Below are 51,509 nucleotides of genomic sequence, written 5' to 3'. Positions count from 1 at the left end.
ATCAACACAAGCCAAAACCAGGAATGTTACCAAGTCAGCTATAAATAGCAACCTCAGTCACAATAACATAACACAGACATTACTAAGTTATTCAAAATAATATTCAGTTCAGTTCAGTTCAGTTGCTCAGTCATGTCCAACTCTCTGCGACCCCAGAGACTGCAGCACACCAGTCCTCCCTGTCCATCATCAACTCCCGGAGCTTACTCAAACTCATGTCCATCGAGTTGGTGATGCCATCCAACCATCTTGTCCTCTGTCATTCCCCTTTTCCTCCCTCTTTCAATCTTTCTCAGCATCAGGGTCTTTTCCAATGAGTTAGTTCTTTGCATCAAGTGGCCAAAGTATTGAAGTTTCAGCTTCAGCATTAGTCCTTCCAATGAATATTCAGTACTGACTTCCTTTAAGATGGACTGGTTGGATCTCCTTGCAGTCCAAGGGACTCTCAAGAGTCTTCTCCAACATCACAGTTCAAAAGTATCAGTTCTTCAGGGCTCAGCTTTCTTTGTAGCCCAACTCTCACATCCATACGTGACTACTGGAAAAATCATAGCCTTGACTAGATGGACCTTTTCTGGCAAAGATATGTCTCTGCTTTTTAATATTCTGTCTAGGTTGGTCATAGCTTTTCTTCCAAGGAGCAAGTATCTTTTAATTTTATGGCTGCAATCACCATCTGCAGTGATTTTGGAGACCCCCAAAATAAAGTCAGCCACTGTTTCCACTGTTTCCCCATCTATTTGCCATGAAGTGATGGGACCAGATGTCATGATCTTAGTTTTCTGAATGTTGAGCTTTAAGCCAACTTTTTCACTCTCCTCTTTCACTTTCATCAAGAGGCTCTTTGGTTCTTCTTCACTTTCTGCCATAAGGGTGGTGTCATCTGCATATCTGAGGTTTTTGACATTTCTCCTGACAATCTTGATTCCAGCTTGTGCTTCATCCAGCCTGGCATTTGCATGGTGTACTCTGCGTAAAAGTTAAATAAGCACGATGACAATATACAGCCTTGACATACTCATTTCCCAATTTGGAACCAGTCTGTTGTTCCATGTCCAATTCTAACTGTTGCTTCTTGACTTTCATACAGATTTGTGATGAGGAATCAGATGCATCTGTGTGGCATGAAGTCAAGAGTAACAAAACATTACATACTCATCTTCCATAGAGTCATGTCCATAAATAATGCCTAAGGGTTAGAAAACAAGAAGTTGCTATAGAAGCATGTAATATGACATGTGCATGCATCCTCAGTCACTTCAGTGGTGTTAGACTCTCTATGACCCTATGGACTGAGACTGTCAGGCTCCTCTGTCCATGGGGATTCTCCAGGCAAGAATACTGGAGTAGGTTGCCATGCCCTCCTCCAGGGGATCTTCACAACCCAGGGATCAAACCCATATCTCTTATGTCACCTGCATTAGCAGGCTGATTCCTTACCGCTAGCACCACCTGAGAAACCCATGCTATATGATATTTGGCACTAAAATCTAATAATCAGTTAAAAGAGTTGAAAGTGGTTTTCTCTCAGAGGTGGAAATTGGCAGGAGGTTAGGGAGGCTCTAGTTCTCATATGGAGAACTTAGAAATGTTTGACACATAAAAAATTTGCATATGAGTCATTATGAAAGATAAAACTAAGTTGGATGATTGGATTAATGTTAACAGAGTTACACATTTTTTAAAAATGCCTTTGCTTAGTCAGGCTGTATGAATCACAAGCTGGAATCAAGATTGCTGGGAGAAATATCAACAACTTAAGATATGCAGAAGATAGCACCCTAAGGGCAGAAAGCAAGAAACTAAAGAGCATCTTGATGAAGGTGAAAGAGGAAAGTGAAAAACCTGGCTTAAAACTCAACATTCAAAAAACCAAGATCATGGCATCCCATCACATTGCTTCATGGCAAATAGATGGGGGGAAATGGAAACAGTAACAGACTTTATTTTTAGGGGCTCCAAAATCACTGCAGTGACCACAGCCATGAAATTTAAAGATGCTTTCTCCTTGGAAGAAAAGCTATGACAAACCTAGACAGTGTATTAAAAGTTCAGAGACATCACTTTACTGACAAAATCTTTCTAGTCAAAGCTATGGTTTTTCCTGTGGTCACGTATGAATGTGAGAGTTGCACCATAAAGGGAACTGAGCACTGAAGAATTGATACTTTTGAACTGTGATGTTAGAGAAGACTTTCGAAAATTCTTTTGACTGCAAGGATATCAAATCAGTCAATCCTAAAGGAAATCAACCCTGAATATTCATTGGAAGGACTGATGCTGAAGCTGAAGCTCCAGTCGTTTGGCCATCTGATGCAAAGAGCCAACACTGGGAAAGACAGAGGGCAGGAGGAAAAGGGGGCAACAGAGGATGAGATGGTTGGATGGCATCAATGACTCAATGGACATGAGTTTGAACCAACTGTGGGAGACAGTGAAAAACAGAGAATCCTGATGTGCTGCAGTCCATGGAGTCACAAAGTGTTGGACATGACTCAGCAACTGAACAACAACAACTCTTAGCAATGGTAAAAGTTTTGTAGTTTGCTGGAATAACATTTATGATATACCTCAATTACAATCATTAGACAAAACTGTTGAAAGCAGTATTAGTAATATTTAAAGATTCCATGAACAAAACTTTCAGGTCTTACATTTAACCCTCTTAAATCCATTATGAGTTTATTTTTGTGAGTGGTGTTAGAAAGCATTCTAGTTTTCATTTTTTTACACCTAGTTGACCAGTTTTCCCATCATCACTTGTTGAAGAGACTGTCTTTTCTCCATTTTATATTTTTGCCTCCTTTGTCAAAGATAAGATGTCCATAGGTGGGTGAATTTATCTCTGGACTTTCTATTTTGCTCCACTGATCTATATTTTTGTCTTTGTGACAGTATCATACTGTCTTGATGACTGCAGTTTTGTAGTATAGTCTGAAGTCAGGCAGGTTGATTCTTCCAGTTCCATTCTTCTTTCTCAGGATTGCTTTGGCTATTCAGGGTCTTTTGTGTTTCCATACATATTGTGAAATTATTTGTTTTAGTTTCTATGAAAAATACATTTGGTAGTTTGATAGAGATTGTACTCTTGCCTGGAAAATCCCATGGACAGAGGAGCCTGGTAGGCTGCGGTCCATGGGGTCACTAAGAGTTGGACATGACTGAGCGACTTCACTTTCACTTTTCACTTTCATGAACTGGAGAAGGAAATGGCAACCCACTCCAGTATTCTTGCCTGGAGAATCCCAGGGACAGGGGAGCCTGGTGAGCTGCCGTCTATGGGGTCACACAGAGTCGGACACGACTGAAGCGACTTAGCAGCAGCAGAAGCAGCAGCACTGAATCTATAGATTGCTTTGAGTAGCATACTCATTTTCACTATGTTGATTCTTCCAATCCAAGAAAATGATATATTTCTCCATCTATTTGTGCCATCTTTGATTTCTTTCATCATATATTACAGTTCTGTATATACAGGTCTTTTGTTTCTTCATGTAAATTTATACCTAAGTATTTTATTGTTTCTGTTGCAGTGGCAAATGGGATTGTTTCCTTAATTTCCATGATTTCCAACTCTTAAAAGAAAACATGGGCTTCCCTGGTGGCTCAGAGGTTAAAGCGTCTGCCTCCAATGCAGGAGACCCGGGTTCAATCTCTGGGTCGGGAAGATCCCCTGGAGAAGGAAATGGTAACCCACTCCAGTATTCTTGCCTGGAGAATCCCATGGACGGAAAAGCCTAATAGGCTACAGTCCACGGGGTCACAAAGAGTTGGACACGACTGAGCGACTTCATTTCACTTCACTTCCAAAGGAAAACATAGAACATTCTCCAGCAAAAATCATAGCAAGATCCTCTGTGATCCACCTCCCAGAATAATGGAAATAAAAACAAAATAAACAAATGGGATCTAATTAAAAGCTTTTGCACAGTGAAGGAAACTATAAGCAAGGTGAAAAGACTGCCCTCAGAATGAGAGCAAATAACAGCAAATGAAACAACTGACAAAGAATTAATCTCCAAGATATTCATGCAGTTAAATACCAGAAAAATGAACAACCCAACCAAAAAGTGGGCAAAAGACGTAAACAGATATTTCATCAAAGAAGATATACAGATGGCTAATAAATACATGAAAAGATGCTCAACCTCACTCATTATTAGAGAAATGCAAATAAAAACCACAATGAGACATCATCTCACACTGGTCAGACTGGCCAACATCAATAAGTCTACAAACAATAAATGCTGGACAGTGTGTGGAGAAAAGGAAACCTTTTTATGCTTTTGATGGGACTGCAAACTGCTACAGCCACTATGGAGAACAATGTGGAGTTTCTTTAAAAAACTAGGAATATAATAACTCCATCCCCAAATATCATGACACTGGGGATTAGGCTTCAATCTGTAAATCTGATGAAGGGCTAAAGCATGAGGGGTGGGGAGAGGATGCAAACATTCATCCATAACAAGAAAGGAGGCAGTACTTCAAAAAACAATTTTATACAGCATGCCAAACAGGATTCCAGAAAGATGATAACCCATTTATGTTCCTTGCTAGTTTCTTTTTTAAAGATCTTTTTTATGTGGACCATTTAAAAAGTCTTTATTAAATTTGTTACAATATTGTTCCTGTTTTATGTTTTGGTTTTCAGGCTCCCAAGGCATGGGAGATCTTAGCTCCCCAACCAGGAATCAAACTTGCATCCCCTTGCTCTGGAAGGGGAAGTCATAACCAATAGACCACCAGGAAAGTCCCTGTTGTTTGTTCTTTAAGTTCTTGCCCTGAGTATCTCTTTTCATTGCAAAGCTCTATGTTGATTTTCATTATTTTCTTCACAAAATCATCAGCTGAGAAAAGTGACATGATATTGAAAGAGCAAATAAGAAAATACATTTGTCTGTCTCCTACTTTTGGGTCTCTCTTGAAGCATGACAGGGAATCAGATGATTGGGAGGCTCTGTGTCCACAGCCCACCTTCCAGGTTTCCAGGGTCAGTTCTTGGTGATCCATTCAGGTTCCTGTGAATGCAGAGAACAAAACCCAAAGCCATTTCTCCTCCCTGTGGTTTCCCATGGAGCTCGTCCCACAGGTCAAAACTGCAGTTCTTTCAAATTACCACTAAGTGTCAGGCAAAGAATAGTCAATTGCACATGTTTCAATGACTTTTTTTTTTCCCCCCCCAGGCTTGCAGCCTCAGTGTTTAGTGAGAAAGCACTTTAGAAAGCACACAGTGAACTTTCTGATCCACTCTTCTTTCCATCCCAAGAAGAAAACAATAATCTGGTGCTTTTCTCTTGAAAAAAAATTTTTTTTAAATCATTTTTTGGTTCACAAAAAAGGTGAACAACAACAAAAAACCTGGAAATAGAACTGCCATATGACCCAACAATCCCACTGTTGGGCGTATACCCCGAGGAAACCAGAATTCTTGGGATCTATTTCACAGCAAGGTGATTATAGTTGATGATATTGTACCGTGTACCTGAAAGTTGCTAAGAAGTGAAGTGAAAGTCATTCAGTAGTGTCTGACTCTTTGTGACTCCATGGAATTCTCCAGGCCAGAATACTGGAGTAGTTAGCTTTTCCCTTCTCCAGGGTATCTTCCTGAACCAAGAATCAAACCAGGGTCTCCTGCATTGCAGGCGGATTCTTTACCAACTGAGCTATCAGGGAAGCTATCTGGGAAGGTGCTAAGAGGATAGAGGATAGATCAAATGTTCTGACCAGAAAAAGAAAGGGTAATTATGCAACATGATGGAGATGTCAGCTAACACTAAAATGGTAATAATTTTGAAAAATATAAATGTGTCAAATCAACATATTGTATATCTTAAATTTCAGTACAGCTGGAAAAAATAAAAAAAGAAAGAGACACATGTACCCCAGTGTTCACTGCAGCACTATTTACAATAGCTAGGACATGGATGTAACCTGAATGTCCATTGGCAGATGAATGGATAAGGAAGTTGTGGTACCTATACACACTGGAATATTACTCTGCTATAAAAGGGATGCATTTGAGTCAGTTCTAATGAGGTGGATGAATCTGGAGTCTATTATACAGACTGAAGTAAGTCAGAAAGAAAAAGACAAACACTGTTATTAATGCATATATATGGAATTTAGAAAGATGGCACCAACGATCCTACATGCAGGGCAGCAAAGGAGACACAGATGTAAAGAACAGACTTTTGGACTTAGTGAGAGAAGGAGAGGGTGGGATGATTTGAGAGAATAGCATTGAAATGTGCATATTACCATATGTAAAATAGATGACCAGGGCAAGTTCAATGCATGAAGCAGAGCACTCAAAGCCTGTGCTCTGGCACAACCTAGAGGGATAAGGTGGGGAAGAGGTGGGAGGGTGGCTCAGATGGGGAGGACACATGTACGTATGGCTGATTCATGTTGATTTATAGCAAAAACCATCACAATTTTGTAATTATTCTCCAATTAAAATTAAATAAATAAAAAATTTGAAAAAAGTATATTATGCAATGAAAAAAGTCAATGGGTCAATAAAGAAATCAAAGGGGAAATTTAAAAATTTCATGAGATAAATGAAACAAAAACACAATTTTTAAAAATCTATGGGATGTGGCTAAAGTAGTTTGAAGAGGAAAGTTTATGGTGATACAGGCCTACATCAAGAAACAAGAAAAATCTCAAATAAACAACCTCACCTACCATTTAAAGGAATTAGGAAAAGGAGAACAAAGGCAAAATTCAGAAGGATGAAAAAAGTAATGAAGATCAGAGAGAATATAAAGAAAATAGAGACAGAAAACAATAGAAAAGATAAATGAAAACTGCAGTTGATTTTTTGAAAAAACTAATGAAATTGATAAACCTTGAGCCAGGCTCAAAAGTAGAAAAGATAGTGAACTGAAATAAACAAAATAAGAAATGATGAAAAAGATTTTCGGAACACCTAAAGCCTGATAAATTCATGTAAATCTTTTATTTTAATACTATTTGTAATAAAAACAAAAGGAAAAAACTTAAAGGAGCAGAAAAAAGAAAGAAATGATGAAAGAGAAATAACAACTGGTATCACAGAGATACAAAATATCATGGTAATATTATGAACAGCTATATGCCAACAAATTAGACAATCTAGAAGAAAGTGACAAATTTCTAGAGGCATACAACTGAATCAGACTGAAATTAGAAAGAAATAGATAATCTGAGCACTGATCGTGGGTAGTGAAATTGGCTTTGTAATTTTAAAACTCACAGCACACCTAAAGTCCAAGACCAGATGGCTTCACGTGGGAATTCCATCAAAAATATAAAGAAGAGCTAATGCTATCCTTCTCAAACTATTCCAAAGATTAAAGAGGATGGAATACTTTTAAATTCATTCTATGCAGCACAATACCCTGGACAGGAAAATGCAACAAACACAGTACAAAAAAGAAAATTACAGTCCCATATCCATGATAAATATAGAGACAAAAATATTCAACAAAATATTAGCAAATGATTCAACAATATATTAGAAAGATCATATACCATGATCAAGTGGTATTTATGGCAGGGATATGAAGATAGCTTAACATTCACAAGTCTATCAATGCAATATACCACATAAAAAAAGGAAGGATAAAAATCCCATGATCATCTCAACATACAGAGAAAAAGCCTTTAACAAAATTTAACATCCATTCATGATAAAAGCTCTTATCAAAGTTGGCATGGAGGTAATATATCTCAACAAAATAAAGGCCATTTATGACAAACCCACAGCTAACATCATACTCAATGGTGAAAAGCTGAAAGTCTTCCCACTAAATTCAGGAACAAGACAAGGATTCCCATTCTTACCAGTTCTATTTAACATAATATTGGAAGTCCTAGCCACAGCAATTGGAGAAGAAAAAGAAATAAAAGGCATTAAAATGAGAAGGAAAGAGAGAAAAATTGTCATTATTTTCAAATGACATAATACTATATAGACAAAACTAAAAAAGTTATCAGTAAAGTTTCAGGATACAAGATTAACATGCAGAAATACTTTTGCTTTTCTAGACACCAACAATGAACTATCAGAAGAGAAAAGAAAACAATCTCATTTAAAATATCATCAAAAAGAATGTAATACCTAGGAATAAACTTATACAAGGAGATGAAAGATCTTCACTCTGAAATCTATAAAACACTGAGGAAGGAAATTGAAGATGATGCAAAGAAATGGAAAGATATCCCATGTTCTTATATTATAAGAATTAATATTGTTAAAATGTCCATACTACCCAATATAATCTACAGATTTAATGCAATCCTTATCAAAATATCTATGACATTTTTCACAGACATAGAAAAATTACCCTAAAATTTATATGGAACCAGATAGATCCTGAATTTCCAAAGCAATCTTGAGAAAAAAGAACAAAGCTGGAGGTATCATGCTTTTTCACTTCAGACTATATTACAGATTGACAATAAGCAAAGCAGCATGGTAATGGCATAAAATAAACACATAGATCAATGGAATGGAATAGAGAGACTAGAGATTAAACTATGCACTATGGTCAAGTAATCTACGACAAAGAATGCAAAAATATACAGTAGAGAAAAGACAGTCTCTTCAATAGATGGTACTGGGAAAATTGGATAGCTACATATGAAAGAATGAAATTAGAACATTCCTTCACACCACATACACAAATAAACTCAAACTGGATTAAAGAACTAAATGTAAAACCTGAAATCATAAAATTCCTAGAGGAGAATATAGTACACTCTTTGACATAAATTGAAGCAATATCTTATGGATCTATCTCCTTCAGGAAAAGAAACAAAAGCAAAAATTAAAAAAAAAAATTGAGTCCTAAATAAAATTAAAAGCTTTTGCACAGCAAAGGAAATCACTGAGAAAACAAAAGGATAGCCTATTAAATGGAGGAAAATATTTGCAAATAATATGACCAATAAGGAGTTTTTAATCTATATTTAATACATAGTTAATATCCAAAATATGGGTTTCCCTGGTGGCTCAGCTGGTAAAGAGTCCACCTGCAATGCCAGAGACCTGGGTTTGATTCCTAGGTTGGAAAGATCCCCTGGAGAAGGGAAAGGCTACCCACTCCAGTGTTCTAGTCTGGAGAATTTCATGGATAGAGGAGCCTGGCAGGCTACAGTCCATGGGGTTGTAAAAAGTAGGACGTGACTGGGCGACTAAGACATGCACAATATCCAAAATATGAGACCATACAGCTCAATATAAAAAAAAAAAAACACAACCTAATTAAAAGATGGACAGAAAATCCGAGCAGACATTTTTCCAAAGAAGACAGACAGATGGCCAATAGGTACATGAAAAGATGCTCAACTTTGCTAATCACTAGAGAGAAATGCAAATTAAAACTACAAATGCTTACTTATACCTGTCAAAATGTCCATTACCCCAAATTCTACAAATAACAAATGCTAGTGAGGATGTGGAGAAAAGGGAATCAGAGTACACTCTTGGTAGGATTGATGCAGCCATTATGAAAAACAGTATGAAGATTCCTCAAAAAACTAAAAACAGAACTATCATATAACCCAGCCCTTCCATTCTATCTGAATGGAAAATAAATACTAATTGGGAAAGATACATGCACCCCCAATGTTCATAGCAGTGTTATTTATAATATCTGATATATGGAAGTAACTTAACAGATGAATGGATAAGAAAGATGTGGGATATATATATATATACATATATGTGTATATATATGTATGGAATGGAATATATGCACTATACATATGTGGAATATTCCTGGAATGGAATATTACAGAGTCATTTTAAAAAAATGAAATTCTGCCATTTGCAACAATGTGAGTGGACCTGCAGGGTATTGTGTTTAGTGAAGTAAGTCAGACAGAGAAGGACAAATACTCATACATGGAGTCTAAAAAATAAATGAATGTATATGACAGAACAGAAACAGACTCACAGATATAGAGAACAAATAGTAATTACAAGTGGGGAGGGGAAAGGGGATGAAAAATTGTGAACTAATATGTATATGATTAAAAAGTTAGAAGGGTACATTGCACAGCATGAAAAAATAAAGCCATTTTTGTAATTTTAAATGGAATATAAGCTACAAAGTCTTGAATCACTATGTTATACACTTAAAACTAACATACTATTTTAAATCAAGTATACTTCAATCTCTAAAAAGCAGAAAATAAAGTAAAATAAAATGTGTTTGGGCCAGAAATAGCCATGACAGTTTTGAATAACAAGAAAAGGTGGGAAGGGACTTCCCTGGTAGTCCACTGGTTAAGGACCTGCTTGCAATACAGGGATGTAGGTTCAATCCCTGGTCAGAGAACTAAGATCCCATATGCCACAGGGCAACTAAAGTCACATGCCACAACTGCTGAGCCTGCCCACTCTGGAGTCCATGCTTCACAAGTAGAGAAAGCCTACATGCTGCACTGAAGACCCCATGTGCCACAGCTAAGACCCAGTGCAGCCAAAGAAAGAAAGGAAGAAACGAAAGAAAAGGTGGGAAGATGTGCCCAGCCAAGGCATTAAAGCTTATGAAGCTATTCTAGGGTAGTTCGGTCAGAGAAATAGACAAGTAGCAGAATGGAACAAAATAAAATCAGTAAAAGAACCAGAAATTTATGGGAACTTGATATATGGAAAAGGGGCAGTGGAGATCAAAAAAATATATATGTAAGATCCCAATAATATCCCCACCTGTAATACACACACACACACACACATACACAATGAGATCAAAGGCATAAATAGAAAGAGCAAAACTTGATCAAGATTTGAAAATGTTTTTTTTAATGTATAACAAAAGCTCCAAACGATACCAAGAGTCCACTTTATGGACACACCAGTCGAAGAGGAACTCTCCCATATATGCCCAAGAAACAAATACAAAAATATGTGTGCAAAATTCTACTAGCAAGACATTACATAAATATCTAATATCCATCACAAGAAAAATCAATACGTTGTGGCATACTGTCACAGTAGAACTTATAAAGCAGTGGAAATTAATAAAATTAAGCTACATAAATGAATGTATACATTCATTTATGAATTTATGAATAAAAAAAGCTGTGTTGAGTATAAAAAACTAAAAGTTCCAGCAGACTGTATACAGTATAATAACATTTATACAAAAGTTAAAACATGCAAGTAATGTTATATATTGCTTAAGGATTTATACATATGTTGTAGAAGCATAAAATCATGATTGAGACTATGAATACAAAATCTAGTACAGTAATTTTCAAAGGAACAACAGATCGCAATAGCAAAATGTTAACAGTCTGCAAACATAGCATGGTAGGTAGTTATGTGGATATTTTTATATCATAAATTTCAGAATAGAAAAATTTTATTCAACTTAGTGATTTAAAATACATGTGTGTTAAAATGAAATCACGATTGCAAAAGCTCTGGGTAAAAGTAAAAAGTGCTCTGAAAATTAAGGGTTCATGAGCAGGGGCACAATGGAAACCTGTTTTCTTGATCTACTTGATTCTCTTTGGGGTGGAGGCAGGGCCAGTTTGAAGCTCAGTGCATCAGGGTCCAGACATTCTGGATCAACAGGACCAATGTCCATCCTTGACTCAATTCCAAAGGTCAGAGAGAAGGCACATAGGAGAATGTGTGGAAGGGAGTGTGTTCATGTTGGAGGTGGGGAAAGCAGAGTGAAGGATGGGAAATCTTGAGTCATCTCCAGTCCTTGTAGCTTTTTCCACTTGAACCCCTTGCACAGGGAGGGAGGCAGTGTATCACAGAGTATGTAGGACCTGTAGGGAAAAACATTCATTGACTCCACAAGTGTTTTTGAGCACATATGGTATGGGAGGCACTTTGCTTGGCCTGGGTTCATGGTGCTGATGAGGAATGAAGCCCCAAACACCTCTTTTTGACTTCTGAACTCTCTCCCATACCCACATCCATCTGTATTATTACACAGCACATTCAAGTGCCCAAGATAGGTTCCATAAGTTGATTTTAGTAATACTTTCCTTATTCATTCCAAGGATATACAACATTCCATGTTGTATAACATAATATACAACAGTCTATGGAAGGGCTTTTTGGAGTCTGGGTCTCAAAACTTTTTTGACTGTGGACCCTCACCTCCAGGGTCCTGCATACCTTGGACTCTCACCTGCAGGGTCCCAACTAACTTAATTGTAAAAACTTCATATTCCTGGGCACAAAATAATGAGAGTTGGAAGTCTCTGGAATTCCAAGACACATTTGGAGAAAATAAGTCTGTTCCCATCTCTCCCTTGAAGCTGGATTGCCATATGACTTTTGAGCTTGCTCTGACTCTTCTTGCCACCCCAGGAAGGTGGCTCTGATCTCCCTCCCTAAAGAATAAGACTGCCACCACCTCACCTGTTACAGGTTCCACCACCTGTGGAAATAGGTGGCTATGAAACTGATCACCAGCACCACTTTGAAGCCCAGGAGGAAAGCCATCAAAAAGGCAGGCATCTCTGGACCTAAGGGACAAGGGGCAGAGGAGATATCAAACGGGACTCTGAGTTAATACCTCATTCTACTTGGAGACAGAGGTGACCCAGTTGTTCACAGGTGTAGAGGTAAGCTTACCTGTGCTCCCAAGGAGTTTGTATGTGTCCTGCACTGCTGTGGACAGTATGAGGCTGGCTTGGATGGGAGGCTGGGTCTCATGCTGCACTTTACAGGTAAGTACACGTTCAGACTCCCACACTGAGGCATTCACCAAATGCAAGCTTTCCAAGGTATAGGTACCATCACTATTCTGCTTGGGCGAGGGTTGCACAGCTCTCTTGAATGTATGGCAGTTCTCCAACCAGCTGAGATGCACATTCTGTGGATAGAATCTCTGCACATGGCAGGTAACTGCCACCACGTCCAAGGATTGTGAAGACTGGGACACAGTCACTGTAGGGGGAACTGTCACAGCCCAAAGAAAGCAGACAATTACTATAGGAAGTTCACCATGGGAACTGGCAAGCTCCCTAAAGATAGGGGTCCTCTGCCCAGGGCCTACAATAGAGGAGTTAGGTGTTGGTTAATAAATGCATGCATAAGTAAGTGCGTGAGTGAATGCATGCTTGGACGGAAGCATGGAATGATGAAGTCATCTTAATCTTTCCTTTCTTTTCCACTGTGGACATTCAATAGGAAAAGTTGAACCTGGATTTCATTTAAGAACCTATGAATCAGTTGACTTACTCTATGACTTGATGAAGATTGACTTGATGAAGATTCCTAGCCTCTAATCTTCATGACTGCAGGATACTAATAGTTGACATAGAAAGGAGGTTACTTTTAGAGAAGTTAAGTATTTACCCAAGGTCACAAGTGGCAAAGCAGGGGTTCTACCAGAGACAGTATGTTTTAACATTCGCTATGCTGACACCCAAACTATAAGGCTATAATCATTTATGACTGCAGGCTCCTGGGAATTATGACCTAACAATTTCTAGAATTTTTTCAACCAGACTTTTCAGCTGTGAAGACAATGTATGCATACTAAAGAAAATTGGAGAAATTTAAAAATTAAAACAAACAAACAAACATTAAGGGTTTCAGTAGAATTCATAGGAATACACAGAACTAAATTAAAGTAAGGGATGTGAGCATCAGATTCTGGTCCCTGCACTGACACCGCTGGCAAATGCAAGACCTTGTGCCCATCACCTTCTCTTTATTTCCCATACTCTTATTCGAAATTGTCTAAGCTTGAGGGGTCTAGTTATACAGACTTTGGCTCTTGGTCTAGGGTAGAGAAAATAACTCCTCATGTAGTACAATTTGAAAGAACTAAGAGCATGTTTGTTCCCCAAATATTATTTCTTTTATACTCAATTCACCTCGACCTATATGCTTGCATCTATGATGCTGCTCATGGGTGGAACAGCCAAGCAAGACACCATCCCCAGTATGTCCCTGTCACCATCCCTAGAATGTCCCTATCTCTTGTCAATCTTTCCGCTTCAGCCCACAGGCAGGGATTCCTACCAAGAAAAGAGCAGAATCCAGAGAAGGGATTGTGATGGCCTAGTAACTAGGCAGTGCCTGTGGAGGACAGGCCAGAACAAGGTACCATCAAGCAAGTGCCATGGGGCTGACAAGGACCAATAAGAGCATGGAGGGTCTCAGATAGACCATTCTAGTCACCAGTGAGTTCTCTGGGCTGCAAGATATTCAGGACAATGTCAGGAGGACCGAGACCAAAACCCAGCTGATGACATTTGCTCCCATGTGCTGAGAACAGAGCTTGCGTCACTGTGCACGTGCTATTTATTCTTCACAACCAAATGGTATAAACACAAAGTGCTACTTGGTATCGGAAAAGACAACAAAAAGCCAGTAGAAGGACCCTACACAACTCAGGCCTCCATTTCAATGAAATTGTCAAAAAGGAATTGATTCAAACTTGAACTTGAAAAACATTTCAATTATACAAGTAATTTTATTTAATTTACCTTTTCATTAAACATAGAATATAATGACAACTGGGTTTCCCCACTGGCTCAGTGATAAAGAATCTGCCTGCAATGCAGGAGACAGAGGTTCAATCCCTGGGTTGGGAAGATCCCCTGGAGGAGGGCATGGCAACCCACTCCAGTATTCTTGCCTGGAGAATTCCATGGACAGAGGAGCCCAGCAGGTTGCAGTCCATGGAGTTGCAAAGAGTTGGACACAACTGAAGCAACTGAGCACAGCAGCAGCATATAATGACAACTATGCACCAACTTTTAGAAGAAACAAGTGTTGGGAGTGTAAGGAAGTTGGCGTAATATTTTCCTAGAAAACTTATGCCAATACCATCAAACCCTACATTTCAAATTTCACACTCACAACCTAAAAGTTAATTTTTAAAAATTATTTGAAATCATTTGACTATTCTGTCAATTTTAAGGGGCATTTTAAACTCAAAATGTTATCTTTCAAAGTGCCCACAGAATCATTAGGATCATAGAATTTTTTCCTTCTTCTTTCATCTTTAAAGGCCAGAAGATTCACCTGAGACCCCAGCAGTTCTCAAACATCATTTATATCAATTACTTGAAATACACTTTGCCAAATCTCTGATTTCACTTAGCAACAGTGTATTAGGGTTCTAATTGCATGGTGTGGTCTGATGCTTGCCATACTTCAGTCAAGGAAAGACCCTCCTCCTAAAGCAGAGGGTTTCTGGGCTCCACACTACCTCTTGTAGCCACCTGATCTCAGCCCAGCAGTGATGAGTTGTACCACATTCCATTTCAGATTCCTGAAGCTCTTCCTCAATGCTCTGCATCTGAATTTCTCCACAACCATGAAATGCCACCCAGCAGCCCATGAAGGCACATTCCAGCCTCCCCCCTCCCTCCTCAGACACTCCTGAGGAATAGTCTATAGAGTTTCTCAGAGGGTCCCCAGTGGCAGTGAGCCCCAGTCATCCACAGGGGCCCCCAGGTCAATAACTCACCTTTTCTGGAGTGTCCCTTCTTCCTTGTGTCACTCACTCCATCTCTTATCCCAGTCTCACTGAATCATCTCCCAACCACCTGCACCTAACACTTCGTTTCAGGCTTTGCCTCCAAGGAAATCCAGACAACAGCACAAAATTATTTCTGTAATGGCAAGCCCAATCTGATGCAGGCAGTGTTGAGCAGTGAGGATTTAAAGAGGAGGTTAATCTATTTTTCCATCTCCTCGCTTTCAGTCTGCATGTGTCCCAAGGTCTGAAGTGGGTCTCTTGCATACAGCATATATATAGGTCTTCTTTTTTATCCATTCAGTCTGTGTCTTTTAGTTGGAGCATTTAATCCATTTACATTTAAAGTAATTATTAATATATATGTTCCTATTAGCATTTTCTTAATTGTTTTAGATTTGTTTTTATAGGTCTTTTTCTTCTCTTGTGTTTCCTGGCTAGAGAAGTTCCTTTAGCATTTGTTGTAAATCTGGTTTGGTGGTGCTGCATTCTCTTAACTTTTGCTTGTCTGAAAAGCTTTTGATTTCTCCACTGAAGCTGAATGAGACCCTTGCTGTGTAGAGTAATCTTGGCTGTAGGTTTTTCTCTGTCATTACTTTAAATATATCCTGCCACTTCCTTCTGGCCTGCAGAATTTCTGCAGAAAGATCAGCTGTTAACTTTATGGGGATTCTCCTGTATGCTTATTGTTGCTTTTTCCTTGCTGCTTTTAATATTTTTTTTCTGTGTTTAATTTTTGTTAGTTTGATTAATATAATTTATAAATAATCAATTTATGGTGAATATTCTTATTATCTATTTGCTTCTCTATACAATTGTTCTAACTCCAGAGAATTATATAAAAATTTTTCAGATAAGGAGGAGTCCCTGCAGTATCATTTTCCTGTTTTACAGTCAGCAATCCCAACACTCAGAGAACTTAAACAACCAGCAGGAGGTCCCACAGCTGGTGAATAGTGGAGTCCGAAAAACCTGAATTCACATCCAAGTTCTCTCACTAAGCAGCTTCATATCCTCAGGCAACCTTCACTTCTTACAAACTCAGTTTCTTTCTATAAAACCATGAATGGGATAAGCAGTACAGAGCGGTTGTACATATTAAATAAGCCAATCCACACAAGTGTGTATATTGATAATGTCCTGTGCTCACTTGAGTCATTAATATCAATATTTTATCCATGTAAAATGATGTATTTTCTTCCACAAGAATAGCATAAAATGAGGAAAATATTTTGTTAACTTTAAAGTCCTATAAATATTTTAAAAATTAATTTTACTGCTGTGCATGCAATCTTGGACAACTCACTTATCTTTTCTGGGCTTTAAAGTTGTTGCAAATAATGAGGTGATCACTAAGCTCCTATTAGGCATGATATGAAAGAATTTCAAATCATCTTATTTGCAGACCAGTCAAGGCCTGATCACAGAGAAGGCAATGGCAACCCACTCCAGTATTCTTGCCTGGAAAATCCCATAGAGGGAGGAGCCTGGTAGGCTGCAGTCCATGGGGGTCACTAAGAGTCAGACACGACTGAGTGACTTCACTTTCACTTTTCACTTTCATCCATTGGAGAAGGAAATGGCAACCCATTCCAGTGTTCTTGCCTGGAGAATCCCAGGGACAGGGGAGCCTTGTGGGCTGCCATATATGGGGTCGCACAGAGTCAGACACAACTGAAGCGACTGAGCAGCAGCAGCAGCAACAAGGCCTCATCCAGGCCAAGAAAATCAAAATCAACCTTCTGTAAAAAATACAGATGAAAATTGGCAGTTTTGGCCACAGCAATCAGAGCAGAAAAAGAAATAAAAGGAATCCAAACTGGAAAAGAAGAAGTAAAACTCTGTTCACAGATGACATGATCCTCTACATAGAAAACCCTAAAGACTCCACCAGAAAATTACCAGAGCTAATCAATGAATATAGTAAAGTTTCAGGATATAAAATCAACACACATAAATCCCTTGCATTCCTATACACTAATAATGAGAAAACAGAAAGATAAATTAAGGAAACAATTCCATTCACCATTGCAATGGGAAAAATAAAATACTTCGGAATATATCTACCTAAAGAAACAAAAGACCCATATATAGAAAACTATAAAACACTGGTGAAAGAAATCAAAGAGGACACTAATAGATGGAGAAATATACTGTGTTCATGGATCGGAAGAATCAATATAGTGAAAATGAGTATACTACCCAAAGAAATCTATAGATTCAATGCAGTCCCTATCAAGCTACCAATGGTATTTTTCACAGAGCTAGAACAAATAATTTCACAATTTGTATGGAAATATTAAAAAACCTTGAATAGCCAAAGCAATCTTGAGAAAGAAGAATGGAACTGGAGGAATCAACCTGCCTGACTTCAGGCTCTACTACAAAGCCACAGTCATCAAGACAGTATGGTACTGGCACAAAGACAGAAATATAGATCAATGGAACAAAATAGAAAGCCCAGAGATAAATCCACGCACCTATGGACACCTTATCTTTGACAAAGGAGGCAAGAATACACAATGGAGAAAAAATAATCTCTTTAACAAGTGGTGCTGGGGAAACTGGTCAACCACTTGTAAAAGAATGTTCTTATAAAAACTAGAACACTTTGTAACAGAGTTGTGTCTGACTCTGTGCGACCCCATATATGGCAGCCCACAAGGCTCCCCTGTCCCTGGGATTCTCCAGGCAAGAACACTGGAGTGGGTTGCCATTTCCTTCTCCGGTGCATGAAAGTGAAGTCACTCAGTCGTGTCCGACTCTTAGTGACCCCATGGACTGCAGCCTACCAGGCATACACAAAAATAAACTCAAAATTGATTAAAGATCTAAATGTAAGACCAGAAACTATAAAATTCCTAGAGGATAACATAGGCAAAACACTCTCTGACATAAATCACAGCAGGATCTTCTATGACCCACTTCCCAGAATATTGGAAATAAAAGCAAAAATAAACAAATGGGACCTAATTAAAGTTAAAAGCTTCTGCACAACAAAGGAAACTATAAGCAAGGTGAAAAGACAGCCTTCAGAATGGGAGAAACTAATAGCAAATGAAGCAACTAACAAAGAATTAATCTCAAAAATATACAAGCAACTCCTGCAGCTCAATTCCAGAAAAATAAATGACCCAATCAAAAAATGGGCCAAAGAATTAAACAGACATTTCTCCAAAGAAGACATACAGATGGCTAACAAACACATGAAAAGATGCTCAACATCACTCATTATCAGAGAAATGCAAATCAAAACCACAATGAGGTACCATTTCATGCCAATCAGAATGGCTGCTATCCAAAAGTCTACAAGCAATAGATGCTTGGGAGGGTGTGGAGAAAAGGGAACCCTCTTGCACTGTTGGTGGGAATGTAAACTAGTACAGCCATTATGGAGAACAGTGTGGAGATTCCTTAAAAAATTGGAAATAGAACTGCCTTATGACCCAGCAATCCCACTGCTGGGCATACGCACCGAGGAAACCAGAATAGAAAGAGACACATGTACCCCAATGTTCATCACAGCACTGTTTACAATGGAAGCAACCTAGATGTCCATCAGCAGATGAATGGATAAGAAAGCTGTGGTACATATACACAATGGAGTATTACTCAGTCATTAGAAAGAATACATTTGAATCAGTTCTAATGAGGTGAATGAAACTGGAGCCTCTTATACAGAGTGAAGTAAGCCAGAAAGAAAAACACCAATATAGTATACTAATGCATATATATGGAATTTAGAAAGATGGTAACGATAACTCTGTATGCAAGACAGCAAAAGAGACACAGATGTATAGAACAGTCTTTTGGACTCTGTGGGAGAGGGCAAAGGTGGGATGATTTGGGAGAATGGCATTGAAACATGTATAATATCATATGTAAAATGAATCGCCAGTCCAGGTTCGATGCATGATACAGGATGCTCGGGGCTGGTGCACTGGGATGACCCAGAGGGATGGTATGGGGAGGGAGGTGGAAGGGGGTTCAGGATTGGGAACACGTGTACACCCATGGTGGATTCATGTTGATGTATGGCAAAAGCAATACAATATTGTAAAGTAATTAGCCTCCAATTAAATAAATTTATATTTTAAAAAAATGTGAATGGTCTAAAAAAAAAAAAAGAAAATTGGGCCCTTCCCTACATATGAGTAAAGATAAAAACAGTCATCATTCTACCTAAAATTTAGAAGTTCACAAAGGCCTTTAAATTTGATTCATATAAAAATTATAAATTTATATATATATAAAATTAATATATATTAATTAATATAATAAAATTGAATATTTTGTCTCCATTTTACAGCTGAAGAAACTGAGTTCTGAGAGGTGATATGAATAGTAAATGTGAATAATAACAATTGCCACTTCTCTGTGATTCATATGAGCCAGAGATGTGTTAATTACTTTACCAGTTTCATTATGCTGAATTCTTGCCACAGCAAAGTGAGGGGATGCCCCATGTATCAGTCAAGGAAACCAAGACTCAGGAAACTTCCAGCCCGACTCTGCACTAAGCCATCTGGACAAAGAGAACATCCTTACCACGGAGGTACTGCTCCAGTCTGATGGTTTTCTGGGAAACCAGGGTGGACATGTGCTTGACTTGGCAGTGGACAAGGGAATGCACGTCGTCAGCCTCCAGAAGGAGGAGCACACGGCTGGTCACATTGTAGATGTCTCCACGAGGGTGGACGCTGGTCTGGGACTTTAATAGCTGGTGGGAATTTTTAAGCCAGGTCACAGTAACCTGACCTGTAGAGAATCCAGAGGACGTGAAGGTCAGTTGGATGTTTGTGCCTGGCTCAGAGCGCTGAAAGGGGCCTTGAAGGGCAGAAGAGTAGCTGCTCATGCCTGTAGAGGAGACCCAGCCTGTGAGAAGATGCAGAGGAGCCCAAACCCAGTGCGAACCAAATCTCAGCATCTCCACTGACAAGCCTCACTGTCTCGTCTTCCACCGTGTTTCTAGGTTACATTCTGACAGGAGTTCAACTATGAAGCTGATATCAGAGGCCAAACAAATGAAGCTACAGGGACAACAGCAGTTTGCAAAGAGACCTGACTCCCACCCTCACCTCACAGCCCTGCTTGCTGACTTTGAGACCTAACCCTAGTCCTCACTGCAAACCTAGGAGGAGGGAGCTGCTCCTATTCTCGTTTTGCTGATGAAGACACTGAGGTCCAGAGCCTAAGTACCTTGTCTAAGTTCCAAAACTGGCCAGTAGAGCCAGGGTTCTTAGCCAGAAAGTAAGGACTCAGCGTCTGCGCTCAGTGGCCAGACTCAGCTCTTCCCTCAGTCCTGGGACAGGGAAGGGTGTATCACTGCTCTCAGGACAGGTCATACGAAGGCAGGCAGCACAGAGAATTTAATGGACATGAACTTGGGCAAACTCCAGGGGATGGTGAGGGACAGGGAGGCCTGGTGGCTGCGGTTCATGGGGTTGCAAAGAGTTGGACACAACTTGGCAACTGAACAACAACAACAACAACAGCACAGAGAAGGGGTAGGAGCATAGGCTTTGGGGTCACACTCAGCCCAAATTTGCATTCCCAGTCCTTCCACTGCATGACAACTTAACTCAGTTTCCTCATCTGTGATATGGGGATGATTCTTAATACCCAGTGTTAGTTTAAAAATCATGTACAATAACTAGCAAAACATATGAGATAATTATAAATAATTATCATTTATAATCACTCTATAAACACAATTGTGTGAGTGTGAGTGTTAGTTGCTCAGTCATGTCCGACTCTTTGTGACCATGTGGAGCTCACCAGGTTCCTCTGTCAATGGGATTTTCCAGGCAAGAATGATGGAGTGGGTTGCCACTTCCTTCTCCAGGGTATCTTCCCAACCTAGGGATCGAACCTGGGTCTCCCACATCGCAGGCAGATTCTTTACCATTTGAGACACCAGGGAAGCCCCAAATGATAATTATTATCATCAAATACTCACAACAGTCACCTAAATAATTATTTTTAATTGTATTCCTAATGTTAAAGGAAAAAAGGCTGAGAAGGTTAGTAACTCACCCAAGGGCCTCACAGCAAACAGAACTCACATTCCCATCACAGACTCCAAGTCAAGGGCTCTTTCTGTTACACTGACGCTGCCTCTGTTTCTCCATAGCTTCCCCATAGTAATTAGTGAACTTCAGCATTTTCCTGCTTTCAACCCAGCATGGTCTGGGCATCAGAGAGACTGCCATCACGATCATCATAGAGCACCCTCTGTGCACCGCAATATCTAGATGCCAAGCATGGGTCAAAGGAAGGAGCCCTAGCTGGTTCCCACCTGGAGGGCATAACTGTTCTCGCTGAGAGGAGGAAACGGAGCTCAGGAAGGGCAGTGCTTTGCCTGAGGTTGCAGAATGCCCATGGCAACCCTGCCAGGTGATGCCAATCCATTTGACTCTGAAATCTGGCCACTCAAAAAATAAGAGCCAGTGTCTGCTTCAGGGCTGAGAGAGTCTCAGCGCAGAGGAGAGGCCTAAATGGACAGAATCCCTGTCGGGACTTGGAAGAGGTCCCATAGTTTCAGGGCCAACTATGAGAACGGAATGATGTGGGGAGATATGGCAGTTCAGAAGGAAATAAATACGATACAGAGTATTTAAGAGGGAAATTTACAAAAGACTTGAGATAACACTAATATTTGTATGCCTAGGCAGGATGGAGGGAAAAAAAATCTCTGAAAACACGTTGAACTGGTGAGCAGACAGCCTTGCCTTCGAATCCAAGTACTACTATTTGAGATGCCTGAGACCTACTCCTCTCCTGTCTGTCCCAATTTTATTATGTCAGACAACATATGTGAGGATGCCTGGCACACACGAAGTGCTCTACAGGAGTCAGTGAACATGACCAGATGCACAGACTGGGAGTGTGTAAGGGGTGGGAGCTGAAGAAGGGGTTTAGGAGTCAGGCTGAGGTGTTGCAGCAAAAGCGCCTTAACACCACACAGAAGAGGGCCTGATGCCAGAAAAGGAAGCTGCCCTTTCCCCACTGCAGACCGGAGGGCACATCAAACAGCTGCACAGAGGGGTGGGAGAATCAAAGTGATGTTCTCAGGGGGCTAACCTTGCAGTAGTGGGTCAGATACTTGTATGCAGGCGAAGGGGAAAAATAAGACAGAGAGAAAAGCCTCAGCATGAGTAAAAAACGAAATAATATAACTTGCTTCTGGTCAGAAAGGAGCTGTTTGGAGTTTTTCACATAGATCTGTATATCCCGCTGGGTGGACATTTTTCTTATTTCCTGTAGACAAGAATAAAAAGGCCACGGAGAAGTCAAAAGGTAATAGGCTCATTGCCCCTGGGAATTCTTGGAGTTAGCAGAAAAGGCCAGTTCTTTCAGGAAGAGATCGAATGCAGGGTCAGTGCTCCTGTTGTGAGGATGTGTGGTTTTGCAGCCCAGCAACCTGTCTGCCCTTTTGCTGGTGCTGCAGACCAAGCAGCTCGCACTGCCTGTAGGGAGTTATCTTATCCCACTTCCTGCTGTTCTGGAGAGCTGTCAGTGGATTCTGGTTCACCCTTGGCCAGTCAAGGTCTGGCCATTTCCAATATTCCCGTCTCTCCTCCTCTCCCCAACACAGCCCCTCTGGCTGAGTCACTCATTCTCCCAAGCTGATTCACCAGGACCAGGGAAAGCAGATCTGGCCCCAGGGTTTGAAGGGCTGGTGGGCAGCTCCCTCTAGTGGAGAATGTCATCTAGCACACAAAAGGTACAGAGGGGAAGATAGATTTAGATTTAGAAGATAAGAGTCACAAGTGGAAGTGAAGTGAAGTGAAGTCGCTCAGTTGTGTCCGACTCTTTGCGACCCCATGAACTCTAGCCCACCAGGCTCCTCCGTCCATGGGATTCTCCAGGCAAGAATACTGGAGTGGGTTGCCATTTCCTTCTCCAGTGTTAAAGAGCCCGCCTGCCAATGCAGGTAGACATTAGAAATACGGGTTCAGTTCTTGGGTTAGGAAGATCCCCTGGAGAAGGACCTGGCAACCCACTCCAGTATTCTTGCGTGGAGAATTCCCATGGACAGAGGAGCCTGGTGGGCAAAGTCTACAGGGTTGCAAAGAGTCAGACACAACTGAAGCAACTTAGCAAGCATACACAGAGAGAAAGGGGCTTCCCTTGTGGCTCAGTGATAAAGAATTCATCTACCAATGCAGGAGACCTGGGTTCAATCCCTGGTGGGGAAGATTCTTTGGAGAAGGAGATGACAACCCACTCCAGTGTTCTTACCTGGGAAATCCCACGGACAGAGGAACCTGCAAGGCTATAGTCCATGTGGTCAAAAAAGTGTCAGATATGACTTAGCAACTAAAACAACAACAAGGGAGAGGAAGAGGAAAAAGGGAAGGAAAAGAAAAATGAGGGACAGAGGAGGGGAGAAAAGAGAAAAAATCGCCTGAGGCAGAAGTGATAGAGAGCAAACAAATGAGCAAAAGTGATAGAGAGCAAAAAAATAGAGACAGTGAGAATCCTGCCCCTGCACCCTCCAACTTCCCAGGTAATCCTGTTAAGAATTCTGACCGCTCTTTAAAATCGACTCCTAGAAACTGTCAGATGAACCTGTCTTGATTATCACCTTTCTGGAAGGGATTTTGATTTCTAGCTGTCCTTAGTATCTACTGTTTCCTGTACCTAAGTGTTAAAACAGAGAGCTTTCAATCTGAAGAGTGCTTGGAATTGAAGAAGGAAGTCCCACTCCTCCTTCTTAAAAAGGATGCAGGGGTTGGAGGGCTTCCCTGCTGGCTCAGATGGTAAAGAATCTGCCTGCAATGCAGGAAACCCGGGGTTCACTCCCTGGGTCGGGAAGATCCCCTGCAGGAGGAAATGGCAACCCACTTCAGTTTTCTTGCCTGGGAAACCCTATGGACAGAGGAGCCAGGTAGGCTACAGTCTATAGGGTCACAAAGAGTCACAAAGGGTCACGACTGAGAGACTAACAGGGGAAGGAGGAGTGGAGTTTGGGGATGAATTCTTGAGAGTTTTATTACAATCCCAGGGCACCTTCTCTTCCTTCACCTTCACCCCTTGCTGCCTTGAGTCCCTGACCCACTGCTGTCTGCACTCCAGGCAGATGGCAAGTGTTTTCACACCTGACTTTCCCAGCCAGGCTGCGCAGAGGGGCTGTACCCACCTTTCCCCAGTCTGGATGCCTGAGCCCGCAGGGTGATGTTGGCCTGGACTGGGGGCTGCTCATCCTGGACCACCCAGCAGGCAAACTCTCTCCCATCCAGCGTAGCCTCTACTTGCCAGGTGTGCTGCAGAGAGTAGGTCCCGTCTGGGTTTCTGGTGACCTGGGGGGACTCCACGGTCTGCACCTTGTGCCTGTTCTCCATCCAGGTGAGATGCAGGTGGGAGGGATAGAAGCGGCTCACATGACATGTGAGATTCACTCTCTGATGCACACGAATTTGCACTGCAGAGGGCTGGGCGGTGATCTTCAGGGTGGGGACAACTAAACACAGAAACAGAAGGGAACATCTTCTGAATTATCCCTGCCCCTCTGCCCTCTATGTCTTTCTTTCCCAGGAACCAACCCTAGAACTCTCATTCTTAAATTAGTTACCTTAAAAAAAATTTTTTTCTTGTATGCTCAATGTAAGGCAAATAGAGCTAAGTGCTAACATTCACTAAATATGGCTAATAGTACGTGGGTGTTTGCTATGTTACTCCCTGTGCATTTGAAACATTTCATATCATGAAATATTTTAAGAATTATAAACTATGATTTTCATGAGAACCAGGACTTAACTTGATATTCATTTCTATATCCCTACCACCCAGAACAGTGCCTGCCACACAGTAAATATTCATGGATGAATTAATTCATTTGTGTTGAATAAATAATACATATTTAAAGGTAAAAAATAGTAATGGTATTAATAGAAGAAAGATGTTTGGGATGGAAGCTTAATCCAGACAATAATAATAAAATCAAATATACATAAACGATTTTCCTTGTGACAAGCAGTGTTCTAGGTGCTTCACAAGAAATAGTTCATTTAATCCTCACATGCAACCTACAAGGTAGGTGATAATTTATTCTCATTCTAAGGGGAAACTGAGGCACAAGGAGGCTCAGTAACTTCCAAAGGAGCACACAGATCATGAAGTGGTACAGTCAGGACTAAACCCAGATATCCGGCCCCTGAAACCAGTGTCTTTAATAATGCTACCCTGGGATCAGACATTGTGAGGCGGAATTCCAATTTCCCAACTGTGAAATGGGGCTTTGTGCAAAACACTGAGAAAGCCACGCCCCCCCACCCAGCCTCCCGCCCTCTCACCTTGGAGCACCCGGGAGAGGTTCATGCTCCTCCGCAAGGGCTTGGCCAGGCCCCGGTGCATGACTTCGCAGGTTATCTCCGACAAGATATCTTGGTGGAACAGGGTCACCCACACCTTACTGGTGATGGAGTAATTGCCTTTGTTGTCGGTCACTAGGCGCTGAGCCGAGGCTGGATGCTCATCTCTGTCCTTCATCCAGGTGACATTGAAGTCTGAGGAGTTGAAGGGACCAGCAGTACAGTTGAAAGGCACTGGATTCTCAGGGGTTGTCCTGCGAGTCGGGCCCACCAGAGAGATGGAGGGCTGCCCACCTAGGAAAGAGATGGCTGTGAGTGCATGCTGAGAGCCCATGCATCCCACTGCCGACATGGTGTGTGTGGCCATGGGGACTAACTATATATCTTGTCTGGTTCCAGCTCAGGGAACCAACAGATGCTAAAAAGTAAACAAATAAATATAAAATTACAACTGGGCCTCAGTGATTTCAGTTCAGTTCAGTCGCTCAGTCATGTCCAACTCTTTGTGACCCATGAACTGCAGCACACCAGGCCTCCCTGTCCATCACCAACTCTCGAGTCCACCCAAACCCATGTTCATTGTGTTGGTGATACCACACAACCATCTCATCCTCTGTCGTCCCCTTCTTCTCCTGCCCTCAATCTTTCCCAGCATCAGGATCTTTTCCAATGAGTCAGCTCTCCGCATCAGGTGGCCAAAGTATTGGAGTTTCAGCTTCAACATCAGTCCCTCCAATAAACACCTGAGACTGATCTCCTTTAGGATGGCCTGGTTGGATCTCCTTGCAGTCCAAGGGACTCTCAAGAGTCTTCTCCAATACCACAGTTCAAAAGCATCAATTCTTCGGTGCTCAGCTTTCTTTATAGTCCAACTCTCACATCCATACATGACCACTGGAAAAACCATAGCCTTGACTAAATGGACCTTTGTTGGCAAAGTAATATCTCTGCTTTTTAATATACTGTCTAGGTTGGTCATAACTTTCCTTTCATGGAGTAAGTGTTTTTTAATTTCATGGCTGCAATCACCACCTGCAGTGATTTTGGAGCCCAGGAAAATAAAGTCAGCCACTGTTTCCACTGTTTCCCATCTATTTCCCATAAAGTGATGGGACCAGATAGATGCCATGATCTTAGTTTTCTAAATGTTGAGCTTTAAGCCAACTTTTTCATTCTCTGTCACTTTCATCAAGAGTTTCTTTAGTTCTTCACTTCCTGCCATAAAGGTGGTGTCATCTGCATATCTGAGGTTATTGATATTTCTCCCGGCAATCTTGATTCCAGCTTGTGCTTCTTCTAGCCCAGCGTTTCTCATGATGTACTTTGCATATAAGTTAAAAAAACAGGGTGACAATATGCAGCCTTGACAAATTCCTTTTCCTATTTGGAACCAGTCTGTTTTTCCATGTCCAGTAGTAACTATTGCTTCCTGACCTGCATACAGGTTTCTCAAGAGGCAGGTCAGGTGGTCTGGTATTCCCATCTCTTTCAGAATTTTCCACAGTTTATTGTGATCCACACAGTCAATGGCTTTGGCATAGTCAATAGAGCAGAAATAGATGCTTTTCTGAAACTCTCTTGCTTTTTAATGATCCAGCGGATATTGACAATTTGATCTCTGGTTCCTCTGCCTTTTCTAAAACCGGCTTGAACATCTGGAAGTTCACAGTTCATGTATTGCTGAAGCCTGGCTTGGAGAATTTTGAGCATTACTTTGCTAGCATGTGAGATGAGTGCAATTGTGCGGTAGTTTGCGCATTCTTTGGCATTGCCTTTCTTTGGGATTGGAATGAAAACTGACTTTTTCCAGTCCTGTGGCCACTGCTGAGTTTTCCAAATTTGCTGGCATATTGAGTGCAGCACTTTGACAGCATCATCTTTCAGGATTTGAAATAGCTCAACTGGAATTCCATCACCTTCACTACCTTTGTTCGTAGTGATGCTTCCTAAGGCCTACCTGACTTCACATTCCAGGATGTCCGGCTCTAGGTGAGTGTGAGTGATCACACCTTTGTGATTATCTGGGTCATGAAGATCTTTTTTGTGCAGTTCTTCCGTGTATTCTTGCCATCTCTTCTTAATATCTTCTGCTTCTGATAAGTCCATACCATTTCTGTCCTTTATTGTGCCCATCTTTGCATGAAATGCTCCCTTGGTATCTCTAATTTTCTTGAAGAGATCTCTCGTCTTTCCCATTCTATTGTTTTCCTTTATTTCTTTGCATTGATCTCTGAGGAAGGCTTTCTTATCTCTCCTTGTTATTCTTTAGAACTCTGCATTCAAATGAGTATCTTTCTTTTTCTCCTTTGCCTTTCACTTCTCTTCTTTTCATAGCTATTTGTAAGGCTTCCTCAGACAGCCATTTTGCTTTTTTGCATTCCTTTTTCTTGGGGATGGTCTTGCTCCCTGTCTCCTGTACAATGTCACCAACCTCCGTCCATAGTTCATCCGGCACTCTGTCTATCAAATCTAGTCCTTAAATCTATTTCTCACTTCAGTGATTTCAGGGAAACCCAAAGAGTGCTGACATAGAAAATGCCTGGAGGACTTCTTCTGGAAAGGCGGTCAGAAAAGGGTTCCTGGAGGAGGTGACATTTTAAGCTGAAACTGAGAGGTTTGGTGAGGAATCAAGATTTACACTTTGGACGTAACAGAGAAGCCAAGAATCACTGCAAGGCATGGCTGGCTCTCCTTCTCGGATCCTTCCTGTTAACTCCCCCTAAGCCTCTATCCTCTGCTTGTTCACCTCCAGGGACAGGGGCCTCTCTCCGTTGGAGGCAGCTTCATCCATCCTCACAAGCTGGGAGGATGACCCAGCACTCCTGCTCCTCACCCAGGATCTATCTTCTGGAGTCATCCTGACCACTGCAGGGCTAGACTCTTCCTTCCCCATCAGGACAGCCTACAGAGATCGGAGCGCAGGGACCTCTGGGAGGCTTTGCTACATTCCCCGAGCCTCTACTTTGAGTGAGGATGTGACTTGGATGCTGAGAGGACACAGAGATGTGTCAGACAGGACTCCTGCCCTGGAGGAACAAATGGGCAGGTATGTGTTGGAGGGCAGGGCAAATAAAGCAGCAGTGACAGCACAGGGGGTGGAGGGCAGCTCAGGAGGCTGTGGGAGCCTGTCCCCTTGGCACTCAGCTCTGCATCGTGCTCTCCTCTGAGTAGATCCTATGATAATCATCTTCCCTCCTGCACACTGAGCCCTGTGGATTAGAAAACATTTCTGGGGCTGTGTGCTCATTTTCAACTGCATCCCAGCTGTGGGAGGCTGGTATTTTTACCCCCACTTTCCAGAAGAAACTGAGACTCAGAGAGGTTTAGTGAGTTGCACAAGGTCACAATGCCTGTGAATGACTAAGGAGGGATGTTAAGCATGCCCATCTGACTGCGGGTCCAGCACTCTCTTCATGATGCCAGAGGCTCCATCATTTGGGGGCTCTCTGTCCATCTGTCTTTGCACCCCTAACCCTCTCTGAGCTAGATCCGATAGCCACTCAGACCAGAGTTCACGTCAGGGATACTGGGTAGTGCAGGGCTTCTCTTTCATCCCCTGACCTGACCCCAGGCTCTTCGCCTCCCTTCACATCTTTCTCCTCCTGCCCCCAAAGCTTCCCTTAGCGCCATTACCCACAAGGTCCACACTAAGGAAAACATAGGAAAGAGCACCCTGACAGGCAGGCAAACAGCTCAGCTCAGCCTCCCCTGCAGCAGAGTGGCTGGGGTGGGTAATTCCTGCCCACTCTGAGGGTCTCTGTGGGCAGTGCTCAGGCTCACCTGTGAGTCCCAGCAGGAGGGTGAGCAGGAGGGCACTCAGCGCCTGCCCAGGGGCAGCAGTCATGGCAGGAGGTGCCCAGCGTCCCTAGAACGTGCTGGCTCCAAGTGCTGGCTGTGGCTCTGAGCCCTGGATGAGCCACTGCCTGGTCTCCTGACAGCCTGGGGTGGGCCTCGCAGCTCCTGACTATCCGCCCACCCCCAGGCCCGGAGCAGCGGTTTGAGCCATAGTGAGAGAAGTGGTCACTGTGGCCCACATCCCCTTCCAAACCCCAAGCCCTCAGGGAAGCCTGAGGTCTCCAGTGGGAGGCGCATGCTGTCTCTGGTCTGGGCGCTGACTGTCTCATGCACACACACAGGACCCATGAAAGGAGCCGCCTGGGACCGCATGCGGAGCTGGAGGAGGAAGAAAAGAGTTCCTTGCTGCACCCCTTCCAGATGGCTCGGCAGGGACTAGGGAGCAGCGCCATCCATGGTGAGTGTGGAACTGAGAGTACGCTGGTTGGATGGCTGGCGTTTGGAAGCGGCCTAGTTTGAACTGGGCTTTCTACAGGGTCTGACACAACAATTTTTTCCTAAAAGTGTCATGAAGTTATTCATTCCTCATCACCCATTTATTCGACAATTACAGAGCAAGTGTCCAAAAACAGCGGGCTCTGCCAAAGAAACGGGAAACAGGCAGAAGAAATGTGACCGAGCCGATGTGAGAGCAGCCCTCAGACATAAATAAAAGCAGCTCAGGGTGACACTCATGCATAGTTCAGACAGTTCAGTGGAGTGGTCGCAGCAGCCCCTGGACCTCGGTCAAACCTGAGCCTCCATTTCCTCATCTATAGCAGGAGGCACTCAGTCTAATGCATATAAAGTCTAAAGTGCTGGACATGTAATAGGAGCTAAATGTGAATTTCCGTCCTAAGAAATGCGATCCCCTCAGCTCCACACTCTTCATGCTTGTTCTGCTCTTTACTCCTCCACGTGCCTTTCTGCGCTCAGCTCAGTTCTGTCCCCAGGCACACCGTGTGAGCCAGATAGGGAGCTTTAGACTTTCTAGTCTTCACGTTCAAAAAGTAAAAAGAAACAGGTGAGATTAATTTTAATAAATACATTTTATTTAACTCAACATCTATAATTGTACCATTTCAACATGTGATTATTAATATAAAAATATGGTGGTATTATTACCTTGTTTTTTCCTTTAGTCTTTGAAATATTTGTTAGTTACAGTAGTCTAAGCTTGCCTAGTGGTTGAGACAGTAAAGAATCTGCCTGCAATGCAGGAGGCCCGGGTTCAATTCCTGGGTTGGGAGGATTCCCTGGAAAAGGGAATGAGAACCCACTCCAGTATTCTTGCCTGGAGAATTCCATGGATAAAAGAGTGTGGCAGTATATAGTCCATAGGATCACAGAGTCGAAGACCATTGAACAACTAACACACACACACACACATTCCAAGTCCTTCCTAAACAATAAAGTTGTGATTAACAAAAGCCATATGTATTATACTGTTTCTGTTTCTACACTTAAAATAATTAACAGTAAATACAAGTAAAACTTCAGTTTCTCCTGGCACTGGCTGGGCTCAGTTGCCACATTGGACAGCATAGTCTTCGGTGAAATGTTCTTTCCTCTGGAAAGCCCTCCTACCCTGAAGCTGAGGTACTTCTCTGGCATAGCATTTATCACAGCTCTGGTTTAACTGGCAACCAGTTACATAATTTCCCCATTAGACAGTAAGCTCTGCGAGGGCAGGGGCCTTGTTCTTGTTCACTACTGTAAGTGACGAGAGCATAGTAGGTGCTCAAAGAATGGTTGCATCAAAGGATGGATGGAGGGATGGGTGGATGTTTGAATAAATAAACAAAGAGGGAATGTGAACCATGGGGATAAGGAAAAGGCAGAAGCACCACCAAAGAGAAAGCAGAGACGACTTCCTGGAGGAAGTAACTTACCTTCAAGGGCCCCTGCATCTGCCCTTCAGCTTTAGTCACACCATCCGCATGGCAGGAGGAGACTGGGGACCCAGGGCTGGGCTGCAGGGTCTGGGTAGCTATGGGCCTCCTACTTTGTGAGGCTTAAAGAGAAGTGGGGAGATTGGAGTCCTCTGGGAGATGGTTTGAGGAGTGCCGAGGTACCCACAGGGCTCGCCCAGGCTGGACCACATGCCCACTGGGGGAGGCTCAGTTTCCTCTGAGTGGAGCCGAGTCAGTCTTCTTCCTGATTCCAGCGCCCAGGACATGGCTGTCCCCCAGGCTGCAAGCTCCATTACCTAGGGGGTCCTCCTAGGGGCCTCGTTGTGAGTGTGGGCTCCAGTCCTGGCCTAATGGGCTAGGGGACCAGAGACAGACAGAGATGCCCTAGCTCCTCCGAAACGGGAATGCGTGGTCCCTAAAATCCAACCTCTTGGACCCACAATCTTTCGCTCTCAACACAGGTTGGAGGGGCTCAGACTAGTGTAAACAGCCACTCATGTCACACTGCCACCCCTTCAGACACTGCTCTGTCTCTCCTGAAGACAGTCACTTGACTCCTTGAGAGCAGAGACACTTTCTTGTCCACTGACGCCCTGTCTGAGTGTTCAGTGTCCAGCACAGCGCCTGATACAGAATGGCCTGTGAGAACACGTGTTTGCTGAATCAGTTCATTCCCTTAGCAGTTTGTACATTCCTACAACTCAGTAGAGTGCCAACTGTGCCAAGTGCCCGACAAGGCCCCAAGCAACTGAGCAGGACAGGTCTCTACCTTAAGGGAGCTACATTCTAGAAGGAAGGCTGAAAACAAAGGAGCCAGTGTGCAGTGTGATGTCAGGAAAGTTAACACTATGTGAAGTGAAAGTTGCTCAGTTGTGTCCAGCTCTTTGCTACCCCATGGACTTATACAGTCCATGGAATTCTCCAGGCCAGAATGCTGGACTGCGTAGCCTTTTCCTTCTCTAGGGGATCTTCCCAACCCAGGGATGGAACCCAGGCCTCCCGCATTGCAGGCAGATTCTTTACCAACTGAGCTATCAGGGGAGCCCTTAGCACTATGAAGCAAAGAAGGTGGTGGGGAGAGAGAGTGAGGTGTGTGTTTGGGACAGTGCAGAGGAAGACCAGGATCCAGGGGAAGGGGCATGTAAGCTGAGACCTGGTCATAGGGAGGAGAGGCCTTGGGGGGACCTGGGGGAATAGAAGGATGCACCCTGCATGGCAGGCGTGAGTGGGGCTTCTGATAACAATAAAGTCACTGGCAGAGGGAGGGGCAGGCAATCATGAGAGAAACCACAGGGCCTGACCTTGTAGGTCATGGTAAAGAGGTGGGATTACAGTCTGTGTGCAACACACTGGTGGGCTGAGAGCAGAGGTGTGGGAGGATCCAATTTGTAAATTAAAAGCACACTCTGGTGGCCATGGTGAGGATGGAGAGGAGAAGGTCAGGGAGGAGGCAAGGCAGGGACAGGAAGCAAGAGGCCACTGCGACTGGGGACAGTCAGACACAGGAGTCTGGAGCCTGGGGGAGAAAGAGGGATGGTGGGGACAGGGGATAGAAACTGGCAAGTTGTAAATAAATAGTCACCAACATTGCATAGGATGAGAGCAACTTCAGAAAGGACTGAGAGGAAAGTGGGGGAGGGTCGCAGGGCTGAGGTTGTGATCTGGCTCTGCCATGAATTCCTAGGGAGACCTTGGGTCAGCTCTCTGCGCTCTCAGATTCTATAGCTGGGCACGGATGGGTTTGGGCGAAGTGATCTCTAAGGACCTTGTTCCTTGAATATTCACGGGCCTGGTTTCACTTCCTGCACTCTGGAGTCCCAGCCCAGGCCCAGGCCTCATTCACACCATGTCTGCTGAGACTGCCTCCCAGGCAAAGAGCCAGGGCTGGTAATGGTGGATGTCCAAACTCTGCGATCGCCCAGGGCCTGTGCTCACTGGGCTTATAACTGATTTACTGCTCTGCTGTCGCCGTCTTGAAACACTTAATACTTTTGGAACATGGGGCCCTGCATTGTCAGTTTGCACAGGGCTCTGCTGATTATGTGGCCTGTGCAGCCACATGCCCTTGGCCTCCTGGGGTGAGGGAAGGCACATATCCCAGAGGTTTCAGGCATGATGCAGAGGGAAGCAGGCGTCTCAAGTTGCTATGTATCAGGACCAACTGAGGGCCCTCCCTGGACCCCTCTGTATCATCCTGTCCCTGACATCACTAGCACCACCTTCCTACCACCTCTCCAGGCTCATTGACATCCCACAAATCCCAACAACTTCTCTGTTCCGGGAACTGAAGAATTCAGCCTGAAGACCTAAATTGAAGACCTGAATTCAGAACTGGAGACCAAGGCCTTAACCCCCAAAAGTGGCTTTGATGATAGACTTTTAGGCTCCATGCATTTAGGTAGGGCACATGTGTGGGAACAGGGGAAGTAAGTGAAACCCAGTGATGTGAGGTGACTGCTTGATACCAGCAAGCGGAAGGGAACCAAAGAGGAAGTGATTGGGGCTCATTTCACTTGAGAAAAAGAAGGACTTTCTAACAATAATGCTGTTTAGCAACGAAGCTTCAACTTTAGGTGGCCACTTCCCTTCCCAGGGGTTTAAGTATAGAACTCATGTCAGGGATGAAGATTCTGGTTGAGCAGCTCAATTAGAGAAATGTTTTTCAAACGATGTTGTTGTTCAGTTGCTCAATCGACTCTTTGTGACCACGTGGACTGCAGTCAGGTTTCCCTGTCCATCACAATTTCCCAGAGCTTGCGCAAACTCAAGTCCATTGAGTCAGTGATGCCACCCAACCATCTCATCCTCTGTTGTCCCCTTCTCCTCCTGCCCTCAATCTTTCCCAGCATCAGGGTCTTTTCAAATGAGTCAGTTCTTCCTCTCAGGTGGCCAAAGTATTGGAGCTTCAGCTTCAGCATCAGCCCTTCCAATGAATATTCAGGGTTGATTTCCTCTAGGATTGACTGGTTTGATCTCTTTGCTTTCCAGGGGAATCTCAGGAGTCTTGACCAACACCACAGTTCAAAAGCATCAATTCTTTGGCACTCAGCCTTCTTTATGGCCCACCTCTCATATCTGTACATGACTACTGGAAGAACCACAGCTTGGACTATAGGGATATTTGTAGGCAAAGCAATGCCTCTGCTTTTTAATATGCTGTCTAGGTTGGTCACAGCTTTTCTCCCAAGGAGCAAGCTTCTTTTAATTTCATGGCTGCAGTCACCATCTACAGTGATTTTGGAGCCTAAGAAGATAAAGTCTTTCACTGTTTCCATCATTTCCCCATCTATTTGCCATAAAGTGATGGGACCAGATGCCATGATCTTAGTTTTCTGAATGTTGAGTTTTAAGCCAGCTTTTTCACTCTCCTCTTTCACCTTCAACAAGAGGTTCTTTAGTTTTTCTTCACTTTCTGCCATAAGGATGGTGTCATCTGCATATCTTTTATTGATACTTCTCCCAGCAATCTTGATTCCAGCTTGTGCTTCATCCAGCCTGGCATTTCCCATGGTGTATTTTGCATGTAAGCTAAATAAGCAGGGTGGCAATATATAGCCTTGATGTACTCCTTTCCCAATTTGGAACCAGTCCGTTCTTCCATGTCTGGTTCTACCTGTTGCTTCTTGACCTGCATACAGGCTTCTCAGGAGGCAGGTAAGGTAGTCTGGTATTCCCATCTCTTGAAGAATTTTCCACAGATTGTTGTGATCCACACAGTCAGAAGATTTAGTGTAGTCAATGAAGAAGAAGTAGACATTTTTCTGGAATTTTCTTGCTTTTTCTATGATCCAATGGATGTTGGCAATTTGATCCCTGGTTCCTCTGCTTTTTCTAAATCCAGCTTGTACATCTGGAAGTTCTCAGTTCATGTACTGTTGAAACCAAACTTGAAGGATTTTCAAACCATCAACCGTAAAGAATTCAGAGGTCATGGAATTAATGTGGTGGACATAATCCAGCATGTTTTAATGGAAAAGAAAAAGGAAGAAGATGATGGGGAGTGGACGGGAAGGGAGAAGAAATAAATATCAGGGTTTATCCTACATAGTTACGGAAAGTATTCTTTCTTAAAACTTAGAGAGTGTGTGTGTGCGCACGCATGCACATGAGCTCTGGATGGCAGTATAAAGTGTATTACTGACTGTGGGTGGTCGTCAAAAAGATTGAAAGCCTCAGGAGGTTGATCTCTAAGATCCTTTCTACTTTGCAGTTATGTGAGGCAAGGTTTTTAGATTTTATGGATGAAATTATGAGACTAGGATTCTAAGATTCATTTATTTCTTTTTCATCCATTTACTTCACATTCATTTAATACCTCTTCTATGCCATGCTGGGTGCTAGGGAGAAAGAGATAGATCGTAATCAGCTTCTGCCCTCAAGTCAAGTGATGGAGACAGACATTTAAACAGATACTTACAATGAAGCATGGTAAGTGTCTCAGCGAGCACTTAGCTAAGTTTGGTACATATTTCACCCAGTCCTATGATGGAGGTGCTTTTCTCAGCACCATTTTGCAGATGAGGAAAAAATCAAGGTCAGATGGTTATATGAAAAGTTCATCAAGGTCCCCCAGTAGAGCCATAATTTGAACTCAAGACCCCTTGTGTGCAGGGCTGTATTTTTAACCACTGGTCTGTGGTGGAGAGGGCACGAGTCGGGGTGAGAAGGCTCAGGGAGGAAGGGACTGGCTGGAGCAGCTAGGGTGGCGTGAGGGAGAGGTGAGGACAAGTGCCACAGCACAGGAGATGCTTGAGTTAGGTTTTGAAGGAAGAATAGGAGTTTGATAGCTTAATGAGGTGAGAAAAAATGCATTCATTTTCTCAAGAGACAGCCCAGAAACCATGCTGAGAACAGGAAAGAGTGTGGGACTTAGAGCAGGCAAATTTGGTTTGAATTTTCATTACAGTGTTTGCTAGCTGTGTGACACTGGGCAAGTCACTTAACCTCTCTGGTCTCATTTCTTCTAAATCAAGGTTATCATGCACCTGATGCATCTGGGCTTCCCAGTGGCTCAGTGGTAAAGAAGCCGCCTGCAGTGTAGGAGATACAGGTTTGATCCCTGGGTTGGGAAAATCCCCAGGAGGAGGGCATGGCAACTCACTCCAGTATTCTTGCCTGGAGAATCTCATGGACAGAGGAGCCTGACGGGGTACAGCCCATGGGGTCGCAAAGAGCTGGACACGACTGAGCAACTTAGCATGAAGGCACATGATGCATCTAAGCATTAGCACAATAGGAGCTTTGTGTTGATTACAACCCATTGATGAAATTTCCTTGAGTTTGAAACCTAGCCCTGCACTTACCCTCTGGGTCACCCTGGTCAAGTTGCTAACCCCTTCGTAACCCAGTTTCTTCATCCTTAAAATAGGAATAATACCACATAAGTGTATGAAAATAAATCAATACATGTGAAGTGCTTAGAAGAGTATCAGGCACGAATCAGGTGCATGGTAGGAATTGGCTACTGTTAACACTCCCATATGCTACACATGTGCTAAGACCTTTATAATTGTATTCATTAATTAGATTAACAAATGATTGTTGAAGTGCTGCCATGTTTCAGGCAATGCTCAGAGCGTACCAGGGAATCTCAATTAGTTTACCACGTGGCTGGACCCAGAGTTTGTTTTCTGTGGGGAGTGGGAGGGAGAATAAGATCTGGATGGGAGGTGTGATAGGGGTGAGAAATGGGGCTGGAGGGGTGGGAAGGGCCAGGTAACAAAAAGTATTTTATGTCATGTCATCCTGTAAGCAGTCGAGAACCCATGGAGATTTTCAATCTGGGGAATTTTTATTCTTAGGGAATTTATGCTTCCCTAGTTGCAAAACTCTGAGTCTATGCCAAAGTCTTTATGATTCCAAGATTATAGTCCTCTGAATTTTGTGACCCTTAATATATTTTACTGTCTGTGGTAGACTGATATAAAAAAACTAGTCACAATAGGGACTTCTGGTTTCAACGCCAACATGTAAAGAATTTGAAAGTCATTACTTCTGTCTTTATAACAAGAAAGAGAGAAGCTGAAAAATCAATGGCTTTTCTTGAATCCATCACAGACATGAGCCTGCAGGGCAAACACCACCCAAATATATGGGGAGTCAACTGAACTCACTGAGATACGGCACCCAAAACTGGCTTCCCAAGCAATGTTATGAGTTGGTGGAACACTTAAGGAGTAATAGTGATGAACTGCTGAAGGCTGAGTGTGGCTAACATAAGAGTGAGAAGCTTCTGAAGACTCCAGTCATGGGGGTGGGGAAGACCTAGTATTTTTGTAGATTTTTCCTCCAGGAACATCACCAGGCTCTAATGGAAAGGATCCGAGAGAGATCTCCAGGTAACTCTGGTAGGAGAAGGCAAAGAGCAGTCACGGTGATGACCTTCTGGATCCTTCTCCCTAATCTCCAGAGTAGAGGATTATGCCAGAGAGCAATTCTGAGACTTCACCCTTGCTCAGGCCAAAGGAACTCTGCAGCGCTCCAGCCCTCTCCAGCCTTCCTGTTTCACCTAAGGGGGAAAATGTATGTGTGTATACACAACATAGGAGGTAGGCTGGGATGTTGCACCTGGGTGGGAAAGGGACCAGAAGCAGCGGGACGGCAGGAGCTTTACCTCTAGAAGAGGAACAGCAACACTTGTAAAGGCCACACCCCTGAGATGAGCTGTAGCCCCACAGAAAGACTGAGACTTAATTGGAAGATTAGGGAATGCCTTCCCTCCACCCTGCTCTACTACCACCACACCAGTAAGGCCCCAGTATAAATAAGCACAGCGGATTACAGCTGAAAGAGTGCTACAAAGAGCTGCAAGATACAGATTCTCTGAGGAGACATTCAAAGAGATGCTCCAGGGCCAAAAGGAAGGAGAAAACAAGGACACAAAGGACCGTGAAGCCCCAGGTACACAGAGCTACAAACAAGCATTAAATGTGGCCCAAGTCCTAGCGATAATTAACATCAATCCTCCCACTAAAGGTCTGCATTTATTATCCTCTACAATATGTGCAACTGTTAACAAAAATTTACAAGACAGGATTGCTATAACCAATTGCCACAAGCTTGGTGGCTTAAAACAACAGGAATTTATTCTCTTACTCTTCTGGAAGCCAGAGACTCAAAATCAGCCTTACAGGGCTGAAATCAAAATGCCACAGGGCTGAGCTCCCTTCCTTGCCTTTCCCAGCTTCCGGCAGTTGCCAGGATTCCTTGGCTTGTGGCTGAATGCCTCTAATCACTTTCTGCACAGTCACATCACCCTCCCCTCTTCTTCTCTCTCTGTACCAGATTTCCCTCTGCCTGTCTCATAAGGATGCATGTGGTTGCACTTAAAGTCCACCTGGATAATCCAGAATAATCTTTGCACCTCAAGATCCATTCTTTAGCCTATCACATATGCCAAAAGGCAAGAAAAAATTATAGGTTGAAGAGACAAAACAATCACTAGAAGCAGACTCAGATTAACCCACATTGAAGTTATCAGGCAGGGAATTTAAAACAACTACAACTAATATGTTAAAGATTCTAATGGAAAGACATTTCCCAAGATATCATATGTGCTTAGTTGCTCAGTCATGTCAGACTTTTTGCAGCCCTGTGGACTGTAGTCTGCCAGGCTCCTCCATCCTGAGGATGCTCCAGACAAGAATACTGGAGTGGGTAACCATTCCCTTCTCCAGGGTATCTTCTTGACCCAGGGATCAAACCCAGTCTCAGGCATTACAGGTGGATTCCTTACCATCTGAGCCACTAGGGAAGCCCAAGATACTATGTATTAGACCACGAAAGAAGTCAACACACTTTAAAAGATTGACCTTATTTGGAGAAAAGATGGTTTTTTAAAAATTCCTGCTGGAACAATTAGATGCCCATATGCAAAAAAGAAAAAGATTCCCAACATATATCTTCTACCTTACATGAAAACTAAAATGAACTCGAAATATATCATAGATCTAAATGTAGAGCACAAACAACAAAACTCTGAAAGAAAAGATAGGAGAAAATCTGATTTACTTTGGGTCTGATGATACGTTTTTGGACACAATACCAAAAATGCAATCCACAAAAGAAAAAAATGGACAAGATGGACTTTATTAACATTTTTTTCTGTAAAAGACAAAGTGAAGAAGATGGAAAGACAGGCCACAGACTGAGAGTAAATATTGGCTAATCACATATCTGATAAAAGAATCATGTCCACAATATGCAAAGAACTTCTAGAACTCAACAATAAGAAAACAAACACCCTGACTTAAAAATGGGAAACAGATATGAACAAACATCACACCAAGGAAGATATACAAGTGGCAAATAAACACATGAAAAGATTCTTAGCATCACTTGTCATTAAGGAAATGCCAGCTAAAATAAAAGGTAAATTGAAACAACTATTACATACCTACTAAAATGATCACGTTCCAAAAAAAACTGGGCAGTATCATTTTTGTGCCGATGTGCTGATGAACATGCAGGAGAGCAGGGACCCTTACCCACACTGGTGGGAATGAAAACTGGTACAAGTACTTCAGAAGACAGTTTGGCAATTTCTTATAAATCTAATCATATATGCACCATATAATGCAGCGATTGCACTCCTAAATATTTACCCAACTGATTAGAAATGTTATGTCCACACAAAAGCCTTTATACAAATATTTATATAGCAAATTTATATTCCTAAAAAAGCTGGAAGCAACTAAGAAATTCTTTAATAAGTGGATGGATAAACAGGGGCACATCCACACTTTGGAACCCTCCTTAGCAATCTGAAGGAACAAGCTATTAGACAGAGAATAGACTTGTGGTGGCCAAGAGGGAAGAGAGATGGGGGAGGGATGGACTGGGAATTGGAGGTCAGTAGATGCAAACGGTTACGTACAGAATGGATCAACAGCAAAGTCCTACTCTATAGCATCAGGAACTATAATCAACATCCTAAGGTAAAGCATAATGGAAAAGAATATTTTAAAAAATATATATGTATAAATGAATCTCTTTGCTGTACTTTCATGTAAAGCAGAAATGAACACAACATTGTAAATCAATATACTTCAATTAAAAAGAAAAGGAACAAGCTGTTAATCCACACAGCAGTGTGGATGAATCTTAAATGCATGTTGCTAAGTGAAAGAAGTCAGACTCAAAACATTACCTAATGTTTGATTCCATTTATATGGTTAAGAAAAGGGCAAAACTATAGAGATAAAAACCAGATCAGTGGCTTCCAGGGACTGGAGAGAGGGTGATGATTGACCAGGTGAAGTACGTGGATATTTTAGAGCTGTGAAACTATCCTGTGTGACATTGTAGTGATAGGTACACGACCATCCATTCGTCAAAACTCAGGAGTTCACAGCACAAAGAGTGAATCTGAATGTATGCAAATGTTATAAAAGAATCCAACTACATTACAAATGTATGACATAAACTCACTGAAGGGTGTGGGGAACAGACGTGCCGACATGAATAATTCTAGAAATAACTGAAAATAAGAAAACTGAAGATCAAAAGAGCTGTCCACAGCATTGTACTTTTATTGGTAAAGTTATACTTCATGAGAGTGTGGGTTGGCAATTCAGAAACTCCTGTTCATGTGCACTAGAATTAAACAATGAAGTAAATAGATGGCAGATGGTGGGAGCCAGGTTTCTTACCGCTGAAGTGGGGATGGGGAGCTTACAGATAAGCAAGGAGAGAAGAATAGAATGAACTGTATGAATGAATTCATGTTGGAGACATTAACATGAACTCATGAACATTAACATGAACATTTAGCTTAACACAATGCTAATGGATAGATGCAGAAATAACTATAGTTATGGGCACATACAGGCTCCCACCACCTGCTTGTATTTCCTAGCTCTGTCCACTGAGAGTGGCCGCAGGTAGCAACAAGCATGCTCGGCACTCAGAGCTTGGCTTCTAATACCATTCTTAATAAAAGGAACTGGATTCCTTGGAGAAACTACACGGATATAATATACTATGGAATAAACAAATAGCAGAAGAATTCCAAATAACTTATGTAGATTCTGCCCCCTCAAAGAGATAGAGAATAACTCTCCCTCTCTTAAGTGTGGGCTGTGCGTAGTGACTTCTCACAGAGAATAACATGGAAAGGGAAAAAGGGTGATGTCCCAGCGGAGAAAGCTGGGAAACACTATCTCAGACAGGTGACTAAAATTAACATCATTAATGATTAGCGATGCTGATGGCATGTTCTCTTGATATACTGTGCTTAGAATGATGCTTCACCTCTGAGGTCCTCTTCTTGAAACCTCATAGCTCCATTCTAATCATGGGGAAAATACCCAGCACCTAAACTGAGGGATAATCTACAGAAAGTCTGACCAGTGCTTCTCAAAATCATAAAAGTCATCAAAAACAAGGAAAGTTTGAGAAAGAGTCATAGCCAAGAGGAACCTAAGACAGCATGATGACTAATTGTAATATGACATTCTGGATGGGATCCTGGAACAGAAAAAAGTACTAAGGGAAAACTAATGAGATCTGAATAAAGCATGGAGTTGAGCTAATAATAATGTGTCAATATTGGTATCAGTATTAGCTGTGACAAATGTATCACAGTAATACAAGATGTTAACAATAGGGGAAGCTGTGTGTAGGAGTATATAGGAACTCTCTGTACTATCTTTACAACTTTCTGTAAATCTAACCATTATAAAATAAAAATATTAATTTAAAATTAAAAAATAATTTTTAATAACCACAGTTCATGTCCGTGCATCATACTCTTTACAATGTGACTTTGCTGCTCCTCCCTTGGAGAAGTGTTTTTCATTTCCCCACTTCTTAAATCTGGCCTGTGACTTGCTTGGACCAACAGCATAGGATGGGAATGTAATGCCAGTCACAGAGTTTCCAGAGGACTTACATGCTGCTGAACGATGAGAGACATGTCTCAGGCGCCCTTTTACCCCAGCTGATAACTAGCCAACTACCAGACATGTGACTGAGCTCATTCTTCCTAGATTAGCTAGCCCCCAGCAAGACCCACCATCTGATCCAGACAGAAGAGCCAACACAAAATTAGCCCAGCCTGACCCTAGCCACCAGTGATCCATATGACCAATAACAAAAGCTTTTTGTTTAAAGCTGTTTGTTATGCGTCAATAGCTGAGTGATTCACTCATGCACAACAGTGTTTATACAAGAGTATTGTAACGTGATTACTAAAGATTGGGAACAGTTTAAAGGCTTGTCAATAGAAGACTGATCAAATAATTATAAGATCAGACAATGGAATATTATGCAGCTGTTCAAAAGAATCAGGCAGCTCTACATGAATCAATACAGACCAAATCCCATGATACATTTTTACATGAAACAGCAACATACAAAAGAATATTTGGAAGAAGCTACTGATCCTGTGAAATATTTGTATCTGCATAAACTTTTGCTGGAGGTTACACAAGAAACATGACAAGGGCTCCCTTTAGGAAGAGGAACTGGATGGCAGGGGAACAAGAGTGGAAGGTGAGAATTCCTTTTCACTCTACAGTCTTTTTTTTTATCTTTGGAATCATGTAAATGTGTTGTCTATTCAAAAATAAACAAAAGCAGAATGAAGAAAAAAAAAAAAAAAAACCTCCCGTGACTTTCAAATTCAGTCTTTTATTCTCTTCTCTCAAGATTTCTGAGAGATCCAGCAGGACCACAAACAGCAGAGAGAGAACCAGGCTGTATTTTCTGCCTCCGGCTTCCAGAGAGTCTCCACCACGTGCTAAGTGAAGCTTGCTTCTCTGGTTCCCTTGTTTGCCAGTTTCTCTGGGTCTGCACAACCCTGCCTGCCACTAGAGGGCAGCCTGAGGCTTCCTTCCTGACAGGGAACCGTGGAGGGATCATGGGCCTCTATGAATAGCGCGCTGTCTCCAAAGGAGGCTTTCTGTATTAAATTAAATAATTATAACAATAATAATGAGTTTCAACTAGGCAGAAAAGCGTCCTAGAACCTCACCCCAGGCACCGGACCAACCAGCCATTACTCTTCAGTTCACAGGAAGCCTGTGCATCTTCTGGGATTTGGGGGTGGGGAGGGAGCACTAGGGAAGAGCGCATCTTTACTGGCTCTGTAAAGCCCTGCGGGGTATCTGGACCTTTAGGTTGCTAAAAGACTCTTAAGGACATCTGGACGGTTTGCCACTGACTCCCTGTAAACTGGAAGTGGTGACTGTAAGAATGAATTAAGCACTTAATTTGTGACAGTGACTGATCTAAGCGCCCTACAGACTATCCCATCCCCATTTTACAGATGAGGAAGCTGTGGCCTCAAAAGACAAAATAACTCGCTCCTGACTACACAGATGGCAGTGTGGGCCGGAGTAAGATCTGAAGCCAGGTTTCCCTGGTTCCCGAACCACTGCTCTAAATGACTTGCCTCCGAGAGTAGCGGCTAGGTGGGATTTGCAAAGAGCTGGCTGAGAAACAGCGTGGGGAGGGACATCCGAGCCCATATTCACTGAGCCCCCCTAGGTGCCAGGCGCGCATCCTTCGGGTAGACTGCATTCTCCTGGGGTTAGGCCCTTGTTCACGCTTGCGCTCCTTCGCATGAAGGAGCCAGCGGGGGCCAAGACCAAGAGGGAGACCCTGGGGTAGATACCCCAGGGGCAGTTCATCCGTTCCAGGGTTCCCACGCCTCCGCAGAGTACAAACGAGTTGACAGGAGCCTGTCCCACGAGGTCTAAGGAAGGGTGTCCTCTGGGCCGGGGAGCGCAGACAGGCCGTCTCAGCAAACGGAGCTCTTGTTCTCATGCAAATACCTGCGTTCGTGCACCGGGAGCAAGAGGATGGGCCCGCAGCTGATGCGGGCTGTAGGCGGCTTTCCCGCATTCCCTTCTGTGGGGCCTTGAAAGACCTAAGCGCTGGAAATCAAAGCGCCGCGACATGCCGCGCCGCGCCGCCCTGGTGGCATCTCAGCGCCATCCTGCAAGAGGGGCCGCCGAGAGAGCCCGGCAGTTTGGTTGGCTCTCCCCCGTAGGCCCTCGCTCCCGACCTTCTATCGCTACCTCAGCTTCCCCATCTGCACCGGGAGATGTTCAGAAGGGCTGGGCACGGTGCCTGCTCCTTGCTGGAATCCTTTCATCCAGGCACAAGGAGGCGTTTGCCTTTCAGAAAGAGAGGAGAGGCAATAAACAAGTAAAGAAATAAACAGACAAGATAATTTCAAATAACAAGTGCTAATAAAATGGCAAAAAACAAATAAAGTGCTAGTGCCAGACTTCTGTTCTAAATGGTATAAATATGTGTGGTTTGCTCCTCCAATCTCACAACAGACCCAAGAGACAGAATATTACCCACTTTCACCGATGGGAAAATGGAGGTTGAATCACTATTCAAGGAAACTGAGAGGTCGAATAATATATTCGTGGCAAAATAGGCTGAAGAATTTACTCAAGAGTCCAGTAGATGGTGGAGACCAGCTTTGGACTCAGTCCTGCTCCAAGGGTGACCTTTTAATCACTCCATCTGCCACTTCTGCTCATGCTAAGGAAGATGAAAAATTATAAAGAGAGCACTGGGCTAAAGGAGAACTATTCTTAGAAAGGTGTCAGTGAACATCTCTACATCCCAGGGCAACTAAGCTGAGGCCTGAAGGAGTAGATACAGCTGTGCAAACAGCTGGGTGGTCCAGGCAGTGGGAACAGCCAGGGCCAAGGCCTGGAGGTGGGAGGAGTGGACTCTTTACATTTCACAAATATAAGGAAGGTCAAGGGGGCTATAGCTCAGCGAGGAAGGGCAAGAGTGGTGGGTGAGCAGACTGCAGGCAGCCAGAGGCCAAGTGGAAGAAACTTTGCAGGTCTTGGCATAGAGCCAGGATTTTATTCCAGATTTGACAGGAAGTCACATTGCTATTATGGCTGCTAAAGTTTTGTGTGGATAATGGGTTGGGCTAGCCAGTAGAGGCCCCTCCTGCTCTGCCAGGTTTGGGCTGGGTGGGGGGTGGGGGGAGGTTGATCACTCAGGTCTTAAACACACCCTTCTTGCATCTGATCTCCTGGTGTCTAGGAGATTCATGTTGGCATTCACCAAGTCCCTAGCCCTTGGTCTCCAACACAAACTTGGAGATGTCAGATCAGCTAAACCCTCATTTTACAAGTAGAGGTGAGACTGAGGCCCAAATGGAACAGGGCAGGGGCAGTATCTGTTTCATACACTGATACACATCTACTAACAGGCCTCAGATCCAGGTAGGGGGCCCTGCCGTTGTCCCTGGTTCTCATACTTTAAAGAGCCTCTCTCTGGCTCCTCCAGCTGCATATGTCCCCACAGGGCCAAGGGGACATGCCCGCCCAAGACTTTACTCCCTTTCTAGACACACTCTGGGGTCCCAGGATTCTTAAGCTCCCTTCTCAAGGGTCCGAGCTGATTCCAGGGCCTCTGCAGGCCTCTTTTGATTTGTTGTCTGGAAGCAAAATACTAGGCTCAGGATGTAACCCATAGGTCAATCAACCAACAGGATGGAGTAGGGGTGAAGGGAGCTTGGACAGGCAGCCTGGAGTGCATGTGGGTCTGCACAGTGTGGCGAGGAGCCAAGAAGGAGAAGAGAGAAGGGAGAAGGCATCTGGGGAGCTAGGCTGGGGCCCAGCTCTGCCCACCACCACTTGACATCTCAGTCTGAGGAGTCCAAGGTTTCCAAATTGAACCTGGCCTTCCAGGTAGTCATGAAGTTATATTCCTTGAGGAGAAGGATAGAACATTTTAAAAACAATGTATTAGCTTGATATAGAATATTTAAATATTTAAATTTTGGGAGTGAGTGGGCCCCAGGCCCCACCAATATCAGGAGTGGGTCTGGCCTAGAACATAAGAGAAATTCACTATTTATCAAACAGATGGATTAATCTCATTTAATCCTCACACAGACTCTACAAGGGAAATAGCAGCATCTGTGTTTTATTGATGAGGAAACTAGGCTTGGAGAGATTTAGTGACTGCCCCAATCCATCACATTAGAAAAGAGAAGAGTTGAGCCTCAAGCTCTAGTATGGCTGATTCCAAAATCCTTTGTAATTGGTTCATGATGAGTTCACACCCATCTTGAACACCTATTGGTCTTGTTGGATAGAAGCATTGTTTATATACATGAAAAAGGCCCCCCTCCTCTTGATTATTGCTTTATCCTTTCAGGCACTTGGGAGGTAAGGGCATGAGCTTAAGTCCAGTTGAACAGTTTTGGGGAAACTGAGGCCTTGAGCAATAACCCAAGGTATCATCAAGGCTTTAACAAATAGAGTTGACTTTTCTTGTGTAACAAGCAGTCGGGAGGTGGCCAGACCAAGGCTAATGTAATTGGTGCACCATCCTCAGCAAATAGCTTCCATCTCATCCTCTGTTCTGGTTATTTCTGGTTTTATAATAAACAACTCTCAAACAGTAACCATTCTATTATTTTTCTACAGCTTTGTGGGTCAAAACTTTGGGCAGGGCTCTATTGGGTGAGAAATATCAACAACCTCAGATATGCAGATGATTTCCCTATAATGGCAGAAAGTGAAGAGGAACTAAAGAGTCTCTTGATGAGGGTGAAAGCAGAGAGTGAAAAAGCTGGCTTAAAACTCAATGTTCAAAAAACAAAGATCTGGCATCCAGTCCCATCACTTCATGGCAAATAGAAGGGGAAAAAGTGGAAGCAGTAACAGATTTTATTTCCTTGGGCTCCAAAATCACTGGGGGCAGTGACTGCAGCCATGAAATCAAAAGACACTTGCTCCTTGGAAGGAAAGCTATGACAAACCTAGACAGCATATTAAAAAGCAAAGATATCACTTTGCCAACAAAGGTTCATATAGTCAAAGCTATGATTTTTCCAGTAGTCATGTATGGATGTGAGCTGGACCATAAAGAAAGCTGAGCACCAAACAATTGATGTTCTTGAACTGTGGTGTTGGTAAAGACTCTTGAGAATCCCTTGGACTGCAAGGAGATCAGACCAGTCAATCCTAAAGGAAATCAACCCTGAATATTCACTGGAGGACTGATGCTGAAGCTGAAGCTCTAATCCTTTGGCTATGTGATGTAAAGGGCTGACTCATTGGAAGAGCTCCTGATGCTGAGAAAGACTGAAGGCAAAATGAGAAGAGGGCAACAGAGGATGAGATGGTTAGATATCATCACCAACTCAATGGACATGAGTCTGAGCAAACTGCAGGAGACAGTGAAGGACAGGGAAACCTGGTGTGCTGTGGTCCATGAGGTTGCAAAGTGAGATGTGACTCAGCAACTGAACAACAGCAATTGGGGGATCCTTCTGATCTGTAAGCGTCAACTAGCCACTTTTCACATTCAGCTGATGATTTTACTGGGATGCCGGTACTTTCCTGAGATGACTACAGTGCTAAGCTCAGCTGGGTCCCTCTCCCTTTCTATGTAGTCCCAGGCCTCTCCAGGTGATCTCTCCAGCAGAGTGGTTTGACCTTGCCAACAGCAGCATCTGGATCCAAAAAGCCATGGCAGAAGCTGTCAGTTCTCTTAAGGGCAACACCTAGAATTGGCAGAACAGCATTTCCACTCTAGTCTTTTGGTCCGAGAAGTCACAAGCCAGCCTAGATTTAGTGAAGGGAAAAATTGACTCAAGTTGACTCTTCCTCTCGAAGGAAAGAGGGTCAAAGAATTATCAACCATCTTTAATTTACAAAACAGCTGCTTAAGATCCAGTCATCACATCTCAAATTCCAGCCAGCAAGGAGGAAGAGAGGAGTAATGTGTATACTCTCTCTTTTAAGACATTCTCTAGAAATCACATAAAACATTTCTCATTGGCAAGAGAAATTCATGGCCATACCTAAAATATGAAAAGGAAGCTAGGAACTGTAATCTTCATGCCAGGCTGCCACGTGCCCAGATAAAATTAGGAATCCTATTGACTAAGGAAGAGAGGGAGAGTGAAGATTGAGGAAAGACTGGAAATCTGTTTCATTGTTGGATTTTTTTGCTACTAACAGCCAAACACATTCCTAATGGACATATTTCATTTTCAGTCTTCTTCCTCCTAATGCATCCTCTACCCTGTCACCAAAATAACCCTTCCTTTTTAATCATTCTTTTATGTTTCTAAAAGGTAAATCTCTTAATCATCCCCATGTCAACAGCATGTGTCTGAAGTTTTGTGTGTGGGGGCCACGGGATTTTAATGCCTAAAATAACAACAACAGCTTTCACCACACACCAGGCACTACACCAAGCACTGTATGAACATATCTTACTCGATCCTCACAGTAACCAAATAGGAGAGGACTGTATTGATACATGAGGAAATGGAAGCCCAGAGAGGTTAAGCGACTTGCCCCAGGTCACACAGCGTGTAGGTGCAAGATAAGAATTCAAATCCTTGTCTGTTTGATTCCACGGGTGTGCTGAAAAGCCTACATATGTGAAGCCCAGGGACTGTTGAGCGACAATCAGCCTGGAGGATAAGTAAGGCCCTGCTTTGTGTGTGAGTGTTAGAAGAGGAAAACCTGAGCCAAGAGCCTGCAGATACCCCTTCCTCCCTGCAGTCCTTCAGTCAGGGAACCTGCATCAAATCCCTGTGTTTGGCAGGCATTCTGAACTTCGTGAAATTAAACTGGCACCTGGAATTCATTTCACTCCATTTCCTCTACACCCTGAAAGAACCCCAGGTCACGGGTAGGAAACTTTACACAATTGTTTAATTGTTAAGCAGTGATCAGGGCACAAATCCAGCAACCCCCTGGCTTCTCTGGGCCCAATTACACGAGGCACCTTCCAGCTCTGAGGTTCTCCGTTCTGACCTCAAGTTGTTCTTGCCTTTAATTTACCCTGTTCAAGAATCTACAGTGGCTCCCGATCCCCGTGGATTCAGCTTTGCCCTGCAAAGGGGATGGAAAAGGGGAAAGGGACAGACAGACCTGGGTTCAAATTCTGATTCTGTCTTTTTGGTGACCCTCAGTTTCTGCATCTGTCAAATGGGAGGGATAATTCCCAGTCTACTAACTTGTTGGCACTTGTTGAGGACCACGTAGAACGAGGGATAGGAACGGCCTTTGTAGACCAGAGCCAGACAGGATGCAGTCTCCACTTCAGCAGATTGCATCCTTGAAGCGCAGGGCCAGCTGAGGGGGTGTGGGGTCGGGGCAGTGCTACACCTTCTGGGGCGTGGGAGGGCTCCTGCCTAAGCCTTGCAGAAGTGGCCAATGGTGGGCGTTTATACATAGGTGCCCTGTCAGGGGCACAGGGAATCAGAGCAATGGTTTTGGATCCAGACAAACCTGTGTTTGAATCCCAGCTCTATCCTTACTAGCTGAGGGACCCTAGAACCAGAAGGTAACATACCTGTCCCTCTATATTCACACCTATGTGACGGGATAGAAAAGACAGCCTATCTCATTGCAGTTTTTTAAAGAACTGAATGAGAACTTACCTTTAAAGAATCTAACTTAGTGCAGATAAACTGTCCCCTGATAGTAGGAGCAACGGCGATGAACACTTTTTGAGCTCTAATTAAACACTATACTGTGTGTTCATTGATCAGCTTACGTACTCTTCACCAATGTAAGGTTGAATACCCAGCTCAAGGTCACAATAAGTGGTGAAGGCTGGGTTTGAACCTGAACACAGGCAGTCTGCCCCAGAGTCCACCTTAATCCATGCGCTATTACCATGTAGACTTTATATTCATACCCAATAGTGCCTCCATAGGCACCACAGCTGCTGATTGGAGCAGGAGGTGTCACGTGAGCCAAAGGCTGCCAAAATATAGGCCAGCTGGCAGCCACTGGTTTGGCCTGGTGCAAAATCTCCACCCAGCAGGGCTGAGCGCAGTTAGCTAAACCAATCAGTACCATTTGGTCTAGTATTGGTACTGTGTTTGAATCCGGATCTGAGAGTTGGAGAAATGCATAAAAACCGAAAGACCTCATAGGATCAGATATTACAAAGACTGTGTGAAGACACAGAGACTCTTACGTGAAGGCGCATAAGTGAAGACAAGAAGGGGGCCCTGAACTAACTCAGCCCCCAGAGCACTGGCAGCTGAATGATTTGCAAGTGGCTAAACTGTCAGTGGGTCTGGGGAGACTGCAACAGCCATCTGCTCTGTTGCTCACCTTCTACAGATGCTCAGCACTCAGCAGCCAGGTAGCTCCCGCTAAAAGGGGATGCTCACAGCCCTGTCCCCAAACATGAGGACCAAGGAACTAGTCAAGGAAGAATTATTTCAAATAGTTGGGAATTTCTTAAGTATAACTTTTTTCCCTTACTACAGAAGTTCTTGTGTCCCAGTTGTTGGCTCTCCTGCCAAAACTTGTCCTAGCCTGAGAGCTTGGTGCTGGCGCTCTGCATTCCCACCAGGGATCCGCTGTCACAGAACCACTGGTGAACAGTGCTGGTTTTCCAGGAAGCTCCCAGGGAAGCTGGGGTCCATTACTTCCCACATACACCTGAGCCTCCCCCTGCAACGGGGGGCATCATGTTGGTAATTGATGAGACTGGTAACAAATAAGAGGGTCATTGTACTAGTCTCTCTACTTTTCTGTATTTGAAATTTTTCTTAAAAAGAAAAAAAAGAGGGGGGGTGTTTTCTCCTATGTGCCTTCTTCCCCACACATCCTCAGAGGACTTCCTATTGCCCCTCTCTGCCACCATCACCCGCAGCATAATTTCCCGCTTCCCCTCCCCTCTGGTTTGACTGAGAGAGCAGTTTAGCTCCACTTACTAGCTGCCTGTCAGTGTACCAGAGTCATCCGGGAACACTCAAAAGCCTTTGAGGCCCAGTTGTCCCCTCAAGTCCCAAGATATAGAGCTAAATGGTCTTTTGTGGGAGTTCTGGATGCTGAGGGTTGGCAGATGCTCCCCAGGTGATTCTGGCACTTTCCGGGAGTTGAGACAACCCAGAGCCATCCCTGCCCTTTAGCAACAGCTTTTGTTACCTGCGCCCCCACTCTCACTCCTGGGGGTCCCACCACACTGGCCCTAAGTGACTTGAGGAGTTTTTTCTTCCAAACCCAGACCATGTG

The 51,509-nt window shown here is 43.2% G+C and overlaps 1 protein-coding gene across 1 annotated transcript; it reads right to left on the bottom strand.

The window, feature by feature from the left end:
• Positions 1-10,777: 10,777 nt before the first annotated feature.
• LOC121816180 (tyrosine-protein phosphatase non-receptor type substrate 1-like) lies at positions 10,778-29,753 on the bottom strand. The gene is made up of 7 exons (XM_042229833.2): positions 29,555-29,753; positions 25,757-26,068; positions 24,604-24,924; positions 20,007-20,315; positions 12,596-12,922; positions 12,380-12,486; positions 10,778-11,778 (listed from the first exon to the last, which is right to left on the bottom strand). Exons 1-6 carry the CDS (start codon positions 29,616-29,618, stop codon positions 12,383-12,385), a joined length of 1,437 nt encoding a protein of 478 aa, XP_042085767.1. The 5' UTR covers positions 29,619-29,753; the 3' UTR covers positions 10,778-11,778; positions 12,380-12,382.
• Between the last annotated feature and the right edge of the window lie 21,756 nt (positions 29,754-51,509).

This window comes from Ovis aries, chromosome 13 (genome assembly GCF_016772045.2).
Source record: "Ovis aries strain OAR_USU_Benz2616 breed Rambouillet chromosome 13, ARS-UI_Ramb_v3.0, whole genome shotgun sequence".
NCBI classification, from domain to species: Eukaryota; Metazoa; Chordata; class Mammalia; order Artiodactyla; family Bovidae; genus Ovis; species Ovis aries.
This window is presented reverse-complemented; position numbering and strand designations above follow the sequence as displayed.

Coding starts and splice junctions, on each gene's coding strand:
- LOC121816180 (XM_042229833.2), bottom strand. CDS start 29,618: ATGACTGCTGCCCCTGGGCAGGCGCTGAGTGCCCTCCTGCTCACCCTC. Junction 20,316..24,603: donor GGCATCCAGACTGGGGAAAG/GTGGGTACAGCC, acceptor TCTCCTCTACAG/GCATGAGCAGCTACTCTTCT. Junction 12,487..12,595: donor CAAACTCCTTGGGAGCACAG/GTAAGCTTACCT, acceptor CTTGTCCCTTAG/GTCCAGAGATGCCTGCCTTT.